Source organism: Saccopteryx bilineata, chromosome 3 (assembly GCF_036850765.1).
Source record: "Saccopteryx bilineata isolate mSacBil1 chromosome 3, mSacBil1_pri_phased_curated, whole genome shotgun sequence".
Taxonomy (NCBI): domain Eukaryota; kingdom Metazoa; phylum Chordata; class Mammalia; order Chiroptera; family Emballonuridae; genus Saccopteryx; species Saccopteryx bilineata.
The window spans coordinates 308,027,147-308,099,235 of record NC_089492.1 but is presented as its reverse complement, the minus strand read 5'-3'; the positions used below and the strand labels follow the sequence as shown (position 1 = coordinate 308,099,235).

Below are 72,089 nucleotides of genomic sequence, written 5' to 3'. Positions count from 1 at the left end.
ACTGCAGTTGTAATAAAGCCTAAATGCCTCCAGGGCCCTCAGTGCCCGGATCATGCCCATCTCCCCAACCTCAACCTCATCGCTCTGTCATGCACACTGTGCCTGAGGTTCTCTGGGCTTCTTTGATTTTCTTGAGGAAGGTTTAGTGCCTTCCACTTCGGTACCTGTGTCTTTGCTGTTCCCCTGCCTGGGGCATGCTTCCTACCACTCAGCATGCTCCATGATCATCCTTCAAATCTCAGCTGCAAGGTCACCTCTTGATCACCTCCTCAGAGTAGACCTTCCCTTCTCTTAGCCTCTTTGATAGTTTCCTCTCTATGTCTTATTTAAATCTATACTTGCTTTATGTGTTTGCTTTCTTGTTTGTTGTTGCTTTTGTTTTTCTCTATGGCACTTATCACCATTAGATGTCCTTTATGTCTTAAAAATTTTTTTTAAATAATATATTTATTGATTGGGTTAAGGACCACAATGAGGGGAAGCAAAGGCACTGTAGAAATTCAAAAGAAGGTCCTGACCCTTTCAAAGCCATCTTTTCAGCCTCCCTTTCCCTCATTCATTTAGTGGATCTTTTCTTGTTTGTTTCTTTCTTTATTTTATTTTTTTTATTTAAGCGAGAGGAAGAGAGATAGAGAGATAGACTCCTGCATTCACCCTAACTGGGACCCACCTAGCAACCCCTGTCTGGGGCGAATGCTCTGTCCATCTGGGACTCATGCTCACAACTGAGCTATTCTTAGCACCTGAGATGGAGGCTCCACATAGCTATCCTCAGTGCCTGGGGCCAATGCACTGGAAATGATTGAGCCATGGCTGCAGGATGGGAAGGGGGGGGGAGTGGAGAGGAGGAGAAGCAGATGGTCTCTTCTCCTGTGTGCCCGGACCAGGAATCAAACCAGGGACATCCACATGCCAGGTTGATACTCTACTACTGAGCCAACCAGCCAGGACCTGTTTAGTGGATCTTAATGAACAGCTACTATGTTCCCCACATTCTGATAGATACTGGGGAGACGAGGAACATGATGGAACACAATGAACAAGGCTCCTGAAGTCATGGAGCTAACATTTTAGTAATCAAATGACAGTAAGCAGGCAAAATAAACAAATATAGTAAATATAGGTTGTCACTAGATCAAGAGCTCTATGCTGAGGACTGTTTGAGAGTGGACAGCACGAATCTGCTCTAGATTGGTGCAGGGGGCTCTGAAGAGGTGGCACTGTTTTTTAAAGATTTTATTATTCATTTTAGAGAGAGGGGAAAGAGAGAGATACAGAGAGAGAGAGAGAGAAATAGAGAGAGGAGCAGGAAGCATCAATCCGATGTTTCCTATATGCACATGCCTTGACCAAGCAAGCCTGGTCAAGGTTGAACCAACATTCAAGGTTGAGATTCTATGCACTGCACCAGCACAGGTCAGGCAGGAGGTGGGACTCGAGCTAAAATGAAGGAAGAGAAGCAAGCTCTCCAGAGCTGAGGAAGTTCTAGAAGCTCCAATCCCAGGAAGATAGCCATACTTTTCTCTTCATTCAACACCCTCATTCCCCCAACTCTTTTCTCCTTTCCTGTGATGCAGAAAGCCTTCTGCGTCACCAGCGGGCATGTTTCTATGCCTCACCCGGTGAGAGTTCTCGCTCCCCACACTGCTTGCATCCAGGTGTGCTCTCAGGTCTGAGCACCGACCTCGGCACGCGCAGAGCACGGCCCCTCTAACCCCAGAAACACACATCGGACATGTCCATCCTCGTACCTGGCTCCCTGTGGATTGCTCTTACAACCACCCCTTACAAATGCATCATGCTTTCCAGATTATAAAATACTTTTATATTTTTTTCAGTTTTTTTTTTTTTTTTGAGAGAAAGAGAGCGCAAGACAGAGACAGACAGGAAGGAAGAGAGATGAGAAACATCAACTCGTAGTTGTGGCACTTTAGTTGCTCATTAATTGCTTTTTCATATGTCTTGACTAGGGGGCTCCAGCTGAGCCAGGACCCCTTGGTCAAGCCAGTGACTTTTGGGCTCAAATTAGTGACCATGGAGTCACGTCTATGATCCTATGCTAAAGCCTGCGACCCTGCACTCTCAAGCTGGTGACCCCGTGCTCAAACTGGTGGTCTTGGGCTCAAGCTGGCAACCTGGGGTTTCGAACCTGAGTCCTCAGCATCCCAGGTCAATGCTCTATCCACTGTGCCGCCACTGGGTCAGGCACTTATATTTTTATGGACTTCATTTAATTTACTCCTCCTGACCCCCTCACAGAGTAATACAGACACCCTCAGTTTAGAGACAAGAGATTGAGTCTCATTGAAGAAGCGCACATTGTAAAAAAAAACCCCACAGGCTCAGGAATTGGATCAAGCTGGGTTCAAGACCTGGCTTCACTGTGTAGGAGCTGTGTGGTTGGATGACCTAGGCTGACTCTCTGAGCCTCTCTTCTCTTCTTGACCAAATGAGAATGAGAAGCCCAGCTCTGCCAGCTTATATGCTGTAAAAAATTATTTATTGATTTTAGAGAGAGAGGAAGGAAGGAAGCAGGAGAGAAAAAGAGAAGCATCAATTTGTTGTTCCACTTATTTATGCAGTCATTGGTTGTTTCTTGTACGTGCCCTGACTGGGGATAGAACCCACAACCTTTATGTAATTGGGATGACACTCTAATCAATAGAGCTACCCGGCCAGGGCTGGCCCTCATGTTTTAGGTACTTTATGTGTAATCCATCTCCCCCAATGTGTGTGTAAACTCTGACAAGGGCAAGGAGTGCGGCTGGCTTTATGTGCTTCTGTGCCCCTGTGCACAGTAGGTGCTCAGCCCATGTTCATGAAATGAAGAAACGTCTCTGTCACTAGAACTGAAACTCCAGGATGGCAGGGGCTGCGTCTTCCACGTTCACTGCTCAGTTCCGAATCCCAGCCCGTCTGATCCCGTGTGCATGTGCGGCAGGGTCTCCAGGAACACAGGCGAATGCGTGAGGTTGCTTGGAACCTTCTCTCCAGAATCCCTGCACCCCTGCCTGGCCTTGTCAGGCCTGACAGTACCTTCCAACTACCCAGCCCTTGGAGAGCCCCGCTCGGGAAGGGCAAACCCATCTTTGTGAGCCTGGGCCCCAAATACTTGCAGGGAGAAAGGTTACACCAGGATTTGAGGATTTCTGTCACATTGGCCCTCTCTCTTCAAGGACTGCTGGAGTTTTTTTCCTTTTTTCAGAAAGTCACAGAGGTAGAAGACGTGGGCTCGGAAACAAGTAACAGAGGCAAAAGAAGGGGCCTTTGTAGTTTAGGAGAGAGAAGGGGGAAGCTGACATACCTGTGTAGGGTGCGGAGGGGGATGGGAATGGCGCAGGCATGCTCTCTAGGGGGAGCGTGAGGATCGCTTCAGTCTATGCAGGAGCCGGTTCACCAAGGCCGCAGGCCTCCGCGAACACTCCATGCAGACGGGGAAGGGGGGGGGCGCTGGGGTGGGGGGACCCTCCTGCCGCGGCACCGCCCTGCCCGCCAGCCCTCGGTGTTGACTGTGGCTTTCTCCCTCCACGAGACTCTCTCGTGTTGACTGTGGCCGTCAGCCTAGGGGGCAAACACCTGCCTCTCCACTCAAGTCTGTTTTGTAGAGACTTCTCTGACATGTGGGTTCATGTGGGAACACTCCAGCTTACATACAAAACACACCCTGGGGTTTAGTGGCATGTTCAAATGCTGGGTTTTTTTCTTCATTTGTTTTTTGTTTGTTTTGTGTGTGTGTGTGTGTGTGTGTGTGTGTGTGTGTGTGGCAGAGACAGAGAGAGGGACAGATAGGGACAGACAGACAGGAAAAGAGAGAAATGAGAAACATCAACTCATCGTTGCGGCTTCTTAGTTGATCATTGATTGATTTCTCATATGTGCCTTGACCAGGGGGCTACAGCAGACTGAGTGGCCCCTTGCTAGGGCCCATAAACCTTGGGCTCAAGCTGGTGAGCCTTGCTCAGACCAGATGAGCCCGCGCTCAAGCTGGCGACCTCAGGGTCTCAAACCTGAGTCCTCCCCGTCCCAGATCGTCGCTCTGTCCACTGCACCACCGCCTGGTCAGGAATGCAGAATGCTTCTTAAACAGCCCTCATGTCTGTCTCTAATCATTCCCACCCCCTTGCCTCGGGCCATACTTTTGGCTTTTGTCGGCCTCCTGACCTCCTGGACACAGCCTTGGAAGGGTTTTTCTGATGCCCAGGGTCAGCCGCATCTGCTGCAAACCCTTTCTGTGGCCCCATGAGCCCAGCTGAGCACCAGCTGGGGGGTAGCTTTCTGGCCCCTCTCCGGGGCCTGGCCACCCTTACCAGCTCATCCCCAGCCACCTTGCACCAGGTGCAGCCATTCTGCACCAGTTCTCCATGCTCCTGATGCCTCTGGGCTGGCCACTCTCTCTTCCTCCATCCCACCCCACTTTCCTGTGCTCATTGTTACTCATCTTCTGGGTCCTGGGTTAAGTCCTACCTCCTTTGGAAAACATTCCGTGACACTCCGTGCCGAGCTGGGTGCTCCCCCTCTGAGTCCTTGTTTTCTTACTACCCCTCACCATCACATGTATCTCTCTGAGTCTTTTTTTATTATTATTATTGATGAGAGAGAGAGAGAGATTTGTTGCTCCACTTATTTATGCATTCATTGGTTGATTCTTTTTTTTCCCTTTGTGTGTGTCTGACAGAAACAGAGAGAGACAGAGAGAGGGACAGAGAGGGACAGACAAGAAGGGAGAGAGATGAGAAGCATCAATTCTTCATTGCATCTCCTTAGTTGTTCATTGATTGCTTTCTCATATGTGCCTTGATGGGAGGGGGGGGGCTACAGCAGACCGAGTAGCCCCTTGCTCAAGCCAGAGACCATGCGCTCAAGCTGGTGAGCCTTGCTCAAACCAGATGAGCTCGCGATCAAGCTGGAGACCTCGGAGTTTCGAACCTGGGTCTTCTGCGTCCCAGTCCGACGCTCTATCCAGTGCGCCACCACCTGGTCAGGCCATTGGTATCCCCTGACCAGGCATAAACAAACTTGGAGTTTTGGGACGACACTCTAACCAACTGAGCTACAAGACCAGGGCATTCCTGTGGGTCTTGACTTGCCAGTGTTTGTTCAGCTTCCTCCACCAGACGGGGAGCCTATCGCGGGCAGGAACTGGGGCTGGCTCAGCTATTTGCCCACTGCCCTGCACAGGGCTTGGCTCCTGGGAGGCACCTGCAAATGTTTGCAGCATGAATAAGGGGATGACCACTCCTCTGTTCACAGGTCTCCATGGCTCCCATCTTAAAACCTCTGCAACCCTGTCTGTCTCTCCTCCACTCCCTCCTGCATCATTCCTTGCCTCAGAATTTGCACTTGCTGTTCCTCTGCCAGCAACACCCTTCCCGCAAATCTGCAGAGCTTGTGGCCTCCACTTGGGTAGGTGTTTTCCCAAATGTCACCTTCTCCTGGAGGCCTTCCTTATCCACCCTCCTCTCTTATGTGGTCTGAGCCAACCTGTAACCACTGGTGTGGCTGGCCTGATCCTTGAGGTTCTTATGATTGATTGCAAGATACCCTTGGCAAGAGCCACCAGAAAACTTGGGGAAAAAACGTTCATTACTTACAAAGTCCTGGAGATTAGTTTGCATACCTGGGGCCACAGAGCAAAGTCACGGGGCGAGGGGTGGGGGGAACACAAGTAATTCAAATAGTCAATTACCAAAATCAACCAAGATCTCTAAAACAAGCCCCCCCATCCACCCTCTAGTTGTGTGGCTGGCCATGAGTGTATTCCAGATAATTACCTTTGAAGTGGAGGAAGTCAGGCACTTACAGTCCAAAGAAAAAGAGAAAACCCAAGTGTCAAGACTTACACTGCACCTACATAAACGTGCGGCATGCTTCTAGCCCCCTGGTTTATCACGGTCTGACAGCCTATATATTCTACTTACTTTTCTCCTTTCTTTTTGGGCCTGTCCCACCAGGGCAGGTGTTTGCTTTGTTAACTGCCATCACAGATGAAATGCTCAATATATATTTGTGGGATGAATGAATGAATGAATGAATGAACGAACGAACGCGTGGCTTTTGAGGTCAAAGAAGGTTTCCGGTGTTCTTTTGGGGACCTTAGGTTTCTGCCAGACTGTGTCTGTCGTCTGCCCATGAAGGCAGGTTCAGGCCACGGGAGAGATTGAATCTCCCCAAACAGGCAGTGGGAGGAGACCTTGCTTTGCCAGAGATGGTCACCCCCTGCACAGGCATAGCCATAGTGTCCCCTTGTGGCCAGAGCAGAGAAATGCATCTTCCCCAGCTCCAGAGGTCCTCATGTCTTACCTCATGTGGCTGGAATGGTTGGTTGAGCCTGAAAGTGTCACGTACCATTGGATTTCAAAAATTTAGCAAAAGAAGAAGAAAAAAAGAACAGAAAGGTTTCTTTCTTATAGGATACATATTAAAATCATATTTTGGCTATAAGTGGCAAATAAAATGTTATTTAAATGTCACTTGTTTCACCCCTTCCCCTTTAAAAATGAACTTTAGAACGCCATGTCTGAGTCATTATATTTCTATTGAATAACGCTGCTCCAAACCACAACAGAAATCTAACCAACCAACCACCTCTTGGTGGGAGGAAGAAACTCAGTTCAACCGAAAGGAAAAGGTCCTTTAACTTACAAGGACCCAGGTCCCCTGGCTTCCAGCAGGCAACAGCGCAAAAGAGTCAAACGTCCCACCTCCTTCACTGATTTTTTGTTGTGCGACTTGCCAGTCACTTCCTCTTTCTGAGCCGTGAGTTTATCCTTTGGAAAACGAGACCAGAACCCAGCCCACCAGATCTCTGAGCTAACGTGAAGAATGCTCCACACTGCCTGGAACACACGATTCAGCCCGTTGTGGTACTATGTATGGTGTCAGGAGGATACTAGACTTATGGGGGAGAGGCCGCTTTGTAAGTTGTATAAATGTCTAATCACTATGCCGTTCATCTGAAACTAATATAAATTGTATGTCAACTGTAATTGAAAAATAAAAAAATATTTTAAAAAAGTCATCCTAATTGACCTTGGTCGTCTTGCGCCCCCTACAGTCCATTATCTTCACCACAGCTGGAATGATTTCTGAGACACTGGAAATCTTCACCTCCTCGGATGCTGGCGAGGTATCTCAGTTTAGAAGAGCGTTGTCCTGGTACACCAAGCTTACAGGTTCCATCCCCTATCAGGGCACAGTACAAAAATCAACCAATGAATGCGTAAGTTACGGGGAACCACGAACCGATGTTTCTCTCCTTTCCTCTCCCTCTAAATTCAATGAAAAACATCTTGACCTCTTTTGGTGGAAAGCCTACCAACGGTTTACCATCATTCTTAGAATAACTTCAAGAATTTCTTGCCTCTGCAGACGCTGAATGACCGGCCCCGGCTACCAGCTCACCTTATCTCTTGTATTCTTGCAGTCCACTCTGCCCCCCACACACTTCCTTGCTGTTCTCTGGATTAGTGAGCTTATTCTTACCTCTGGCAGTTCCCTCCCCTTGGAAAGCTCTTGTCTAAGATGACTTTATGGTCTGTCCCTTTGCTTTATTCTGGTCTCTGAGCTGAGGCTGGACAGATGAGAAGTAGGTGGGCACTTTGGGTGTCCAGACCGAGGCAGGTGAGGGGAAACACACCTATACCTGTGCCTTCGTGGGGAGGACCCGGAGCACCAAGGACACAATGACGGCTGGGGGAAGGGACGGTCAGATTATCCATGTGGTGCTCTCAATGTGCCAATTATGACATCTTTGCATATTCCAATATCTTAAAGCTCTTATCAAATATTTCCACTGATTCATTTTATTTTAAATTATATATATTACCATTTATTCATTTTTTGCTGTACTGTCCCATGAAGTTTAAAAATAGGTACACTTGTGTAATCACCAGCACTGAGATTAGAATACAGAGTAATTCCGTCATCCCAAATGTCCCCTTCTGCTGTTTCCTGTTAGTTACACTTTCCAGCCTACCTTAAGCACCACGTTTCTATCATCATTTGCTCATGAAGAACATTTGGTTCGTTTTCAGTTTTTGACAGTTTTGACTAATGCTGCCACAAACATTCACACCCAGGTCTTTGTGCAGAGATATGTTTTCATTTCCCTTGGACGGATTCTCATGAGCGGGATCACTGGGCTGAGTGGTAAGTTCCTACTTCTCTTTATACAAAACAGTCGAATTGTAGTTTGTGGTTTTCCTGGAATGGGTCCATGTGTTTAAGTTTTTAAATATATGTGCATAGAGTTGCTCATAGGAGCCCCTGTTTTCCACTTAATATGTGTGGGGTAGGCAGTGATATCCCTTCTTGTAAATCTTGTTAGAAGCTTATCAACTTCATTGATATTTTGAAAGTACCAGTATTCATATGCATTGTTTGTAAGTTAATTTTCAGTTTTAAATTTTAGTGATTTCTGCTTTCCTTTATTATTCCTTTCTTCTGCTTGCTAGAGAATAATCTATATTTTGCAGTCTCAGGTGTAGTGTATTATATCTGTAACTTAGGTCAACTTGCCTTATTGTGTTCACATCTTTTCTACTCCTAATTGATTTTATTTATTTACTTGTTGTTTTTTCGACCATTTACTGAGAGAGTGAGAGCCACCAGCTTGTGATTTGTTTGTTTTGAAACTGTTATTAGATGCGTAAAAATTCACAATTATTATATAGTGCTCACAAAAATTAGAGGATATTTCAAAATGAATATGAAGTGATGAAACATCCCCTAATTTTTGTGAGCAGTATATATTCTTGTAGAATTGAACTTTCTCCTTAAGGATACTTCTTTTACGCCTGACCAGGTGGTGGCGCAGTGGATAGAGCATCGGACTGGGATGCGTAAGACCCAGGTTCGAGATCCCAAGGTCAGAGCTTGAGCGTGGGTTCATCTGGTTTGAGCAAAGCTCACCAGCTTGGACCCAAGGTCACTGGCTCAAGCAAGGGTTTACTCGGTCTGCTGTACCTCCATGGTCAAGGGACATATGAGAAAGCAATCAATGAACAACTAAGGTGTTGCAATGAAAAACGAATGATTGATGGTTCTCATCTCTCTCCGTTCCTGTCTGTCTGTCCCTATCTATCCCTCTCTCTGACTCTCTCTCTGTCTCTGTAAAAAAAAAATAAATAAAAAATAAATAAATAAATAAAATGGTTAAGAATACTTCTTTTACATGTCCTGTCTTTTTCTATTCTTTGTTTTTCAATCATTTTGTGTTCTTACGGTTAAAGTATATCTCTCAAATAGCTTATGTTCTTTTTGAAAGTCAAGTCTGGTGATCTGTCTTCTATTTGAATTGCTTTGTCTCTTTACAGATAATGTAATTACTGATATAATTAAGTGCAAGTCAACCCTCTTTTTGTTGTCAATTTGTCCTATTCTCTCTTTCTCTTTCTCTTTTTACTTAAATATTCTTTTTATCTTGTTTTGGATAAATCCAATGTCTTTTGTTTATTCATTTTTCTTCTTTATTTTTTGTTAATGTAATCTTATATTTTGTAATTGCCTTGTTATTGAAATATACATCCTTAATAAAGTGTGGTGCAAAGATAGGTTTATAGTTGTTTGTATGGAAAATAATGAAATAATTAAAAAAAATAATACAAGAATAAGCTGAGTTTTATGTACACACTCCTATCAACCTCTTGTACCTCATCCTATATATTGCCATTTTTCTTCCATTGGTATTTATATCTATTCTTGAATACTAATAAAAATTTTTCAACACCAGAACACATCCACCAATCTTCTCGCCATCGATATTATTAAGGTCATATCTTACACTTATGAGTGTAATAAACTTCACAGAAGATTATACAGGTATTGATCGACTTATGACCTATGCAACTTACGACCATTTGACTTTACGACCACAATGGCTAGCCGTGACTGCTCTGCGTCTGGCAGCGCAAGCGTTGCCCAGCTGGGCATAGGACAGTGCTGGCCAATAAAATGTTTTGTACATGTTTATATATTTTTATATGTTTTGCAATTGGGAAAATGTTTCCTATGGTATTTTTTGCATCTGTATTTTGTAATTTTGTATGTTTTGCAAATATTAAACCAGTTGTACTGGTAATGCAGTGTTTTACTTAAACCTGATGAATGTAAAAATAAGAAACAAAATGGTGTAGAGATTATACAAATGGCATAAAATGAACAAAGAAAATTATGATATATAACAATAATGAAAGAAAATTATAAAATATGACAAAGATTTTTATAACATCATTTCACAGTACTGTACATATAGTCTACTTAACACAACCAAATCGTGTTACGACCAGTCTGTTGGAACCAATCGTGGTCGTAAGTCAAGCTCTATCTGTAATTACTTGGATATAAATAATGATTTCCCCCCCCCAGATTATTAAGGTATTATCTCCATATAACACATGTCATTTTAAGGCATGCAATGTGCATATGAGACACACATCAATAATGTGAGATGACTACCACAATTTTGTTAGTTAACACTTCCATCTCCTCACATCATTACCATTGTTATAGTTATAACATTAAAGATACACTTCCTTAACAACTTTCTTTTTTTTTTTTTTTTTTGTATTTTTCTGAAGCTGGAAACAGGGAGAGACAGTCAGACAGACTCCCGCATGCGCCCGACCGGAATCCACCCGGCACGCCCACCAGGGGGCGTTGCTCTGTCACGACCAGAGCCACTCTAGCACCTGGGGCAGAGGCCAAGGAGCCATCCCCAGCGCCTGGGCCATCTTCGCTCCAATGGAGCCTTGGCTGTGGGAGGGGAAGAGAGAGACAGAGAGGAAGGAGAGGGGGAGGGGTGGAGAAGCAGATGGGCGCTTCTCCTGTGTGCCCTGGCTGGGAATCGAACCCGGGACTTCTGTACGCCAGGCCGATGCTCTACCACTGAGCCAACCGGCCAGGGTCGGAACAACTTTCAAGTACATAATATAATACTCTTAATTATGCTGTTTGTTGGATCCCCAGAAATCGTTCAGCTCTTAGCTGAAAGTTTGTGCCCCTGACTGACACCCCCATTCCCTCACCCCCAAACCCCTCACACCCACCATCTTACTCTCTTTTCCTGTGATTTCAGCTTTGTTAGATTCCATGTACAAGTGAGAACATACAGCACTGAAACAATGACTATTTTGAAAAACTACCCTCATAATTATGTTTTTTTTCCCATGCAATTCTAAGTTTCTATCACAGATACTTTTTCCTCTTTTCAAGAATTAACTCAAAATGTATTAAAGGCCTAAATATAATATTAAAAACTATAAAACTCTTAATGGGAAACACAAGGAGAATTCCATGACGTTGGATTTTGCAATGATTTCTTGAATACTTATAGCAAAACAGACAACCAAAGCCAACAGGCAAATGGGACTGTATCAAACTTAAAACATTTGTACACAAAAGGACTCAATTGCCAGACTCCAAAGGCCTCCTATGAAATGGGAGAAAAAATGTATCTGATACTATGTTCATATCCAGAATACATTACAAACTCCTACAAGTCAACATCAAAAAGCCAAGTAACACAATTTAAGAGTGGGAAAAAACTTGAATAAATGTTTCTCCAAAGATGATATACAAATGACCAACAAACATACTCAACCTCAGTAATCTTAGGGAAATACAGATCAAAATTATAATGAAATATCACCTCACACCCTTTAGAATGGCTACTAGGAAATAAAAACCAAGAGAAAACAACAAGTGCTGGCGAGGATGTAGAAGAAAAATAGAACCATTCTGTGCATTAGGTGGGGTTATAAAATGGCGCACCTGTTATGAAAAACAATATTGCAGTTTCCGAAAAAATTAAAAATAAAACTATCATGTCATGTAACAATCCTACCTGTGATTTTATCTATCTATCTATCTATCTATCTATCTATCTATCTATCTATCTATCTATCATCTATCTATCTGATGGGGGGGAGAGACGGAGACAGGAAAGAAGAGAGATGAGAAGTATCGACTTTTAGTTGTGGCACTCTTAGTTGTTCATTGGTTGCTCTTTATACGAACCAGTGATCTCTTGCTCAAGCCAGTGACCTTTTAGGCTCAAGCAAGTGACCATGGGGTCATGTTTATGATCCCACACTCAACCTGGTGGCCCCACGCTCAAGTTGGTGAACCTGTGCTCAAGCCAGTGACTTGGGGTTTTGAACCTGGGTCCTCAGTGTCCCAGGCAAATGTTCTATCCACTGATCCACTTCCTGGTCTGGCTCACTTGTGATTGTATATCCAAAAAAACTAAAATCAAGGCCTAGAAGAGATATCTGCCCACCCGTATTTAGAGCAGCGTTATTTGCAAAAGTCAACAGGTGTCTGTCACCTAAGTACTCATTGATAGATAAATGGATAAATAAAATGTGATATGTCTTTGGGTGTTCAGGATGTTTTGACAAAAGACTATGGACTGGGTGGCTTATAAACAGCAGAAACTTATTGCTCACAGTTCTAGAGGCTGGAAGCTCGAGATCAGGGTGCCAGCAGGCTGGGGTCATGGTGAGGGCCCTCGTCCAGGGTGCAGGTGACCTACTTTTAGTTGGATTTTCACACGGTTGGAGGGAAGAGAGAGTTCTCTGAGACCTTCTGGGAGCCCCACCTGCTAATACCATCCTTTTGGGGGTTAAGATTTAAACACTTTTATTTGGGGAGGGTCATAATTTTTCAGTCTATAACAATCCACCCCCAAAACCCCAAAGTTGAAACTATTGCACGTACAATGGTATATAAAATGAAAGACAATCTTGTCACATGTTACGATGTGATGAACATTGGGGACCTCGTACTAAGTGAAATAAGCTGGTCACTATACAATAAATACTGTAAGATTCAAGGATATGCTGTATCTAAAATAGTCAATTCAGCCTGACCAGGCGGTGGCACAGTGGATAGAGCGTCGGACTGGGATGTGGAGGAACCAGGTTTGAGACCCCCGAGGTCGCCAGCTTGACTGCGGGCTCATCTGGTTTGAGCAAGGTTCACCAGATTGAGCCCAAGGTCACTGGCTTGAGAAAGGGGTCACTCGGTCTGCTGTAGCCCCTCGGCCAAGGCACATATGAGAAATCAATCAATAAACAACTAAGGAGCCGCAACAAAGAATTGATGTTTCTCATCTCTCTCCCTTCCTGTCTGTCCCTATCTGTCCCTCTCTGTCTCTGCCACACAAAATAATAATAATAATAATAATAATAATAATAATAAAATGAAGTAGTCAATTCATAAAAACAGAAGGGCTTGAGGGAAAGATACGAAGAGTCACTTTATGGGGAAAGAGTTTCAGGTTTGTAAGATGAAAAAGTCTGGAGACCTTTCACACAAAACATTGATATTCTTAATACTACTAAACTGTACAGTTAACAATGGTTTAGATAGCAAATTTTACCTTTATGTATATATGTTTATATAAATATATATGTTTTGCTGATGTTAAAAAAGAAAAAACCCCACCATTTTTCTTTAGCTTGAATAACTTACTTTAGTATTTTTATAATTAGAGTCTACTGGAGCCTGACCAGGCGGTGGCACAGTGAACAGAGTGCTGGCCTGTGATGCTGAGGACCCAGGTTCAAAACCCTGAGGTTACCAGCTTGAGCACCAAGATGCCAGCTTGAGTGTGGATCTTAAACATGACCCCATGGTCGCTGGTTTGAGCAAGGGGTCATTGGCTCTGCTGTAGCTCCCCAGTCAAGGCACATATGAGAAAGCAATCAATGAACTAAGGTGCCGCAACTGTGAGTTGATGCTTCTCATCTCTCTCCCTTCCTGTCTCTCTCTCTCGCTAAAACAAAACAAAACAAAAAATGTTTGCTGGAACTCAAGTGTGTTTGCTTATTTTATCCTGAAATATTATTTCAATTTAATTGTTAATCATATGTTTCTGGGTGTGGTACCGTGATAGGTGTTTTTTCACCCTTTATATTGAATGTTTTGGAGTGACACTCATTAAAAATTCCTCTAAAGATATCACTCCATTGTTTTCTTACTTATGGGTTGTGTGATGTCACCTTGATTAGTATTGTCACTCCATGGAATAAAACTCTTCATATTTTTAAAGTATTTACCTGCTTTAAAAGTTTTCTTATTGCTTTTGACAAAAATTCCTGGCATGGAGTGGACTGGGGAAGCAGGATGTGGGTGAGACGTTCTCAGGGTGGGGAGAGGGGTGTTGAGTTGTCTGCTGCCCCTGCCCCTACAGGAAAGGGGTCCAAAACAGCCTGCATGACCTTAAGCTGTACATCTTCTCCTGCCCCTAGGATCTCAGACTGTGGTTAAGCTAATGCTTCTGGGCCAAACCTGTACTGAATGTGAGCAGTGAGTTCATGCCTTTCCTCTAGAGGGCAGCACTGACTCTACATGCAAAACGTGTAAAACAGAATCCATGTAAATTTTAGCTCCTGAAGGAACCAGCATCTCCCCCTGCTCCCTGAGGACTCACATCTCTCAGAGGTCAGAGTAGGTAGGGACGCAGGTGCTGTTTGTTTCCCACGGAGGGTGTCTCCTGTGAGACGTATTCTGGAACATAAAAATGCTGACTGTGCTGTGCCCTGCAGAGGGCGGGCTTGGCTTTGGTCTCCCATCCAGGATTTAGGGAGCCAACGTGCTGAGAAGTAGAATTAAAGAGACACCCTTTGAAACAGTCACGAGAGTGTAAAGTGCAGCGCAGGAAATATAGACAATTATACTGTAATAACTGTGCATGGTGTCGGTGAGCACTGGAAATATAAGGGGGTCACTTTGTAAAGTATGTGACTGTCTATCCACCATGCTGTATGTCTGACACTGATACCACATAATATTGAATGTAAACTGTAATTTAAATATAAAATTTAAATTAAAATCAAGGCAGAGGCAGCCATTGGCCTGTAGGATTGCTGCTTGGTGCCTCACTGCATTCCTCTGTTCAGGATCCCCCAATCAGGTTCCCACAGGGACAGGGCAGTTGGTGTAGAGGAGTGGAGTAGGCCTGCAGTGAAGAGAATGATGGGGGAGGGGGTGTAGGGAGAAACAGTGCCAGGATTACACATCCAAAATAGCACAATAATTTTATGTCATATGAATTTCACCTCCACAAATAATTTTATTATTAGTTTATTTGAAACACACACACACACACACACACACACCCTCTCTGAGATGAATTCTGTGGCCCTTCTTGAGTGTGAAAATGGCAGCGTCTTCCCCCAGCTCAGTGTGGGTGCATGAGGACGGGCCCAGTGCTCTGAGGGGGTCAGCCTGGCCTCTCTTCTGCCCCTGAACCCCATCTTCCTGGTACAGGTTGTGGGGAATCTCCTTCCCCACCCTCTGTCTGTACCTGTGGCTGGAGCTGGAAAGTTCCTCTCCTCTTCCCATAGCTCCCGTTCCTCACTGCTGACAGACAGGACGGAGTATGGGCTCAGGGGGGTGGGGCTGTCTTGGGGCCACATCTGCCACCTCCAGCTTGGGAGATGCCTCCAGTGTCATGGGGTGTGAAGGCCCGTGGGGACAAGGACAGAGGACTGGCTGGGGTTGACTCAATCACCAATGTTCAGTGATGTGATTAATCATGACTATGTAATGAAACCTCCATAAAAACCCAGGAGGAGAGGGTTCAGAGAGCTTCTGGGTTGGGGAACACAGGTAGGTGCTGGGAGAGAGGTGACCTCAGAGAGGCCGTGGAAGCCCCAGCCCCTTACTCCACACCTGCCCTCTCACCTCTTCCATCTGGCTGTCCCTGAGCCACATTCTTTATAATAGACCAGTGATGTAGGAAGTGACCTGCTCTCTGTGTTCTGTGAGCCGCTCTGGGAAATGAACACATCCAAAGGGAGGAGGTCTCGGGAACCTCTGATTTATAGGCGGCTGGCCAGAGCGCAGGGGACACCTGGACTTGAGACGGACATCTGACATGGGGTTGGTGGGGGGCCGGTTAAGAACTGAGCCCTAACCTGTGGACTCTGGTGATCTATCTCCCCAGGTAGGTTGTGTCAGAACTGACTTGAATTGCTTGGTTGTGTGGGTGAAACTCCTCACTTCATCCACAGTGGAACTGGCCTCAGAATACCGAAGATAGTTTACATCATTTTCTTGTAATGAATCTCTAAAATCGGGTATTTTGCCATTATAATTTATCGTTTGTACCCTTACAGCCCACATCCTACAGCCACCTGTCATGTGGTCACCTGCAGGGGAGGGGGCTCCCACGTGGGACAGGACCGCTCTAGGACGGAAGTGTGGGGGTGGAGTTGCTGGGAGTGGGGTAGCCGTCCTCACTTTAGTGGACGAGGCCAGTTTTCTCTGAAGCACTGGTACCAGTTTGCATGTCAACAACCACTGCCCACACTCTCCTAACACTGGGTTTTTCAGACACGTTCATGTTTGTCCGCTTGGAGCCGGTGTAATAGGACCTTATTGTGGTTTTATTTATTTATTTTTTTTTTTTTCTCTTTTTTTGTATTTTTCTGAAGCTGGAAATGGGGAGAGACAGTCAGACAGACTCCCGCATGCGCCCGACTGGGATCCACCCTGCACGCCCACCAGGGGGCGACGCTCTGCCCCTCCGGGGCGTTGCTCTGTCGTGACTCTAGCACCTGCGGCAGAGGCCAAGGAGCCATCCCCAGCGCCCGGGCTATCTTTGCTCCAATGGAGCCTCTGCTGCAGGAGAGGAAGAGAAAGACAGAGAGGAAGGAGAGGGGGAGGGGTGGAGGAGCAGATGGGCGCCTCTCCTGTGTGCCCTGGCCGGGAATCGAACCCGGGATTTCTGCACGCCAGGCCGACGCTCTACCACTGAGCCAACCGGCCAGGGCAGACTTTATTGTGGTTTTAATGGGCACCTTCCTGGATGCTAATGACGTGGAGCTGCTTTTTACCAGCTGGTTGTTGCTATTTTAATGAGGCTCCTGCTAAAGTGAGACCATATCTCTTTATTCCTTTTTGTATGTATTTCTGGAAATTCTTCCTGTCTTCTGGAGACTGATACTCTGATGCTTGCATGTGGTGTAAAGTTCTTCTCTCACTTGATGGCTGATAACTGAGCACTACCTGTGGGGTCTTTTATGAAGAGTCCTTAATTTTCACACAGTCTAAATTTTCAGTGTTTCTCTTTAAAAGTATGTCTTGTTCAGGAATCCTTCTCTACTTTAAGTTCATGGAGAGGTCCTGCTGTAATATCTTCTAACAGCCCTATTGTCTTGTATCTCAGAAACAAAAAAATATCTGCAATCCCCTGCACTTGATTTTAGTGCATCGTAGAAGCTGGGCTGCAGTCTCAGGCAACTGCTCGGAGATCTCTAGCCGCTCACACATATTATTGAAAAGGTTTTTGTTTTTTGTCACTTACCCACTCTTTAGTGCATGACCTTTCTTGTGGCTTAAGTCCATGGTATTTCTAAGTGCCCTACTCTGTTCCAGTGGTTTAGTGGTCGCACCCTGTATCAATACAACATTATTTAGTTTTCTATAATATTTTAATATGTCTTGAAGTTTTACAGAGCCAATCTTCATACATTCTTTTCATAATTGCCGTGGGTGCATATAGAAAAATTTACTTCAATATAAATTTTACCATAGAGGTACCAAGTTCCCCAAAAGTCAACTGGAAGACAGGGTGACATATTATTCAATTCTGTAGATTAGGCCCTAGCCAGTTGGCTCAGCTGTAGAGTGTTGTCCCTGTGTGTGGAAGTCCCTGGTTCAATTCCCGGTGAAGGTACACAGGAGAAGTGACCACGTGCTTTCTCTCTTCATCCCCCCTCTCTCCTACCCTCCCACAGCCATGGCTGGATTGGTTTGAGCAAAGTTGGCCCCGGGCACTGAGGATGGCTTCGTGACCTCACCTCAGGCACTGGAATAGCCCTGTTGCCAAGCAACAGAGCAGTGGCCCAGACAGGCAGAGCATCGCCTGGTAGGGGGTTTGCCAGGTGGATCTCTGTCGGGTTGCATGTGGGAGCATATCTCTGCCTCCCTGCCTCCCACTTGAAAAAAACAATTCTACAGATTAATGTGGGTGGGAGAAACTTTTACACAATATTGTTTTTATATCCATGAATATGCATATTATACATTTATTTACATCTTTATAGTCTTTCTAAAGAGATTTATAATTTCCTCCATTGAGGAAGTTCATATTACATTTTTGTTATATACACATCGAAATAGATGTATTCCAAGTGTATTATAATTTTGATGCTAATGTCAAGGGTTTCTTTTATACCATTCATTTTTATTTTCTTGGTGTCTGTAAACAACTTTCTCCCTGAAGCCCAGCAAAGGCAGTCAGGGCCCATGTGCCACTGTGTTTCTATGGTAGCCTCCTGGGCCAGGGCCTGACGACAGTGAGGTCGGCACCGAATGTGACACAGCGACATCATATGTTCTTATTTTTGTGTATTACTGTGGTATAGGAATGCTTTTGATTTTTGTAATTTGATTTTGACCCTAGCAACCTTGCTAACTCTCTTATCAAGTCCACAAACATATTTGTGCTTACTGGTGGAATTTTCTATATATGCAATCATTTATGAAGTAAGATAGCTTTTTTTTCCTTTTAATTTTCATAGTGTTTACTTGCTGTTACTGCCTTTCTAGACAAGGATGCTACTGCATTAGGTATAATGCTACTGCATTAGGTATAATGTTTGTTGAAGACACCCCCTTATGTCGTTAGGGAAATTCTCCTGTATTCTTAGTTGGCTGAAAGTTTCATCATGAAAGCAATTAAAGTCACTCAAACACTCAATTCTTTCATCTCTTGTAGCCTTGAGATTTATTCAGTCAAGGGCCAATCAGAAACATGGAAATATTTCACTGTGTATTTCAGCAGCAGGGATTTAATGTAAGGAATTTGTTAGGCTGATGTTGGAACAGAAAGGGCACAGACAGGGAACTCTGCCTAAAAGGTTAGATAGACCACTCTGATCTAATCCTGGTGATCTAAACCACCAGCCTGAGTGGGTATTTTTATTATTTTATTTTTTAGTATATATATGTATTATTGAGATATAATTGATATATAATATTATACTAGTTTCAAGTGTCCAAATTAATGTTCAACATACACACATATTGCCAAGAGCTCACCACAATGTCTTAACCTCCATCACCACAGTTACACACTTTTTTCTTGTGATAAAAACTTTTAGCAATTTTGTCTCTTAGCTTTATACTCTCCTAGCAATTTTCAAATATACAACACAGTAATATTACCCGTATTATTGTAGCTAACAGTATGAATACCCACTATTATTAAGTACAGTCATCATGTTGTACATTACATGCTCACAATTTAATTACTTTATAACTGGAAGTCTGTACCTTTGGTCATCCTCACCCACTGTGCCTACCCTTCCACCCTCTGCCTCTGGCAACCACTAATCTGTTCTCTGTATGTATGAATTGAATTTTTAAAAGTGTTTTCACATTTAAGTGAGATGGTATGCTATTTGTCTTTCTCTGCTTAGTTTACTTCACTTAGCACAGTGCCCTCAGGGTCCATCCATGCTGTCGTAAATGGCAGGATGTCCTCTATTTAATGGCAGAATAGTTTTCCATTGTACGTGTAACACATTTTCTTCTCCCATTCATTTACCAACTGACTCTGGGGTTGCTTCCACATCTTGGCTATTGTAAATACTGTCTCTATGAACATAGGGGTGCATATGTCTTTTCAAGTATTTCATTTATTAAAAATAAATGTCTGAGAGTGGAATTGCTGGATCATATGGCAGCTGTGGTTTTTATTTATGAGAAACTGCCCTGCTGATCTATGTAGTGGCTGCTCCAGTTTACATTCCTAGTTACATTGAGAGGGTTCCCTTTCTGAACATTCTTGCCGATGCTTATTACTTCTGTCTCTTTTATAATCCAGCTTGAGATTTGCTAGACTGCTCAGTGATGTGAGTTGTGGGGCACAACCATGGAAATCCTGCTGTCTTTAGCCCTTTGCTTGCACAAGACAGTCTTCTCTGCAATATGTGAGGGGTCTGGGGTAAGTGGGGGGTAGAGCTGGGTACCTCTGTTCACTTGGATCCCACATCAGGGCAGGCTCAGGTTTTGTAGAGACTGATATTTATACAACTGTTGAGATCACTCCTTCAAAAAAAATAACTAAAATGTGTCACACATGCTTTTTTTTTCTATTGAATTTTTATAAGAGTTTATTTGAGCCCAACTGATGAAATAAGTTATGGAAGAAGATCTGAGATGCTCCTGAGAATAACAGTTTTGCAACTGTTCTTATATATTTGAAATTAGGAGGACATATTAGGACGATTGAGAAAGTATGGGGGAGTTGAGTTGTAGAATAGTTAGCAAGATTATGTGCTCTTTTAATGGTTAACACCTCACTCTTGACATTTCAAAAGCATGTTAACCTATATGGACAAGAACAGAGGGCAGGTCTACATTAATAGCTTTCATTCAAGAAGATATAGGCCTGGGTTGTGGCTACTACCCTATTTTAAGGTACCAATAAGCTACAAAATTAATATTAATATTTTAGGAAGCTTAAAGAACATTTTTATTAATTTGGGCTAGGCGTACAGAGAGATTTTGTTAATGTGAGTTTGTTGGTCAAATAAGTTTGTAAATATGATATATATCTTTGCTCGCTTATAGTTTGCATTGTGTGTGGGACAGGCTGTAAGCAGGCAGGGCCGTTAGAGCCAAAGGCTTAGTTTTAAGACTAGGCTTTCCTCCACACCCTTGACTATTGCATGATAGGTTTTTGGTCAAATAAGTTTGTAAATATGATACATATGTTCGCTTGCTAATAGTTTGCATTGTGTGTGGGGGACAGACTATAAGCAGGCAGGGTCATTATAGCCTGAGGATTAATATTACGACTAAGCTTTTCCCCACACCCTTGACTGCTGCATGATGTGGGTGGTGCACTCTTATGAGGAATCTCATTATGCCTCAATAAGTGACTTTGTATCAGAGACTTCATTATTTGTAGATTGGCTTAAAGGTTTGGATTTCTATACTATAAGTGGGGCAGACTGGGAGCTTGCTCTCTCTCGGTTCCTGAGATTAGCATTAAAGAGGCCAAGTCCATCAAAGCCATTGGCCTATAAGAAGGGCTGTTGGAGCAGGCAAGAGCACATTGCCCTGCTGTCCAAAACCTGGCTTGAGTAAAATGTACTTGGTGCGTATCTGCAACTGAATGGGGGCAGCTGCCCGATGCAGGAGGGCCTCTATTGGAGCTGGGCTCCCCGTCGAGGTCTCTCATTCAAAATCCGGAGTACTGTCCATAAGCCGTGTGTCCATCCAGTAAGGGAGCCAGTGTCACCCTCCTGTCACAGTCCCTGTGTTGAGTCCATTATATCACTCAGTGATACCAGCAGCCTGGGGGTGGTAGGGAACATGGTACTTCCAGTCCACCCCAAGCTCTTGAGCCCATTGCCTCACCATTGAACCAGTGAAGTGGGTACCATTGTTACTTTCAAGGACCAGCGGTTGCCCATATGCGGCACTCAGGTGGTCTAGAGCCTGTATGACTCTGGTCAGGGTTATGGGTGGGGTAAGCAGCCAGCAGCCCGGTGGCAGTATTCACACATATAAATACATACTGGTACCCTTCTGACTTTGAGAAGGGTCCAATGATGTCTATCTGCCATCGTGTCAGTAGAACATGACCCCTCTAGATCTGTCCAGGTGACACAAGTGGTCTCCGAGGGTGCTCCTTGGAACATACTGCACATTGCTCACAGGCTGCAAGTTCCTCTGCATAGGACACAGGCAAGTTCCAAGCCTTAACCATAGCCCACATAGTTTTCTGTCCCGCATGGAGCAAGCGCAGGTGGAGCCACTGCACCACATCACCTGCACGTGCAGTCTCCAACCATCGCACCCTTGCCAACATATCTGCCTCTTGATTCCCAGGATGGGCTAGAGGGGCATGTCCCGTGACATGATATACTGTCACCTGCTTCTGGTGTCCTATTTCCCTTAAGTCCTGCCACATGGCCTGACCCCATAGTGGACGGAGAGTTACCATCCACTTGTTAATGTGCCAAGTAGCAATCCAAAGGGTCAGTTCATGATAGACAGCCGAGCTGTCAGTACAGATCACCAGTGGTAAAGGTTCATTATGGGAAACTAGCCAAACAGCTCTTAATTCTGCCCATTGGCTGCTTTGGCCTGTACCTGTGTCCATCCAAATAGTCTCAGTGCCGGGTGGAAGATTATAGCCATCCATTTGGCAGGTTGGCCCCTGCTGGAACCATCAGTATACCAGACATCCTCGGGGATGGGCACCTGCCCCTCCTGGTAGGGACTGACTTCCGGTTGTGCCTCCTGAGCCCTAGCCGCACCTGACTCTAAGGTTGCATAGGTGACTGGACCCAAGACTTCCTGCAGTTCTGCCCTCAATGGTTTGGTGCTAAGAGCACAGTGTTGTTGCAGGCAGGCACCCCACTTGGCCAGGGTGGACATTTGGGCCATAACACTACGTGGTTTGGTCGCCCAATCTCTCACCCATCCTGCAATAGGGCATGTTGTCTTGATTGTAACTGGTGTTGTGGTTGTAATACTCTCAGTGGCTGGGAGGGCAGCATACACAGCAGCTGCCAGCTGCTTTTCCACTAATGAGTAACGAACTTCAGCACCTTTCCACAATTGGGACCAAAACCCAATAGGTTGCCGTAAGTACTCTGTCTGTGGCCACAAGCCCCATCCAAACCGCTCCGAGGTTACATGAACATCCAGCTCACAGGAACTGGCAAGATCAAACCCATTCAAGGCCTGTGCCACCTTGACAGCTCTCTTAGCTGCTGGAAATGAATCTTGCACCTGCTCAGTCCAATTCCAACAAACCGTCTTCCAAATAAGGTTGTACAAGGGGCATAGTAACTGAGCCAAATGGGGTATAAATGCTTTCCAATACCCCAACAACCCTAGAATTCCTGTAACTGGGTGTATGCTTGAATCTTTTCTATAACTGTGTCAGGGATAACTTTTGTCCTACCCGACCAGACAACTCCCAAGAATTTAACAGATAACCCAGGTCTTTGTAATTTGTTCTCGTTGACTGCCCAGCCACATGCTTTCAAGTGGAATAGCAGGGTAGGGACTGCTTGCTCCAATTCTGGAAGAGAATCACTAGTTTGCATAATATCATCAATATAATGGTATGTGGTGAACTGCCTCTGGCTGTTTCCATTTAGCCAGGTCAGCAGCCACCAGCCCATGACACAAGGTGGGGCTATGCAAATAGCCCTGGGGTAACACTGTAAAGGTCCATTGTCTCCCTTCCCAACTGAAGGCAAACTGGTCTTGACTCTCTGTAGCTATATCAATAGAGAAAAAAGCATTGGCCAAGTCTGCCACAAAGTGGTATGTCCTCAACTCATGGCTTAGCGATCTATCATGTTAGCAATCAAGGAAACAGCAGTGTGCAAAGGGGGAACAAATTTATTTATTTATTTATTTATTTATTTATTTATTTATTTATTTATTTTTAGAGTAATTTTTTTTAAATTTATTTTATTTATTCATTTTAGAAAGGGGAGAGAGAGAGAGAAGAGAAAGACAGAGGGGAGTAGCTGGAAGCATCAACTCCCATATGTGCCTTCACCAGGCAAGCCCAGGGTTTCGAACCGGCGACCTCAGCATTTCCAGGTTGACGCTTTATCCACTGTGCCACCACAGGTCAGGCCGGGGGAACTAATTTTTTAAGTTCTCTGTAATCTACTGTCATTTTCTAGGTTCCATCTGCTTTGCGCACAGGCCGTACCAGGGAATTGTAAAGACTGTGCACTGGCCGGATGATCCCCACCTTTTCTAGTTCAAGGATTGTCCCTGTGACATCTTCATAACCACCTGGCAGGCAGAACTGCTTGGTGTTAGTCACACACCGAGGGATGGGTAATTGCAAAGGGGAATGTGATGCGTGTCCCCGTAACACTGCTTTTACATCCCCGATCTGCCGCCGGAACTCCCCGGCTGTAGTTTCCAACCACAGTCCTTGCAAGACATCTACCCCCAAAATATATTCAGGAATAGGACATACATACACTTTTATGGCTTAGGAGGCAGTCTTCCTATCCCCAATGGAATAGTTATTGGCTTCACTTGAACAGTTTGGCCCCCATAACCGTCAATGGCCACTGGGGTCCCAGCAAACCGCTCTGGACTCCCATAGAGGAGGGAACATTCTGCACCTGTATCCACCATGGTCAACACCTGTTGTACATTGGAAGGGGACCAGTGGATAGCCAGTTCCATGTGTGGCCTCCGATCCCTGCCCATCTCAGTTAGATGGGTCCCTCGGCCCTTTTTCTACTCAAACTGGTACAATGGGTCTTCGGAGTTCTCCTCTCCCTCAGCCATCTCTATCATATAGTCTTATAACCAAGCTTGGCCAATCAGCAAAAGTTTTATTGGTACCTGCTGGGGCTTTCATCTCAGTGGCTAGAACTTCTGTTCTGGTTTAAGCTGCTGCCAAAGCTCCAAAGGAATTTTATTAGACTGGCCATCCAATTTTCCTTATCTGCTCCAGCCGCAATCAAATCTACCCACATCTGCATTCGGGTAACCTTTATAAGCCCGTTTCCCTTGTTAGTTGGGGGCAACCTAGGCAGCAGCCCTCACTGCTTTATGATCCTGAGTAGCCTCCAGCTCTCCCAAATCTGCTACCATCTGTGTAACTGCATTGATGGGCTGCCCCACATAGGGACCCAAGATAGCCACAAGTGACCCAAAAAGGGCTGACGGGGTGCTAGCAAGGATAAATTCCCTCATTTTTGCTGTAAACACTTCCTTGTCTGGCCCATGGGACCCAGGGTTGAAAACAGCATTCTTCATACCTAGTTACTAAAGAACCTTTTAGTGAAGGTCTCCCCTGTAGCACTGCCACAGACTCATTGCCCCTGGCAATTCTCCGGCATACTGCCAGACCATACGAATGGTGGCCATCACCCATTCTAATAGCGTATGGTCTCCTGGGTGGCCATGGCAGTTATGAAGACGCTGCCTCAGGAAGGTGTGTGTGGTAATGGTGGCCAATTTCTCCATCTCTGTTGCGGAGAGCAGGGTGCTATCCACCCCTATGTCCCATAATCGTAGTAACCAGGCTACCAGGGATTCAGTAGGTTTCTGCCTAAATTGAGCCCCAACTCTGCCTGGGTATAGGGCCGGACCACAGAGTGTTCCATTACCTGGGCAGGAGGCTGTGGCTCCTGAGGGACTCTTTGCTGCTGGGTTTTTACCTTCTTGGCGACCACTGGTTGGGCTCTCAGTGTGCATATGGCAGCTTCAGCCTGAGCCTTCTCATCCTCAGAAGAGGAGTTGCAAGTGCCTGCTTCCGCTGACTCAAAGCCAGTCCACCCGCTCAGATGCTGCTGCTCCTTTGGTGACCATTTAGGCTCCTGTGGCTGATGGCTTTGTTATAAAGTATCATACCCCAGATTCTGAAAGGCACTGTACCTCACTTCATCAAGTCCGCATGAATTTTGAAGAGTTTTATTGGAGGAAATTTATTAAATATGCTGGCTGCATATGGCAGACACAGAGCATAGCAGGCCCAAATCATGCGTGCTGAGTATATTTCAGGGGCTGGTTATTGATAGATATATGAATTTACCAGAACTCCAACTGCCCTTTTGTTGTCCCACCTGGCTGCCTGACCTCACCCTTACTTACTGGATAATCGCCCCTGAGGCAGAAGAGTTCCAGGAAGCTGATCAACCACCCCAGGACAAGAGTTCCAGGAAGCCAAAACCGTAAAATCGTAAAAGGAAACATACCACAACTTTTGACTCAATACCCCCTTAGTCTCTCTTAAACCCTATCAAATTCACCCCTATTCTGCAACCAGTGCTCTTCTCCCCAGAGAAGTGCCTGGCAGGGTTCCTTTCTTCCTTTCAATAAAGCCTGTTACTCTGATCTTTTCAGACTCCCATGGATTCCAACATTTGGTGCTAAAACCCGGGATGGGGTACTAACTGCCTGGATGCTCCCCCTTTGCTGTTCAAACAAAGCCTGGATAAGCAATTGTAGGTCAATTGGCTGGCAGTCTAACCCTGTCCTGAACCCCTGCTCAACCAGAAAGGTAAAAAGTTTCTCCCTTCCCCTTCTCCAGTTGGCCTCCAAATTTCTCTCTAAAAACATCCCTTTCTGGTCAGACGGTTTTGACTTTGGACCCCATATCTATGAGTGCTCTGCCTCTACTCCTTTATAGACTTCAACGAAAGTCTAGGCATGCCTAGCCAGGCCCCTGTCCTATGTCCCGGGATCTCAGCCTTGGGGTGACGACCTCTTGTCTGAGACTCTCTTTCTACAGAAATTTTCTCCTCTCGGAACTGTGACTGAAGGTGAGATGCCCCCTTCTCTCACCAGTCTCCTCTACTGTGGGCTCCTCTCAGTCCAAACCGTCCAGCCAGGCTCCCCTCGGAACATGGGCTCCTCCCAATCTCAGGAGGAGCTCTAAATCTTTTTGACTCCTCTGACCACGTGGTGCCACCACCAACACTTCAAATTCATCCTCCTCCTTCTCCTTTTCCTCCTGTAAATTCTGACCCTCCTTCTTTCCATCCAGCTATTCACACTGTCCATTTGTCTGCTTTCTCTCTTCCTCCCCTCTATGCTGGCAACTCCCTGTTGTCTCAAAAAACTCAAAAAAAAGCAGAATTATATATTAAGCTATGTGAGGAAGTAATCTGTCTTGTTCCTTTGTCAGAAAATATATCTACTATAATTTAAATTGAAACAAGTAAAGCATGCTCATTTAAATTTCTTAATTCATAATATATATAAAGTCTTTGTTTAATGTGTAACTGTGTCTGTTTCTAAGGCCTTAGATCAATAATTACTCAACTCTTAAATCAAGGCTTACTCATCCCCATGGACTCTCCCTGCAATATCCCCATCCTTCCTGTTTGAAAAACCTTCAGGAGCTTATCACCTCATACAAGATTTACACTTAATCAATGAGGGGATAATTCCCCTCCAGCCAGTAGTCCCTAATCTCTACAAATTACTGTCACACATTCCCTCAAACACCACTCATAGTCCTAGACCTCAAGAATGCCTTCTTTACCATTCCTCTACACCCTGACTCTTAACTTTCTGTTTGCATTCACCTGGAGTGACCCAAACACTAATGCATCCCAGCAATTTACATGAACTGCCTTACCCCAGGAAATCAAAAATAGCCCACACCTGTTCGGGAAGGCACTAGCTAAGGATTTAGCAGCATGCAATCTCAAACCTAGTACTCTCTAACAATATGTAGATACCCACTCCTCTGCAGCCCCTCCCTGCCTGTCTCAAGGCAACACAACACCACCCTTCTTAACTTCCTCACTGTGAAGGGGATATCATGTCTTCTCTGCTAAGGCTCAACTTCACTCTTTTACTCTTAATCTGTAGTCTATCTGGGCATCACCTTAACTCCCACCACCTGAGGTCTCACCCTCGATTGAACTCAGACCCTCCGCAGTCTCCAACCACCTACCACCGCAAATCAAATCCTTTCATTCCTTGGTCTAATAGGCTTCTTTAAACACCAGATTCCAAAATTTGCTCTCTTAGTCAAGCCCCTCAGGGAGATCTTCTGAGCATGGCTTTTAAGGTCTATAATGGCCAAGGAAGTAACAGAATAGGCAAATAAGGCCCAAAGGAAGTCAGGAAATACCAGCTTTTGGCATACGCTCTTAAAGGCTCCAGCACCCTAGAACTTCATAGGATTCCATCAGGGCTCTGCTCCAGAGTGGAAAGAAAGGTCATTGAACTGAAGCCTGCCAGGCTTCCCGGCCCCACCAGTTGACACACCTCTGTTGTGGAAAGAGGGACACGAGAAGGTAAGCTGCCCCTTGCTCCATAGAGGGAGGGCTCAGTCTCTTCTAGCCCTGCTCCAGCTACCTGTGACCTGACCTTGCCCAGCATGCTGGGAATTGCCACTGAAGGCCCAAGGACATCATTCACGAGCCTAAGGTATTTCTTCCAAGTAGCAGATAAACTGATATAATTTCTTGTAAACACATGGACCATCTACTATGCCTTCACTAAATATTTGTTTTTTTTATCCCTTTAAGATCTCTACTGTGGGTATTGACAGTCTGAATTTGTTGCTTTATTTAATGTATAGTATCTCCTTTATTCCTCTTGTCTCAATGCCCCATGCCTATTGTAGACTGGGACCTGCTGCTAATTCCAGCTAGAAGCATTGGTCACTAGGACTTAAACTCTAACTACAAAGTGTAGAAATATAACCACCCTTTCCCTAAGTACTTGCTGGATTTATAGGTTACTGAGCAAACTGTACAAAGACTGTCCAAGAGGCACTTCCAGCATTACATCACCCAAGGTCTGATTTTCACGTGGACAGGTCCACACACTGTGATCCTGACAACTCCCACTGCTGCTAAAGTAGAAAAATGGCATGCCTTACTCTAACCAGCTTCCTGTTTGTGGTTAAAGTTGAAGGTTTATATCCTGCAGGCTCGAATGAGCGAAATCTCCAGGATTACTTACAATCAAATGCTTTTACAACCCCTACTCCAATTACTCCAAGGCGGGGTTCATGAAGGAGGCCCCCAATAGGGATAACAGCAGAAAGTAGCTCCAGAAGATGGCTGATCCGAGACAAACCTCCTTCCTGAACCCCTGCCCTTTCCTTCCCCCCATGTCTTTTCCTTTTTATCATACCCCAGAGTTGAGAAATGATAGAGATATGAATTTTTTTTTCATTTTTCTTAAGCTGGAAACAGGGAGAGACAGTCAGACAGACTCCCGCATGCGCCCGACCGGGATCCACCCGGCACGCCCACCAGGGGGCGACACTCTGCCCACCAGGGGGCGATGCTCTGCTCATCCTGGGCGTCACCATTTTGCGACCAGAGCCACTCTAGCGCCTGAGGCAGAGGCCACAGAGCCATCCCCAGTGCCCGGGCCATCCCTGCTCCAATGGAGCCTTGGCTGCGGGAGGGAAAGAGAGAGACAGAGAGGAAAGCACAGCGGAGGGGTGGAGAAGCAAATGGGCGCTTCTCCTGTGTGCCCTGGCCAGGAATCGAACCCGGGTCCTCCGCATGCTAGGCTGACGCTCTACCACTGAGCCAACCGGCCAGGGCCTAGAGATATGAATTTACCAGAACTCCGACTGCCCTTTTGTTGTCCCACCTGGCTGCCTGACCTCATCCTTACTTACTGGAAAATCGCCCCTGAGGCAGAAGAGTTCCAGGAAGCTGAAACCGTAAAACCATAAAAGGGAACATACCAGAACTTTTGACTCAATACCCCCTCAGGCTCTCCCAAATCCTATCAAATTCACCCCTAGTCTGTAACCAGTGCTCTTCTCCCAGGAGAAGTACCTGGCAGGTTCCTTTCTTCCTTTCAATAAAGCCTGTTATCTGGTCTTTTTGAACTCCCACGGATTCCAACAGTTATATTCCCTTTCACCACATACATCAGGGGTCGGGAACCTATGGCTCGCAAGCCAGATATGGCTCCTTTGATGGCTGCATCTGGCTCACAGACAAATCTTTAATAAAAAAAAATAACATTAAAAATGTAAAACATTCTCATGTATTACAATCCATTCATTTTCTACTGCTCATGTTCATGGTTGCGGGTGGCTGGAGCCAATCACAGCTGTCCTCCGGGACAACAACAAATTTTTATTGGATAATGCACAATGTACACGGGTCATTGTATGTCTCTCATGAAATTACTTTTTAAAATATGTGGTGTTTATGGCTCTCTCAGCCAAAAAGTTTCCTAACGCCTGACGTACATGTTGGGGGGCATTACACAATCATTAACAAGATAATAACATTTAATAAGATTTACATTACATTAACAAGATTAACATTTGTCTAGGGGATTTACAAGAAATGTGAAAACTTTCAAGGTAATACAATCAAAATCATTCACAAATCCCTTTAGTATCTATCTCTCTTCCTTTGCCCAGAGGTACACGTTAATCTCAGATTCTAGGAAGGGAGGGAGAGCTAGGATCAGTGTAGGATGGTAGGTTAAATCTTGTCTCTTATTGCAAGCAAAGGGAGTTCTTCAGATAACCTTAATCCCTTCAGAGAACTTAAAACCAAATGACCCTAGTCATCCTTATAAGTCAGGAGAGGTCCACATTCCTTTTCCTCCATTTTCCAAAGAAAAGACAGGAAAGCCTGACCTTTTCTCCCAGAATATTAATATTAATATGCAGCTTTTGGTATCTTACAACAGCTTTTGACCAGAAGCTGAGACTCGAGCTCTTGAATCCACAGTTGTTTCTCCAACAATTGCTGGTGCAAACTTTCAGCTTCCAGGGCAAAGTGCAACTCGGAACCAGTAATTCCTTCTTCAGTGCTCGCTCCAATTCCAGCCTTTTCTGCTGTTCGCTTTGCAATTCATACTGAAGCTTTCTACCTCGGGCAGCATCTCGCACAGAACTCCTAGTTTCCTCTTGAGTAAAAAACACTCAACCCTGGCCACATGGCTTGGTTGGTTAAAGCGGCCTCCCAATAGGCAAAGGTTGCTGGTTCAGTCCCGGGTCAGAGAACATACTGATAGATATGTAAATTCCAAACTGCCCTCTTGATGTTCTGCTTATCTGTCAGATCTTACCCTTACTAGACTATCGCCCCTGAGACAAAGGAATTCCAAAAAGCTGAGAAGTTGCCCCAAGGTGGGGCTCTGGACATACCAGGCCTTTTTTTATTTTTTTTTAAAGATTTTATTTATTCATTATAGAGAGGGGAGAGAGAGAGAGAGAGAGAGAAGGGGAGGAGCAAGAAGCATCAACTCCCATATGTGCCTTGACCAGGCAAGCCCAGGGTTTTGAACCGGCAACCTCAGCGTTTCCAGGTTGACGCTTTATCTACTGCGCCACCACAGGTCAGGCCCATACCAGGACTTCTGATTCAACACCCACATGCTCCAAGCCCCCAAGGAGGAGCATTCCGGACATACCTGAACTTTTGCCTCAGTATCCCCTCAGGCTCTCCCAAACACTATGTAACTTGCCCCTAGTCTGTAACCGGCACTCTTCTCCCAGGAGAAGTGCCCAGCAGGGTTCCTTTCTTCCTTTCAATAAAGCCTGTGACTCTGGTCTTTCGGACTCCCATGGATTCCAACACAGAAGCATATCGATGGTTCTGTCTGTTGGTCAAATGAGTTTGTAAATATGATATATATGTATTTGCTCACTTGTGGTTTGTATTGGGTGTGGGGGACGGACTGTGGGCAGGCAGGGTCGTTGTAGCCTAGGGTTTAGTTTTGAGACTGGGCTTTTCCCCACACCCTTGACTGATTGTATGATCTGGGTGATGCACTCTCATGAGGAATCCAATTATGCCTCAGATAAGTGGCTTTGTATCAGAGACTTCCTTGTTTGTATATTGGATTAGGGGTTTTTGGTTTTCTACACTATAAAGTGGGAGAGACCAGGAGCTTGCTCACACAGTTCCTGCTATCACAATTGCAGGGGCTTCCCTGATCCCTTGCCCTTCGTGGGAAAAGCTGGTTTTCTGCTTTTCCCTTGTATTCTTTTGTGGTTTGCCTGTCTTGGTGAGACACCAATAAATAGGATGGCCCATCATCCTCCGACTCTGCCATTTCTTTATCGTCTGCCCGAATCCAATGAGAACCTGCATGTGAATGGCCACGATGGCAGCTCCTGGCCTTACACTGTCTCTTCCTCACTCTTCCCCTTCTTCTCTCTCTAAAAATCAATAAATAACAATAAATTAAAAAAACAACAACAACAGCAACAAAAAAAACAAACATGCAGCCCACGGCCCCGAAAAGGACAGCCATGGGGAGCCAGAACAGCAACCAGTCCTCTACCCCACCCCTCAAGGGTGGCGGCTCCATAGGGATCTCTGAACCCTGCTGCAAACTACACCAGTTGTAAGGCCAGGAGCCGCTATCGTGGCCAATCACATGCAGGTTCCCACTGGATTCAGGCAGACGGTAAAGAAATGGTGGAGTTGGAGTATGGTGGGTGTTGGGCAAATAAGTTTTAAAAAGTGATATATCTGTTTGCTCGCTTATAGTTTGTATTGAGTGTGGGGGACAGGCTGTAAGCAGGCCAGGTCATTATAGCCTAAGGCTTAGTTTTAGGACTAAGCTTTTCCCCACACCCTTGACTGATTGCATGATGTGGGGTGGTGCACTCTCATGACTCCGACTCCGCCATTTCTTTACCGTCTGCCCGAATCCAACGGGAACCTGCATGTGAATGGCCATGATGGCGGCTCCTGGCCTTACAGTGGGCCATCCTGTTTATTGATGTCTCACCAAGACAGGCAAGACACAAGAGAAGACAAGGGAAAAGCAGAAAAACTGCTTCTCCCATGAAGGGCAAAGGATGAGGGAAGCCCCTGCAATGCTGATAGCAGGAACCGAGAGAGCAAGCCCCCGGTCTGTCCCCATTTTATAGTGTAGAAATCAAACCTTTAACCCAGTATACAGTTGTAAGGTACCACAAAGCAGAAAATTGATATTAATATTCTGGGAGGGAAGATCAGGCTTTCTTATCAGGCTTTCCTGTCCCATCCCTCCTTTGGGGAGGGGAGGGAGAAGAATGTAGAAGTTTCTGGCTTGCAAGAACAATGAGTCATTCAGTTTTACATCTAAAATAAAGGTTAACTGAGAAACTTCTCTTTCAATAGGAGGCAGAATTTACCTACCACCTTGCATTGATTGTAGTTCCTCCCCCTTCCTGGAATCTTGAGAGCAAAATACCTCTAGGCTAGTGAGGAAAGATGAACCCTAAAAGATTTGTAAATGTCTTTAATTGTGTTACCTTGAAATTCTTAATGTTTCTGTGTATCCCCTAAACAAATGTTGTCAGCCATGCCATGATGTCATGCTCTCTCCCACCCGCCTGTGTGTGATCAAGGGTATATAAGCAGCCCCTGAACTATTTTTGGGACTGTACGATTTGAGTCTGATGCCTCATGTCAGCCATAAGCAGCCGACATATTTAATAAATGTCCTCCTCTAATAAAACTCTTCAAAATTCATCTGGACTGGGTGTCTCTACGTGAACTTGATGAAATGAGGTACAGTGGCTTTCAGAATCTGGGGTGCAGTACTTTATAACAATACAAATAAGGAAGTCTCTGATACAAAGTCACTTATGTGAGGCATAAATGGGATTCCTCATTAGAGGGCACCACCCCCTGTTATGCAATCAGTCAAGAGTGTGGGCAAAAGCTTAGTTTTAAAACTAAGCCTTAGGCTATAATAACTTTGCCAGCTTACAGCCTGTCTCCCACACCCAAATCGAGCAAACATACATGTCATATTTAAAAACTTATTTGACCAACACTGTCCCTTCCAATAAACAGCATCTCTAGGTGGCAGTCAGTGATCTTTAAAAAATTTATCTCCTGGGATATGCCAAATTCACCTGACGTGAAGCAAAGAGCTCATGGGGGCACATGAGGCTCTGGCCAGTACTGAGCACCAGGCCCAGGTGCCTGGGGTGGTCCTGTGTGGGCTGCTTTGGATTCCTGCCACGTACGAGGTAAACGCTGACCCAAACCATTTCCATCTTCCGGGATCTCCTGATGTCGTCTTGTGGTTTCCATGGCCGGTGCCATGAATTTTCCTGAAGTGAGAAAACACATCACATGATGTCATGAAAGCTCAAATGCTGAAAACCAAAAGAGAAGACAATTGAGCAAACTTACAGACTATTATATTAGCAGTGTGGCACCCCTGTCTGGCACACCTGCCTAACACATGTTCCCCATAGTGTTGATCGATGCTCATAGCCTCTTTGTAAGAGAAAAAGCCTGTCATATAGTAACAAATACTAATATTATATTAACAATTATTATTAGTTGTTATAATAACATGATATTGATATAATATAGAAAACAGAGAGAGAATTCAGTATTTCCTCCAGCATGGTTGATTAACATTTCATTTTCTCCTGTATAATTTCAGAAACATTCAATCACACAACTTGTTACCGAGAGGTCCAAACTGTTTTATATCATTGCCAAATTTGGACAAATGTTTATCAAGTTTTTTTTTTCATTCATAAAAGAGCAGCAGGATTGCAGGTGATTCCCACACATCACTCGAGCCCTTGTTGGGGTTTTGAAAAGGGTCTGAGCACGTGAGGATCCTGAATGTGGAGTTTCCTGAGCCTTAAGGTGGCAGATGTGCTCCTGTGCTGAGATCCAGCCTTTAGGTCCCTGTCAAATGGGGCAGGAGCTCCCATCACACATCGGTCTTGAGGGGCCTGTGTGTGTCTCTGACCCAGAAATCCTCAGACCCTTGAGGGCAAACCCTTGTGCAATCCATGTCCCCAAAAAGCCCTTAGAACAAAGGGCTTTAGTGCTCAGCTTTCTCCCTGGGCTCCACTCTCCACTGGAGTTGGATCTAAATGACTTTCTCTTTTGCCAGCATTTGAGTGGTCTAAAGAAAATTTAAAAATTATCATTTCCCAGAAAGTTCAGTAATTTCAGCTGGAGAGTAGGTCGCCCCAGTCACCAGGACCAGTTCTGACCACGATGGCTCCTGGGTGACCTCCCTCTCGACTTAAACGTCATCTGTAAGGTGAACACTTTCAGAGTCACATCTGCACAAGCCTCTAAACCTCTGGTGGCCTCGGCAAATCCAACTTCGGAGCTCTGGTAGAGGTGAGAAATAATGGTTTCTCAGCCCCCTTCACACCCCTTACAACCTGTGGGGCCAGGGTCCACTTCCTGCCTTGGCCAGAACTCACTGGCCCACGGCTTCCTGTGCAGGGTCCTCAGCCCCACCTACCACACAGCTAGGCATTTTCCTCCCTGACCCGGGGACCTGGACCTGCTCTACCCTGCCAGATGCAGACATGGTGCCCCTGCTGCTGCTGCCCCTGCTGTGGGGGGATGAGTGGGCTGAGGGAGGGGGGGAGGGGCAGTTGAGAGAGGGGCCAAAACTGCAGTTGAGACCCTGTGTCCCCACAGGGTCCCTGCAGGAGAAACGGGGCTATGAGATCCGAATGCAGGAATCGGTGAAGGTGCAGGAGGGTCTGTGCGTCCATGTGTCCTGCTCCTTCTCCTACCCGTGGAGTTTGGTCCATTCCCCCAGCACACTCTACACCTACTGGTACCTGCGTGGAGTCAGGTCATATTACAATGATCCTGTGGCCACAAACAACCCACGCAAACCAGTGAAGAGAGACACCCAGGGCCGATTCCTCCTCGCGGACCCCAGAAACAACAACTGTTCCCTGAGCATCAGAGATGCCAGGATCAGCGACACAGGAACCTACTTACTCCGAGTGGAGAGAGGAACTTCTGTGAAATACAGTTACCAAGATAAGAAGCTGAGTTTGCAGGTGACAGGTACTGGAGGGGCCCAGGGGAGGACCCTGAGACATGGGACCCAGAATTAGAATGGGAATAGGACACTGGAACACTTCCTGTCCAGACCTTGCACCCAGGATTGTCTCATGAGATAAGACTAGGGGTGAGCTTGGGCCCTGAAGCATGGGTTCCTTTCAGGGCCACACTCTGGGTCCCCTTCCCGTGTGCCAAATTGACTCTTTCTCTCCCCCTCAGCCCTGACAGAGAAACCCAACATCCATATTCCGGAGCCTCTGGAGGCCGGCCGGCCCACACAGCTGACCTGCAGCCTGCCGGGGGCCTGCGAAGGGGGAAGTCATCTCACCTTCTCCTGGCGGGGGGGGGGGGGGGGGGGGGGGTGCTCTTGACTCGGTGAATCCAAAGACTCCTGGTTCCTCGGTGCTCACTTTCACCCTGAGGCCCCAGGACCATGGCACCAACCTCACCTGTCTGGCGACACTTGTAGGAGCTTCTGTGACCACACAGAGAAGCATCCAGCTTAATGTGTCCTGTGAGTGCTAAAGGGATGTCTAGATTTCTGAGGGAAGTGAACTGGGGTTTGTGTGTGTGTGTGCGCGCATGTGTGTGTATGTGTGTGTGTGTGCGTGCGCGCGTGCGCATGTGTGTGTATGTGTGTGTGTGTGTTTGTGTAGGGTAGAACAAGCTAAGAAAACACTCGTGCATGGATCTGAGTTCAGGTGGGGGAGGGGTCAGAGGACAGCAAGCCTACTTCCCTGTTCCCACCGCCCTCCTTGGGTTCAGGGTGACTTCCATCCGCTCCTTCCCTCTGAAGCGGGGCCATGTCTTTCTGTCCCAGATGCCCCCCGGAACCTCAACATAGGCATCTCCTTCAGAAATGTTACAGGTAGGAGGAACCTAGCTTTTCTGAGGCTGAGATTCTGGGCCCCTGAGATCACCATGGGACCAAGGGGGCATCACAGTTCCAGTGGGATCAGACCTGAGAAAGTGAGGATGAAAATCATCACCTTCCCTCCTTCATCTTGTGATGTTTGCATCTGTGTTCCACACCTCCGCCCCTGCATTTCTTTCCCCAAAGCCCTGAAGATTCTGCAGAACACCTCCTCCCTGCCCATCCCGGAGGGCGAGGCTGTGCAGCTATTCTGTGAGGCCAACAGTAACCCCCCTGAAGAGCTGAGTTGGTTCCGGGGTCCCCAGCCCTGAACACCACCCCCATCTCCAGCACCGAGACCCTGGAGCTGCCCCGCGTGGGGACTGCGGAAGAAGGGGAGTTCTCCTGCCGTGCTCGGCACCCGCTGGGCTCCCAGACTCTCTCTCTCAGTCTCTCTGTGGTCTGTGAGTGTGGGGACACCTGGGGGCAAGTCACCTGGGACCTGTGAGGGCAGAGGCACCACTGACCTTTCTCCTCCCTCCCCACAGACCCCCTGCAGCTGCTGGACCCCTCCTGCTCCTGGGAGGACCAGGGTCTGCACTGCAGCTGCTCCTCCCAAGCCCAGCTGGCCCCTCCCTGAGTTGACGGCTGGGGGCGGGGCTGCTGGAGGGGAACCACAGTAATGCCTCCTGCAGGGTCACCTCCCACTCAGTGGGGCCCTGGGCCAACAGCTCCCTGAGCCTCAGCGGGGAGCTCAGTGCCAGCCTCAGACTCAGCTGCAAGGCCAGCAATGTCCATAGGGCTCAGCGTGCCACTGTCCTGCTGCTGCCAGTTCAGGGGCTCTAATGGGGGACAGGCTTAGGGAGAGGAGTGGGTCACAGAGAAGATGGAGCTGGGGGGTGATTGCTAGAACAGGGCCTTCTATCTCCTGTCTGAGCAGAACCTACAGCGGGTTCTGCAAGGAGGTGGGGAGACAAGAGACTGAGTCCTGTGGTGGGTGGTCTCACGACCTCTCCTCTGCAGGGAAGTCCGTGTCCAGGGCGGGAGTGGTTCCTGTGGCTCTTAGAGGTGCTGGTGTCATGGCCCTGCTGACCCTGTGCTTGTGTCTCCTGTTCCTTTAAATGTAAGTCTGTGTCCCGGGGATACAGGGAACTGGGTTATAAGGGAGAATAGAGAGAGGTCAATGAATCCCACAAAAACAGAGCAGAGTACATCCAGAGGAGACTTCTGATGAGGAGGGGGAACGCAAAGAGGTAACAGCTTGTGTGAGGTAAAATTCTCACATATTTAAGTGTACAGATCAATGACTTTTAATTTAGTCAGAGTTGGGAACCTGTTATCACAATCAATATTAAAACTGTTTTATTTAACCAAAATGATTTAAAAAAAAAAAAGCATAAAGAAACTTTACATCCCTCAAATATCACCTTCTTCCCATCCTTGCCCCAGCCCAGTCACCACTGACCGATGTCCTGTCTCAGGACCTGCCTATTCTGCCCAGTTCATGTGAATGGACTCATTCAGTACATGGTCCTTTGTGACTGACTTCTTTCACAGAGCACGGTGTTGTCAAGGTTCTTGTGTCAGTACTTTCTTATTTCCAAATAATATTCCATGGCATGGATGGGGCATATTTACTTGTGCATTTATTTATTGATGGACATTTGGGTTGTTTCTCCTCCCTGTTTATCATGAATACTGTAGTGATCTCTCTTGTACAAGTTTCAGCATGTAAGAGGGCCTTTCATGATGAAAATTCAGTCCTGGTCACCCGGGAAATGTAGTACTCACTTGCATGTCTGGAGGGTCTTCGAGTCTGGTCCCAGGGTCTGGGTGCCTCGGTCATCCTGTCAGGGAGTGGGGGCCGCTGCCCACCTGTGCCTGAGCCACTCTGGCTGCTGACTTCTTCCCTTAGAGTGAGAGCCCGCAGGAAGCCAGCAGCCGGGAGACCCCAGGTCAGGGATGGTGAGGACCCTGTGGTGGGCACAGCCACCTGGGTGAGTGGTGGGGGTGTCATCTCATGCAGTGTGGGGGGCTGGGCATGTCCGTTCAATGAGTCCAGACTGAGCTCCTCAGCATCTCCCCGAACTCGCCCCTCAGTGGTCAGCCGGACAGACAGCTGGAAGCTGACTTCCCCTCCTTCACCTCCATCTCCCGGAGCCCATGGTCAGCCTCCTGCCCACCCTGCTGACCACTGAGCCCACCTCCCTCTGCTGAGTACAGGCTGCCAGAACCATCTCCCCAAAACTATTACTTTCTACCTACTCTGGGAATATTACATCCTCTCTCCTCACCTCAGTTTCCCTATCTGTAAATGGGGGTATTAAGAGTATCATTCATACTGTTTATGAAGAAGAAATGTGTGTGATCAGTAAACCCTAATATGGTCTCATCAATTGTAATGTTACAAAATTTTAAATAAGTAAGTGAATTGGTGAGTTCATAAGAATTGGTGCGGAATAAAGGGATGAATAAAAGAGATTCATCAGCCTGATTGTTGGTGGCTCAGTGGTTAGAGCATCAACCTAGGATGCTGAAGTCACACGTTTGTAATCCCAAGGTTGCCGGCTTGAGCTCAAGCTCACCTGCTTGAGTGAGGGGTCATTAGTTTGAGGCTGGGATTATTGATATAATCCCAAGGTTATTGGCTTGAGCACAGTGATCTCTGGCGTGAAGGTTAAGGTCACTGGGTTGAAGGTCAAGGTCACTTGCTTGAGCCCAAGGTTGCTGGCTGGAGCAAGGGGTCAATGGCTCAGCTGGAGCCCTCCAGTCAAGGCATGTATGAGAAACAATGAACAACTAAGGTACCTCAACTACGAGTTGATGCTTCTTATCTTTCTCCCTTTCTGTCTCTGTATCTCTCTCTAGCTTAAATTTTTTAAAAAATGTTATATCAGCCCTACTTCCTCACAGGACCATGGTTGCCTTATTCTCTGACTCCCTTCTCTCCCGTTCACTCAGGGTTTCAAGGAAAAGCTTGGGCCACACAGGCCCCCAGACCAAGTGGCACTTGCTGGGGATGCGCCTCCATCAGGGGAGAAGCAGGAGCTCCAGGGCACCAGCCTCAGCTTTCATGAGATAAGGCCACGGGAGCCTCAGGACCAGGAGGCCACCAGCTCCCCTGAGTACTCAGAGATCAAGAAGACAAGCAAGTGAGGACTCGTTCAGAGCTCGGTCCTGGCCGCAGGCATCACGGCCTCTCGGGGGAAGAAGTGAGGAGTAACTGATGCAGCAGGAGGAGACCTTGTGACAATATCAACATTAACTCCTGTGTGAGCGTCCCCAGGCAGGGCAGAGAAGACAGCTGAGGGGATGACAGTGACTTGGGCTCACGTGCAGGCTTCAGTGCTCCCTAAGGCATTGTCATGAGGTGACTCACTTCATTTCCGCCCCTCAGTTTCCCTTTCTGTACAGCAGAGCCCATGCATGCCATTCAAAGGTGGTTGTGAGCATGAAATAATAAATCAACACAGAAGTCAACCAACAGAGTGCCCGATCCAGGCGTGTGCTCAGGGCTTGCTGGTCTCTCTTCTCTTGAACAGAAAGGTCCTGCTGGCAAGTTCTTCTGAACCTCAGGGTGACCAGCCATAGAGGACAGGGTGCAACATGTTGGTGTCATTTGTCGTCTCAGAGTTTTTCAAAGCCTCCCCAGGGGAAGACCAGCCTCTCTCCCTGGTGGTCTATTTATGATAAGTATCTTCTCTTCTCTCTGGGGTCATGTCGACTCACTTTACCTGTCCGTTCTTCCAACACCTACTGACTGCCAGTTCCTTCCCTGTCCCATTTACGGGGCCCCCACAGGGGTCTTTCCAACTGCCTGCCTACTGCAAGCAAAGCTGACTGGGTATTTTATCCCCAGTGTTTTATCCCCAATTAGGAAGAAGCAAGAAGGAAGCCCTTTTTGCAGGAGATAGTGTGGGAGGTAAAGGAATGGCTATTAGGACCATAGAGCTCTGTTGTAATCATGGAGTATTTCCCGTAGGGCTTTCACACTACACAGGGTATGAGAGCGCCTCCTACAGGCCCTCTCGATTCCTGTCTGGGTTAAGGTCTCCCTGGTAAATTTGATCAAGCCAGATAGCTTACCCCGACTGTCTCCTACACAAGCCCCTTCCTGACTCCCTGACCTTGGACCATATATTATAGACATTTCCCCCTGGCGTTTTTCTACTCACTCAGATTCGTGGGTTTTCTCTTGTGCTGCAGTGAATGTTCTTGTACAATTATCGTTACGCCCCACCCCACCTCATCAACGGCCCCTCATCACCCTGCCGGGTACTCCTGAGTGGAAACACACGCCATTCCCTTTCACCTTGCTGGAGTCTTGACATTCCTCTCTGACACGCTTGGGTAGACACCCTGCTCACTCTCTTTGAGACCCCTCATTCTAGAGCCACTCTGCACAGATACACACCTGTCTCTGCCACACCTGGTGACTTTTAAGGTCTGTGGATCAGAGGAGGAAGAGAAAGAAAAAAAATGAAAGAAAGGAATGAGCAGAGAAGGGAAGAAAAGGAGAAGAGTGGATTCTGGATACGACTGAATGGCTACATCTGACTGAGTGTGGGGTGTGAGAGAAGGTGGGAGACAGAATGACTGAGCAGTTGGAAAATGGGTTAAGGTCTCCTGAGATGGAGAAAGCTGTGGGAAGAGCAGGGAGCAGAAATCTAGGGGAAAGTTGGGACACAGGAGTTAGAGACCCACTTTAGATACCAATGCAGGCAATTAAATTCAGGAATGGGGAGCCCTGGGCAGAGATTGAGGATGAAGTTATACATGTGGGAGTTATCAATATGGGCTATCACGTAAGACCTTTGGGCTGGAAGAGGTTGCTTTGGGGATGAGGTAAAGACGGCACAGATAAGTGGTCCAAGGACTGAGTCCCCGGGTTGATGTAGTGTTTGACAATGAAACACTTAACTTGTTTTTGTTTATATGTGATCTGATAGATAGGAAGGTCAAAAGAATTCTAGGTTAAAAAAATAAATCTTATATAAAATTATTTTTGTTGCAAAAGATACCTGAATTTTACAAGTGGCTTTTTTTTTTTTGTGGGGAGCTGTAGGGAAGTGATATACATAGTCTCCTTTGATTTACCTAAATAAAGATTTATTTTAAAAAAAGATTTATGAGGAATGTGAAGAAAAAGGAACCCTCCTGCACTACTGGTGGGAATGCAGACTGGTGCAGCCTCTGTGGAAAACAGTATGGAGATTTTTCAAAAAATTAAAAATCGAAATGTCTTTTGACCCAGCTATTCCACTTTTAGGAATATACCCCAAGAACACCATAGCACTGTTCCAAAAGGAGAAATGCACCCCCATGTTTATGACAGCATTGTTCACAATAGCAAAGATCTGGAAACAGCCCAAGTGTCTGTCAGTGGACAAGTGGATTAAAACGATTTGGTACAGCCTGACCAAGCAGTGGCGCAGTGGATAGAGCGTCGGACTGGGATGCAGAGGACCCGGGTTCGAGACCCCGAGGTCACCAGCTTGAGTGCGGGCTCATCTGGTTTGAGGAAAAGCCCACTAGCTTGGACCAAAGGTCGCTGGCTCCAGCAAGGGGTTGCTCAGTCTGCTGAAGGCCCGCGGTCAAGGCACATATGAGAAAGCAATCAATGAACAACTAAGGTGTTGCAATGCGCAATGAAAAACTAATGATTGATGCTTCTTATCTCTCTCCGTTCCTGTCTGTCTGTCCCTGTCTATCCCTCTCTCTGACTCACTCTATGTCTCTGTAAAAAAAAAAATCAATCAATAAAAATTTTTTTAAAAAAGCTTTGGTACATATATACTATGGAATACTATTCAGCCATAAGAAATGGTGACACCAGATCATTTACAACATGGATAGACCTTGATAACATTAAACTGAGTGAAAGAAGTAAATCAGAAAAAACTAATAACTATATGATTCCATACATAGGTGGGACATAAAAATGAGACTTGGAGACATGGACAAGAGTGTGGTGGTTACCAGGGGAGGGGGGAGAAGAAAGGAGAGGGAAGGGAGTGGGGTGAGGGGAGGGGCACAAAGAAAACCAGATAGAAGGTGATGGAGGACAGTTTGACTTTGGGTGATGGATATGCAACATAATCAAATGTCAAAATAACCTGGAGATGTTTTCTCTGAACATATGTACCCTGGTTTATCAATGTCACCTCATTAAAATTAATAAAAAAAAAGATTTATGAGGACTTCTGGTCAAAACAGAGGATTATATAGATGCTATGCTTACCTTCTCCCATGACCACATCAAAATTACAACTAAATTATAGAACAACCATCATTATAAAAGTAATTGTAACATTTCTATATGTTTCCACTCCTAGGTAATATCCTTTTGGCCCTGGAGTGTGTGTGTAATATATATACTATATATATAATAATGTATATATGTATATATAGTATGCATGTATGTATATATATAATTAATTTATTTAACTTACTGGATGTTTCTATTGCTAGTCATTTACTTGGAATTTTTGCATCAACATTCATTTGGAAGCTTTATCTATAGTTTCCATTTTTGCATTATCACATTAGGTTTTATATTATGTGCTGCTGGCTCTATGCAGATAATGTGAAGATTTTTAATTCAATCTTTAGTTTACATTGAATCAGAATTTACCATTTGTTAGTAGTTTAAAATAATGTCATATAATTCTGTCAGTTTAGTTTATAGTTATTCAGCTAATTAACATGGTCATTCCATCTTCAGAATGGTTTTATAATTTATGTGTTCCTGAAAAGTCATCCATTCATCTGAAGCTTTCCAGTTATGAGCCAGGAACAGAACCAAGGATCCATAAACAATTCGGTTCCTCCAGAGCTGCCCCCTTCCCTCACCACTGTCACCTCTGGTTCTTTCCCCTACAGCCCGGGGATTGTCCCAGTCATGGACTCTATGCCACTGGGTTTTACTTTCTGTGTGCCAAGTATTGTGTTGTATGCTTCTAAGTACTTTTTATTTTTACTTGTCATTATTTTCTCTTTAATTATTTCTCCTAGACTTTCTTTTATAATTTTTATTTTTTAAATCTTTTTCTTTTTTTTTTAGAGAAGAGAGAGAGACAAAGAGAGAGAGAAGGGGGGAGGAGCAGGAAACATCAACTCCCATATGTGCCTTGACCCAGTAAGCCCAGGTTTCTGAACTGCTGACCTCATCGTTCCAGGTCAACGCTTTATTCACTGCACTACCACAGGTCAGGCCTCTCCTAGACTTTCAAGTTTTGTTTTCATTCTGTTGTCTAATCATTGCTTCTATCTAAAAAGAAAGTTTTTTTAATTTCCTTATAAATGGGAAGTTGCTACAGTTTAGAGTCTTTTTTGTTTCATAAGGTTAATCGGTTAAAATACTCCTTATAGTTTTTCCCATGCTATTTTCTTTTCCTACTTTATTGTCTGTCCAAATTGTGTTGGAGGAGAGCTGGATCCTTGGGCATCTGAATAGTGGATCCATGATTTACCTGTCGAGTGTGCTGAGGATACTTTGTCCAGTAGAGGGCGCACGTGGACTTTGCCTTCCTGCCTCGGGCCAAGAAAGATGAACTGCTGAGAAATGTTGAGTAAACCTCCTGCTGGAGGGATCTTTGGCCTCAGCGAAGGGGAGGCCATTGCACTCAGTGGGAGAAGGCGGCAATTAACCGGGCAGCTCTGCTCAGCCCCAGCTGCTTCTGTTAGGCAGAAATGCCAGATACTAACATTTTTCAAAAAAAGTTAGGTATTCAGAATATTATTGTGGAATATCTCCATATGCGAAACTGTGACCAAGAATTTACAAATGTTTTCAAAACCTCTATGTAAACTAAATACAAATTAGGATAAAAAAACATTTATGCAAGAGACACTGGATTCACTGGAATTCTGTATCCTGGGCTTCCTGTCATGCTGAAGAGTACAATACTGAACACTTTTCCCCTAAGGTCAGAGGAAGGATGAGGTGGTTACTCCCACTACTTATTTTCAAACATTTTAATAAAAGTTCTAGAAGGAACAATGAGGTACAAAAATGAGTACGGGGCAAAGTGATTGGAAAAAGAGAAGGAAAACATTATTGTTTCCAATGACAAGGTAGAGTCCATAGAACATTCCCTGTACCCTAAAAGCAAACTATTGGAACTGATATGTGAATTTAGCAGAATTGCTGCATCCAAAAACAACAGTTTTTATATCTATGTTAGCAACATTAGGAAATTATATGAAAAATCAAGAAAATGTTGCTTAGAGAAATTAAAGAAGCCTTAAATAAGAGATAGATCATGTTTATGAATTAAAATATTTGACATTTTAAAGAAGTCAATACTTCTCCAAGCTAAGACCCCACAGTGCTGAGGGTTTTTCCCTCCCAGACCTACCTTAGTGTTGGGTGTGGGGATTCACTGTCAGCCACACAGACCATGTGTTCCTCATTGCTGTTGCAGTGTATTTGATTTCTAGCATTTCCTTTTGAGTCCATCTTAGAACTCTCATCTCTCTGCTATATTACCATCTGTTTTTGCATGATGTCTACTTTTTCCTTTAGAACCTTCAACATAATAATCATGATGATTTTAAATACCCTGTGTGATAACTCCAAGCTCTCTGTTGTGTCTGAGTTTGGTTCTGATGCTTGGTTTCTGGCTTAAGACTGTAGTGTTGTTGCTGTTTTTAAAAAAATAAACTTCACTTTTTTTAAGTGGTTTAAAGTTTATAATAAAATCAAGCATTGAGAGACCTGAAGGTGGCAGTGGAGTAGTGCCAGGGTCCAGCCCCGAGGGGAATCCAGGGATCCCACAGGAAGAGATGGTGTTAGCGTGAATCGAGTGGGAGAGCCAGATTCCTTTTTCTCTTTAGCATTTACTGCCAGGCATCTCTGCCAAATGCTGTTCTAGCTTTATTTTTATACACACACACTAAGTTTCAATCACATGGTATTTTGAATACATTGATTAATAATTGTTTTTGTTTCACTATGGTTACATATTTCTAGGTAACAGTTAATTCATTTCTATAAGCTATAAATCAGGTGGTAAGTCATTCAAAGTACAGTTATACAATAACTTGAATAGCAATAACAATATTAGTACAAACTTCTAAAAGGTCAGTACTAATTAATAACTCTACCTTACCTAAGATTCTATTGTTTAGTCAAATTTTATTTATCTACTATATTCATACACTAGTTAAGTTCTAACTTTATTTTTCTCAGAGTGTTCCACCACCTACAGGTCAGGTATGCAAGAAGAAAAGAAAGTTTCTTTACTCTAGAAAAGGCTAGGGAGGTAAAGTAATGAATTAAGTGAAGGCTGAAAGGTGCTTCTGTGTATAGTTACTGTTTCCTACCTATTCATAAGTCACAATCAATTTATTCTAACATGATTAATAAGAAGGAATTCTTCTACAAACTTAACCCTTTTCGAGGGATATCATAGCCAGCCTCTGGTATCTATGAGCCCAGGCAAAAGGGCTTACAGGCTTTTCTGTGGAACTCACACCCTCTGTCTCATTACCAAAGAAATTATTACGAATCTACAGGGAAAGCACGGTACTATTATCCCTGTGCCATCAGTGATAGCACACACACCCAGAAAAGGGGGGATAAAAATCCAAATTAATTCAAAGGTCAAAGGGGGAAGTATCATTGTGCCTTTTCTTTGCTGTGACTTTGTCAACCAGCAGCCATTGGTCTTCTCTGCTGTGACTTTCTCAGCTAGCAGTTGTGGATCTTCTTCTGCTATGACCTTGTCAGCCAGAAGTTGTGGATCTTCTCCTGCTGTGACCTTGTCAGCCAGCAGTCGTTGATTGGCTTCCGACAGAGTAGGCAGACACACAGACTCTCAGCTCACATCACCGAACTGGATTACAAACTAATTTATGAACAATCAGTGTGAAAAACCAACTCTGGACTACAAGAACAGCTCTCAAAAACCAAGGAGCAAAGAAGAAGCCACAACAAACCTGGTAGGGAGTGCCTGAATCTCCGCTGCTTACAGGAATAGGGATGGAGGGTGAGGCTGAGAGCACAGAAGGGCTCTCACTCCAAGGTAAAGAGCAGAAAATACTGCTCAAGGCCACTTGCCTGGCAACCAGGGAATGAGGTGTGTTGAAAGGACTGGCTTGTCTTCCAAAAAGAAAGGGGAGAGAGAGAGACAGATGGTGAGGGGCAGAGGAATGCAGGGGATGACCTGAGAAGCTGACTCATCCAGTGCTTGAGGTGGCTTAGCTGGGGGAGGGGCTGATCCTTCCACAAAACAAAACACTGAAGTGCTTCTGGGTCACAGATCTCCAGACATCTCTCCAGCTCCAAACAGCGCAACAAGACACAGCTGAAAACAAGAAGTGGGGAGGAGGGGCAGTAACTCAGGTCTCCATGAAGATCTGAAATACACCTTCCCCTACTGAAGCTGAGAAAACACTCTGCCCCCAGAGAGAGTAACTAGCAGAAGAGACCTTTAGACTCTCAGGTTACAGCGACTGCATTCCTGGATACAGTTTCAAATAAGCCCTCTGCTGAGATCAGTAAACAAGACTATCACCTGTTAAGAAAACAAGCAAATCAAGACTTCAAAGTGGCCCAAATCCGAAAGTGGATTACAAATAATAGCTCATGCCAACCCAAAAGGACTAAGAAATAACACAATTGAAAACTGGAGGCAGACAACACCAAGCCTAGACTCAACCAACTCTACAAACAAAACCCCCAAACACACAGACATAATGAGAAGACAGAGAAGTGCAATCCCAATGAAACCACAAGAGAAAAATCCAGGAAGTGAACTGAGTGATATGGAAATAACCAAACTTCTGGATGCGGAGTTCAAAATAATGATTGTAGGATGCTTAAGGATCTTAGAACAACAATGGATGGTCATTACGAACACCTAAATAAAGAAATAGCAAGTATAAAAAAGGATATTGAAATATATATATTAAAAAAGAATCAGTCGGAGATGACAAAATATCAGAAATGAAGACCACAATGAAAGGAATTAAAAAATAGGATGGATGGAGCTGGGGATTGAATCAGCAAGTTGGAAGTCAAGTGGAATGAAGGCATGAAAGCACAGAAGAAAAAAGAAAAGAGACTCAAAAAGTCTGAGGAAACTCTTAAAGAGTTCTGTGACAACATGAAGAGAAATAACATCCGCATCATAGGGGTTCCCGAAGAAGAAGAGAAAGAACAAGGAATAGAGACTTTGTTCAATCATATCATAGCTGAAAACTTCCTTAAATTAATACAAAAGAAACTCTCACAAGTCTAAGAAGTACAGAGAACTCCATTAAAGAGAAACCCAAAGAAACCTACACCAAGACACATAATTAAAATACCAAAGCTAAGTGATAAAGAGAAAATATTAAAAGCTGCTAGAGAAAAAAAAGGCTATCACCTACAAAGGAGCCCCCATAAGGATGACTTCAGACTTCTCAACAGAAACACTCGAGGCCAGAAAAAAATGGCAAGAAATATTTAAAGTAATGCAGAACAAGAACCTACAACCAAGACTACTTTATCCAGCAAGGCTATCATTTAAAATTGAAGGAGAAATAAAAAGCTTCCCAGACAAAAAGAAAACTCAAGGAATTCATTCAACCAAACCAATGCTGCAGGCAATGTTAAGGGGCCTGTCGTAAACAGATCAAAGAGGGAAAAGTATATAGCAAAAGAGGAATACAGCTTTAAAGAATAAAATGGCAATAAACAACTACATATCAATAATAACCTTAAATGGAAATGGATTAAATGACCCAATCAAAAGACATAGGGTAGTTACATGGATAAGAAAACAGGACCTTTGCCTGACCAGGTGGTAGCGCAGTGGATAGAGCGTCGAACTGGGATGCAGAGGACCCAGGTTCGAGACCCCAAGGTCGCCAGCTTGAGCGTGGGCTCATCTGGTTTGAGAAAAAGCCCACCAGCTTGAACCCAAGGTCGCTGGCTCCAGCAAGGGATTACTCGGTCTGCTGAAGGCCTGCGGTCAAGGCACATATGAGAAAGCAATCAATGAACAACTAAGGTGTTGCAACGCGTGCAACGAAAAACTAATGATTGATGCTTCTCATCTCTCTTCGTTCCTGTCTGTCTGTCCCTGTGTATCCCTCTCTCTGATTCACTCTCTGTCTCTGTAAAAAAAATAAAAGAAAACAGGACCCGTACATATGCTGTTTATAAGAGACACAACTTAAAACAAAAGATGCACATAGACTGAAGGTAAAAGGATGGAAAAAAAGCATTTTATGCAAATGGCAATGAAAAAAAAGCTGGGGTAGCAATACTTATATCAGACAAAATAGACTTTAAAACAAAGGATATAGTAAGAGATAAAGAAGGCCACTACGTAATGATAAAGGGAGCAACCCAACAGGAAGATATAACTATTATAAATATCTACACAACTAATATAGGAGCACCTAAATATATAAAGCAGACTTTGATGGATATAAAGGGCAAGATATAAACAGCAATACTATAATGGTAGGGATTTCAATATCCCACTAACATCACTAGATAGATCCTCAAGAAAGAAAATTAACAAAGAAACAGCAGACTTATTGGACACACTAGATCAACTCGATTTAATAGATATCTTCAGAACCTTTCACCCTAAAGCAGCAAAATATACATTCTTTTCAAGTGCTCATGGTACATTCTCTAGGATAGACCACATGTTAGGGCACAAAAGCAGTCTCAACAAATTTAAGAAGATTGATATCATATCAAACACTTTCTCTGACCACAATGGCATGAAACTAGAAATCAACCACAACAGAAAAACTCAAAAATTCTCAAACACATGGAAACTAAGTAGCAGGTTGTTAAATAATGAATGAATTAAGAATGAGATCAAAGAAGAAATAAAAAAATTCCTAGAAATGAATGATAATGAGCATACAACAACTCAAAATTTATGAGACACAGCAAAAGCTGTACTGAGAGAAAAGTTCATAGCACTACAGGCACACTTTAAGAAGCTAGAAAAAGCTCATATAAACAACTTAACCCTGCATCTAAAAGAACTAGAAAAAGAACAGCAAGTAAAGCCTAAATGTAGTAGAAGGAAGGAAATATTAAAGATCAGAGCAGAAATAAATGACATAGAGGTTAAAAAAACAATACAGAGGATCAATGAAACCAGGAGCTGGTTCTTTGAAAAGGTAACCAAGATTGATGAACCTTTAACCAGACTCACCAAGATAAAAAGAGAGAGGACTCAAATAAATAAAATTAGAAATGAGAGTGGAGAAATAACGACTGACACAACAGAAATACAAAGTATTTTAAGAAAATACTACGAAGAACTGTATGCCAAAAAACTAGACAACCTAGATGAAATGGACAAATTTCTTAAAACATACAATCTTCCAAAAATCATTCTGGAAGAATCAGAAAACCTAAACAGACTGATTACACCAAATGAGATTGAAACAGTTATCATAAAACTCCCAATAAAAATAGTCCTGGGCCTGATGGCTTCACAAGTGAATTTTACCAAATAGTCAAAGAAGAACTAACTCCTATCCTTCTCAAGCTATTTCAAAAAATTCAAGAGAAAGAAAGACTTCCACGCTCCTTTTATGAGGCAGCATAATTCTGATTCTAAAACTAGGCAAAGACAACACAAAGAAAGAAAATTATAGGCCAATATCCCTGATGAATATAGATGCTAAAATCCTCAACAAAATATTAGCAAACCGGATCCAACAATATATGGAAAAAATCATACACCATGATCAAGTGGGATTTATTCTGGGGAGGCAAGGCTGGTGCAATATTTGCAAATCAATCAATGTGATTCATCACATAAACAAAAGGAAGGAGAAAAACCACATGATAATTTCAATAGATGCAGAAAAAGCATTTGATAAAATCCAGCACCCATTCATGATCAAAACTCTCAACAGAGTGGGAATACAGGGAACATACCTCAGCATAATAAAAGCCATCTATGACAAACTCACAACCAACATCATACTCAATGGGTAAAAATTAAAAGCAATCCCCTTAAGATCAAGAACAAGGCAGGGGTGCCCCCTTTCACCACTCTTATTCAACATAGTCCTGGAAGTCTTAGCCACAGCAATCAGACAAGAAGAAGAAGTAAAAGGCATTCAAGTTGGAAAAGAAAAAGTAAAACTATCATTATTTGCAGATGATATGATATTGTATATAGAAAACCCTAAAGTCTCAGTCAAAAAACTACTGGACCTGATAAATGAATTCAGCAAAGTGGCAGGATATAAAATTAATACTTAGAAATCAGAGGCATTTTTATATGCCAACAATGAACAGTCAGAAAGAGAAATTAAGGAAACAATCCCCTTCTCTATTACAACCAAAAAAATAAAGTACCTAGGAGTAAATTTAACCAAGGAGACTAAAGGCTTGTACTCAGAAAATTATAAAACATTGATAAAAGAAATCAAGGAAGATTCAAACAAGTGGAAGCATACTGTGCTCATTGTTAGGAAGAATAAACATCATTAAAATGTCTATATTACCCAAAGCAATTTATAAATTCAATGCAATACCAATTAAAATACCAATGACATACTTTAAAGATATAGATCATATATTCCAAAAATTTATATGGAACCAAAAAAGAACATGAATAGCCTCAGCAATATTAAAAAAGAAGAAGAACGTGGGAGGTTTCACACTTCCTGATATCAAGTTATACTACAGGGCCATTGTACTCAAAACAACCTGGTACTGCCATAAGAACAGGCATATAGATCAATGGAACAGAACAGAGAACCCAGAAATAAACCCACAAGAGAACCCAGAAATAAACCCACAGCTCTATGGACAACTGAAATTTGACAAAAGAGGTAAGAGCATACACTGGAGTAAAGACAGCCTCTTTAATAAATGGTGCTGGGAAAATTGGACAGCTACCTGCAAAAAAATGAAACTAGACCACCAACTAAAACCATTTACAAAAATAAACTCAAAATGGATAAGAGACTTAAATGTAAGCCGTGAAACCATAAGCATCTTAGAAGAAAACATAGGCAGTAAGCTCTCGGACATCTCTCGCAGCAATATATTTGCTGATTTATCTCTACGGGCAAGTGAAATAAAAGACAGGATAAACAAATAGGACTATATCAAACTAAAAAGCTTTTGCACAGGCAAAGACAACAAAAACAGAATAAAAAGACTACACAATGGGAGAACATATTTGACAATATGTCTGATAAGGGGCTAATAACCAAAATTTATAAAGCACTTGTAAATCTCAACACTAGAAAGACAAAAAATCCAATCAAAAATAGGCAAAAGAAATGAATAGACACTTCTTCAAAGAGGACATACAGATGGCCAATAGGCATAGGAAAAAATGCTCAACATCACTAATTATTAGAAATGCAAATTAAAACCACAAGGAGATATCACCTCACACCAGTCAGAATGGCTCTTGTCAACAAAACAACACAGAATAAGTGCTGGTGAGGATGTGGAGAAAAGGGAACCCTCCTGCACTGCTGGTGGGAATGCAGACTGGTACAGCCTCTATGGAAAACAGTATGGAGATTCCTCCAAAAATTAAAAATCGAACTGCTTTTTGACCCAGCTATCCCACTTTTAGGAATATATCCTAAGAACATCATAGAACTGTTCCAAAAGGATAAATGCACCCCCATGTTCATGGCAGCATTGTTCACAATAGCGAAGATCTGGAAACAGCCCAAGTGTCCGTCAGAGGATGAGTGGATTAAAAAGCTTTGGTACATATATACTATGGAATACTACTCAGCCATAAGAAATGATGACATCGGATCATTTACAATAACATGGATGGACCTTGACAACATTATACGGAGTGAAATAAGTAAATCAGAAAAAAAAAAACAACCTAAGATGAATCCATACATAGAAGGGACATAAAAATGAGACTCAGAGACATGAACAAGAATGTGATGGCAACAGGGGAGAGAGGTTGGGGGAGGGGGAGGGGGTGAAGAAGGAGAGAGGGGTTAGGGGAGGGGAGGGGCACAAAGAAAACCAGATAGAAGATGACAGAAGACAATTTAACTTTGGGGGAGGGGTATACAGCACAATCAAATGTCAAAATAATCTAGAGATATTTTCTCTCAACATATGTACCCTGATTTATCAATGTCACTGCATTAAATTTAATAAAAAAAAATTTTAGGTTCCCACAAAAAAAAAAAAAAAAAAAGCTTTGGTACATATTATATTTACTATGAAATACTACGCAGCCATAAGAAATGATTATATCGGATCATTTACAATAACATGGATGGACCTTGATAACATTATACGGAGTGAAATAAGTAAATCAGAAAAAACTAAGAACTATATGAATCCATGCATAGATGGGACATAAAAATGAGACTCAGAGACATGGACAAGAATGTGATGATAACGGGTGTGGGGGGATGGGGGGGATCGGAGGGGCACAAAGAAAACCAGATAGAAGGTGATGGAAGACAATTTGACTTTGGGTGATGGGTATGCAACATAATCAAATGTCAAAATAATCTGGAGATGTTTTTTCTGAACATATGTACCCTGATTTATCAATATCACTGCATTAAAATTAATAAAAATAAGATTAAAAAATAAAATAAAATAAAGCAGAGCACAGAGAGTTCTCATAAATCATTCCTGTAGTTGTTCTGTCTAGCTTTGTTTAGTTGCGTCTCTAGGCATGCCTTGAATTTTTTTTTTTTTTATTGAAAGCCAGACACAATGCATGGAGGGGTAGGAACTGAGGTCCATAGTACCTTTAGTGTAGGGTTTTATGTTGATGTGCCTAGGAGCTGGGCTGTTTCATATTTTCTGTAGCTGTGGGTGCTGTACTTCAAATTCCTCTCCTGTCTTCTCTCAGCTGTAATCCACTGTAATTTTACCGGAGCCTTGCAGGTGTGGCTAGGGGACATATTTTATACTCTTATGTATTAGATTTCTAGGGTTGCTATAACAAATGAGTACAGACTCACTGGCTTAAAGAAGAGAAGTGTATTTATATCTAGAATTCAGAAATACAAAATCAGTTCCACGAGGCTAAAGTGAAGATGTCAGAGGGGCCGGTTCCTCTGGAGCCTCTGCGAGGAGAATCTGTTCCTGTATCTTTTCCAGCTTCTCGTGGTCTCCTGTATTCCTTGGCTTGTGGCCCCTTCCTGCATCTTTAAAGTGTATCACTCCCATCTCTGCTTCCATCATCACTTTGTGTTCTAGTCTGTAGTCAAATCGACGTCTGCCTGTGATGATATTTAGAGACCACCCAGATTATTCAGGATAATCTTTCCATCTCAAAGTTTTAAACTTAATAACACCTGCAAAATTTCCTTTGCCATATAACGTCACATTTACAGTTTGGACAGTAAGACCTGGGGTCACTAATCAGCCCACCACATTTTATGATTAAATCCAGGTGGGTAGTAGACTTATTGGGAGGGATCACTTAGTAAATTAGAAAAATGTCTAACCTTTATGTCGTATACCTAAACTACTACAGTATTAAATTAAAAGAAAATATGATTATATTCAAATAGAATTACAATATATAATTTAAATATATTTAGAATATAATTATATTCTATTGTCTATTATAAAATATAATTATAATACAATGCAAATTAAAAAAAATATTTTTGGTTGTAGGGTGAATGCCTGACATTAACCTTTTGATAGCCAAGGCACCCATTTCCGGAGACATCCGTCCTGAATAAACATCACAGGCTTGGAGGCACGGAGCCTAGTATAGCAGCCAGATGGGGAAACAGGCCGCTCCCACCCATGAAGGTCCCTTTGTTAGGAAGCACGGGTAACCTAGAGAACCAACCAGGATGGGTGTGCTGTTTCTCCATCCCCACACCCTGGTTTCCTCTCTGTGCTTTAAATTGGCCCATAGAGAGTGAGCCTGTGTGCCTCCACCCCCCACCCTTGGACTCCAATAAGGGCAGAGCCCCAGGGTCATGCTCCCTCCTCCTCTCTCTACCTGAGACCTGCACCTCACCTGTGAGCCCTTTCCAGGACCTGTGACTAATAAATCCTGTTCCTCACATTTCCCTGATGGTTTTTGCTGAAGTGCATCCTGCAATCGTTATAAGAACAACATTGGCTCTGTTGGGGGAATGTCTTTGGATCCGGCTACAGGTGACACGGGCTGGGTGGGTTCCCAGGTATCCCTAGCCCATAGCATCACTGCTGAGGCCGGGACCCCGGCGCAGCCGGCTGTGTCTCTGGGCTGTGGCTTTGACACTTGTGAGTTCCCTATTGCCATTTTATATCTTGCTTTCTGTTAGTTTTGTGTCTTGTTTGATCCTTCTCTTTCGTTTTTCTATCTTTTGTTTTTATTTGGTTGTATTCCATACATCTTTCCTCTGTTGCTATCTTTTTTATCTCATGTGCTTCTCTGGTGTTTTTTTCAATGGTGGTTACCTTTGAGTAATGAAAAGGGTCCCTACCCTGTTCATTGTAGCAAACTATTTTGTGAGTACTTTTGCACTCCATCGTCCTTTGCTACTGTTAATCTCCATCTTCTCCCCCTCTTTCTTTTTGTTGTTGTCACAGTTTAAATTTGGTTTTATTGTGTTCTTCTTGGAGCTTTTACTTGTGGCTCTGTTTTTTTTTGTTCTTTGTATCTGATTGGAGAACCCCCTTTAGTAATTCCTGGAGTGGGGGTTTTCTGATGATAAATTCCCTCATCTTTTCTGTATCTGTGAATGTTTTTATTTCTCCTTTGTATTTGAAGGATAGCTTTGATGGGTATAGTATTCGTGGCTGAAAGTTCCTCTCTTTCAGGACTTTGAATATTGGGGTCCACTCTCTTCTAGCTTGTAGAGTTTCTGCTGAGAAATCTGATGATAATCTAATGGGCCTTCCTTTATATGTTGTATTCTTCTTTTCCCTGGCTGCCTTGAGAATTTTTTCTTTGCTGTTGGTTTGTGTCAATTTCATTATGATATGCCTTGGAGTAGGTTTGTTGGGGTTAAGAAAACTTGGAGTTCTGTTTGCTTCTTGAACTTGAGGCTTTAGTTCTTTCCACAGGCTTGGGAAGTTCTCATCTATTATTTGTTTGAGTATGTTCTCCATTCCATTTTCTCTCTCTTCTCCCTCTGATATACCTATTATTCTTATGTTATTCTTTTTGATGGAGTCAGATAATTCTTGTAGGGCTATCTCATTTTTTTAAATTTTTGAGTCTCTTTCTTCTTCTCTCTGTTGTGCCTCAAGTTGCTTGTCTTCTATTTCACCAATCCTCTCTTCTATCTGACCTGTTCTATTAGCTAAGCTTGTTACTTCGTTTTTCAGCTCATGAATTGAGTTTTTCATCTCTGTTTGATTTGTTTTTATAGTTTCAATTTCCTTGGACATATATTCTTTGTGTTCATTGAGTTGTTTTCTGAGCTCCCTAAATTGCCTTTCTGTGTTTTCTTGTATATCTCGGAGGATTTTTAGGATTTCTATCTTGAATTCTCTGTCATTTAGCTCCAAGGTTTCCAATATATTAAATTTTTTCTCCATAGATTTTTCCTCATCTAGCTGTGTTACCTCTCTTTCTTTTGTATCCATGATATTCGATTTTCTCTTCCTTAATGGCATCTGAGGGTGGTTTTGTTGATAGTATTAATGAGATTTAATAAAGAATAAAAAGTTAAAAATAAATAAATAAAAAAATAAAAAATCGAAGAGTTGTTTTTTAAAAAAAAATTAATAATGAAATAAAGAAAAATAAAATAAAAATTAAAAAAAAAAAGATTATTCCCCCCCTCCTTTTTTTCCTCTCCTCTCCTCTCCCCTCTTTCTTGAGAAAATCTTGTGGTGGACTGTGAATTATAACAAACAATGCCTGTGATGGAGGGCCTGAAGTGGGGAAAAGTAATAAAGGGGAAAAAAAAAAAAAAAAAAAAAGGAAAAAAAAAAAGAAAAAAGAAAAAAAAAAGAGCGTATGGATCCACAAGAAGCAAATAAGGAAAAAATTTGGGTCAAGAATAAAATGATTTGCTTTTAGGTGTTGGTTGTCTAAGAGTTATGATGAGAGGAATAAGAGGAAAACGGAAAAATGGGGGGACAAATTAAAAAATTACTATTGTATTTAGTGGAACAAGAACTAGATAATATGGAGAGCCAGGGATGGGAGCACTGCTAGTGAGTTAAAAAGGTGAAGTAAAAACCCCCCAAAATGCCACAAACATAGGTTTGAGTCCCAGATAAGATAATTTGTTTGTTATTGAGGTTTGAATGAGAGGAGATGTAAAGGAGAAAGGAAGAAACTAATATAGAGGGAGAAAAGAAAGAGAGAGAGAGAAGAAAAGAGGGAACCACTAAAAGAAGAGAAAAGAAAGGAGAGAGAGAGAGAGAGAGAGTTAAGGGTTTTGGAGTGCACCCCTCATAGAGAGAAAGGAAGAGAAGAGAAAAGATAATGGGAGATGTAACACTTATGGGTAGTGTAGTTCAAGGAGAGGAGAGAGTAAGACCGGTAGAGAGTTAATCGGCCAAATTGGAGGAGGAAAAAAAAGTATCAAGAATGAAGATAAGAGAAACAAACGAACAAATATAATAAAATGGGATAGGTTATAAAGTCTGCAGATTATTCTTGATTTTGAGAGGTTATCTTCTTGCTTTTTCTTTTCTCTCCCTCTTCCTGGTCGGTGACTCTGTACCCTGGGTTCTGCCCCTTTGGCACGCTCAGGTAGAGGTTTGCAGTTGATAAGTCTCTATGGCAATGTCATGTATTGTGCTTTAGTCTCGTTGGCAGTCGAAGCTCATTAGCATTTATAGGCTCCGACAGTGAGAGAGTCCGTGTTCCTGGAGCCTTTCTCCTAGTCTTTCCTTCCTCAATTAGTAGCCTGATAATCCAGCTATGGGGTTGCTGCTGCCTCTGCCTGGATAGTAAGAGGCTCAAAGAGCTGGCAACTCCCCACTCTATTTCCACTCAGCACAGGGCTCTGGGTAAGGCTCAGTCAGTCAGAGTTGCTAGCATAATCAGGCGGGCTTTCCGCCCACTCAAAGACCTCTGGCTCTGCCACTCTGTCCGGTAACACAAGCGGGCGCCCACTTCCGGGGCGCTTGGAGGAAACTCTCACTCACTGTCTGCGACCAGGATATCCGGCCAGCAGTCTCACGCTCTGAGTGAAACCTCCAACCGCAGGGAAAAGTTGCAGCGTTGGAATTGAGTCTCGCTCCGTCCCCGTGCGCGGCTTTTGCAAGGCGCTGGGGCGGCTCGAGATTCCACTTTGGCCCACCCAAAGGCCCCTGACTCTGCCCCTCTGTGCGATAACACGGGCGCGCACTGCCGAGGCACTCGGAGGAATCGCTCACTCCTTATCTTCGCGCGCAAACCAGGATATGAGGCCGGCCGCGGTTCCCTCTGAGTGAAACACCCTCCAGCACGGAAAATCTCCACCGTTGGAATTAGTTCTCACTCCCTCCCGTACGTGGCTTTCCCAGGGCACTGGGGCTGCCCAGAGACTCTGCCCTCGGCCCACAGAAAGGCCTCTGACCCTGCCTCTCCGTGGGGCAACACGGGCACCCACTCTCGGGGTCTAGGAAGAAATTCTCGCCCACTAACTGCGCACCGACCAGGAGACCGGGTAAAATGGCCGCTCCGCTTGTCTTTCTTTGTTTGGGTTTGGCGCGAGTGTTAGCTTGTATTGCCCGGGTTGCCACAGGATCAGATTTTCCTCAGCTTGGATCTCCGTGCCACAGCCTGGTTCGGCCGTTTGTGCCGCGGCAGCCTGGATGTATTCACCCCCTTTGCCCGCCTCAGTTTCTATATTCACAGTTACCAGAGAAAGCCGCCCTGTTTAGGTTAGTGAGGAAGGCGGAGCATTTCTTACTCCCTATTTCCTTCGGGGTTTGGTTATATATTTAGCCAATTTTTCACTCAATCATACCTTTGGGTGTATTGTGATGCATCTGGAAGCTCCAAGTATAGGTTTTTTCTGTTTCTGGTTGAAGATCTTGTTGAGTTTTGGGGGAGATTTATCGGTATCGCTTCCTACCCCGCCATTACTCTGACGTCATCCAGAGCTGGGCTGCGGTCTTCACACGTGACCCTCAGCTTCCCTCTGCCCTTCTGAGGTGAGGCGGAAAAAGCTAGTCTGTGCGGGACGTAGAGACACGCCTCCCTCCGACGGGAGGGGCCTCTGGTTTACTCTCTTCCTGGAGAGTCAGCTTAGGTTATGCAAAGTGTTCTGATGTATTTCACTTATTTTACTCTTCACTCTCTTTGTTAGGGCCACCAGGGGCACTTCCCTGTGCAAACCTAGCGGGGTTCCGGGAGGTAAAACCCCCATTGAAGGGCAGGGACTCCAAATACTGAGACCCACAAAAGTGTCTCACTCTGGTGTTAATCCAACACAACCTCCCCCTAATTGTCACCAAGTGTCCCTACCCATCTATGACTCTAGCAGCTCTGCCCTAGGTGGAAAGATCTCAGCGGCAAGTTTCTGCACATGACAGATGCTCTAGGCTTTGGGATGGTGGCTGGTTCTGTGATCTTAATTCTTTGGTGGATGTAAGAAAAGTCATTAACCCCCAGCTGATCAGCTTTTCCTTGTTCTAGGAATGAGAGTGATACTCCAAGCTACTTGCATGTCAGAGCTGAAATCAGAGTCACCTTCTACTTTTTTTTTCTTTCTTTCTTTCTGTTGTACATTTTTGTTTGTTTGCTCCTTTTCACTTTGGGAACACGTGAAGCTTAATGTCAGAAATATGTTTAAAATGCTAAGTTTACAATGTCCAGCAGGGGGCGGTGCTGCTCTTTGTTTTCTTTCCCTTTCTCAGGTGAGCCTTGTTTATTAACACCTGTTAGCGAGGGGCACCGTGAAGTTGCAGGATTTTTGTTTGGTACGTCCCGGGCTCCCCCAAATGAAATCTCTGCATGCGCAAGGCAGTTGCAGTAAAGGAGTGAGTTTACTTTGCCCAGCCCAGTTGCATAGCCCAGTGTCAGGAAAACAGCTGGCACGTGTTCTGAGAAATGGTGCTGGGATGGGGTGTTCCTGGGAGGAGAGGATCTCGCGTGGTGGGGAGCCACCTGAGAGCAGAGCCCGCAGGAGTCCGCGGAGAAGCTGTGAGAGGTTCTGAAATACACCGGCTTCAGGCACTGAGGGGTCCAGGGCTCGGTCAGAGCCACCGGAACCCTTTCTCTGTACTTGTTAATCCCGTAGCTGTGCTGTGCTCTGCGGGCTCTGTGCTCAGGCGCCGCTCCCCGAGGGCTGGGCTCTGGGGCTGTCCTGTCATGGGTTCTCCCTTCCTTAGGGGTGTGATGGGGAAACTCCCTCCTCTGCTCAGTCAGGTTCTTCCTGTCTACACAGGATGCTGATGCAACCTCCTTCTGTGATAAGGAACCAAGAAACTGCAAAACTGTTAATGTTAGTATTTTAAAAAAGAACCCAAGAAGAAAGGGTTACAGGGGCAAAAGTCAGTTAGTCATAGTTATAGTTCAACTATTTTCTAAAATTCTCTGGAAGGGCGGACGCCACTTGCTAGAAAGGGCAAAGAAGATAAAACCTATCTTAAAAGCCTTTAGGAGGCAATGCTTACGTACCTTAATTCCTAGGCTAATCCTAACTCTCCCTCCCCTCCTGAAGTCATGAGAGTGACATATATCTCTAGACAAAGGGATCACGAGCCCACTCCCTTTGCTTGAAAAATCTGTATTCTGTAACATATTATATGCTTTCTAATAATCATCCTTCTGAAATTCTTTATATGTGCAAAACTTGTAAAGTAAGCAAGCGGGGACTAGCTCATTAGGTTGCCTAATAAGCTAGTCCCAACACTCTTAGCAAAGGTAATTTCATTTAGCTTCTCTCCTTATCCTAAGCTAAACATTTCATTTCCCACTATTGTGGCAACAGGGATGGGTGGGAGACCCTAGAAGATTTGGGAACGTCTTTGTCGGGTATGTGGAACATTTATCACTGCTGTGTTATCTTTTGGTCTTGATGTGGGAACATTTTCTCCTTTTAATAGATTCTATAGATAAATGTTGTAAGCTTATTAGTAAGTGACTTTTGTACCATGCTCCCTGTCCTTTTATCCTCAACCAGCATGTGATTTTTGTCTCTACAAAAGCAGCATCAGGTCTATGATTTGGGCTTCACAATTTGGGTTAGCTATACTCCGTGTGTGTCTCCAGCCTATTGATAAAGCTCCTCCTGATATTTTTCCTATAACTTATCTTGGTGTCTCTATGTAACCCGCGGATTTTTCTACTTAATAACACTTCCTGCTCTCTGATCTCATGTTCCAGCTTCTAGCAGCTGAAGCAGAGCATGCAGTAAGAGAAGGAAGTAATCCCAGGGCAGGGTCCTGACCCTCCAGCCTGGAGATGCCACTGTCCTCCCTGCGGTGACCAGCTAGGAGCCTGGGGGTGTGCAGGCTGATACGCGCGACCACAATCCTCGAGCCTTCTCCTACCCACACATCTAGTCTGACTTCCTCCTTATATCCATGAAGCCCCCAATTCAAGTTTTCTCACTTCAAAATTCCCCGGAGCATGAGTGGTTTTGGTTAACTCCTTCCTTATCTTGATTTGCATCATGTACAGATTCTGAACTAAAAATCCTTTTTCTCACTAGCCCTTCAGTGGTCTTAGGATTTACAATGATATTGGCCATTTCTGTTTTTCATTGGGAAGGTCAGTTTCACAAGGAGCTAACAAAATCCTTGGAGATGCTTCTCATTACTTTTATGTGTATTTATTTTAAAAACTTTATTTAATTTATTGGGGTGACATTGGTTATTAAAATTATATAGGTTTCAAACATGTTTTTTTATTTTAATTCATATCTTTTGTGAAGTATCCCAGGCTCTTGACTTTAAATACTATCTGGATGTTGACCCTACCAATTCGTCTGTTAAGCAAGAATGTTTTCCTGAACTCATATATCGACACCCTCTTCTAGTTCTCCACTGCTGTGTCTACTATGCATCTGAGCCCAACATGTACTAACTGAATTCACAGTTCTCTTCTTTACAAAATCTCTTAAAATATTTCCCTGTCCAGCTTCATGTTCAAAACGTTAGCATTGTTCTTGGCCTTGCTCTCTCAATGTGCCTCTGATCTTTGATAATACAACTAGCCCATCTGACTCTCACCAGATCCACTGGGCCCACCCAGACCCCAGCACCCTCATTTACATCCGGGGCACGCAACAGCTCCCCCCCCCCAGGAGTGGGTGTTTGGGCTCAGCACAGCCAGCAGAGAGATCAGGAGAAAACAGATCAGATGCTGTCCCTTCTCTGCTTGAGCCCTGAACTGCCATCTCACCTGTGATAATGTGATTTATAACAAAATATGTATGTTTGTTTTTTGCCCATTTCTGGCACAGAGCTCCTAAAAGCCTTCTAATTTCACCTAAATGGTGAAAACACTAAAGATGTCAAGTTAATGAGGTGACTTTGGAAAACACCTAAGAATGGGTGCTGGTTGCCATGGGAACCAACCATGTGAATAGAGATTGGAATTTTCAGATCCCGCACCCTGGCCGAAAGTTGAATCAATCACCAATGGCCCAGAATTTAATCCATCATGCCTATGTAATAAAGCCTCCATAAAACCTAAAAGGATGGGGTTCAGAGAGCTTCTGGGTTGGTGAACACGTGGAAATGCAGGAGGACGTGGAAGCCCCACCTCTCCCCCACACCTTGCCTGTACATCTCGTCCATCTGTCTGTTGGTTTGTATTCTTTAATATCTGCTTATAATAAACCAGTGATCCAGCAAGTAAATGTGTTTCCTGAGTTCTGTGAGTCATTAGGAAATTAATTGAACCCAAGGAGGTGTCATGGGAACCTCTGATCTATATAGCTGGTGGTCAGAAGCACATTGGACAACCAGAACTTGCGACTGGCATCTGATCTGAAGTGTGTGTGTGTGTGGGGGGGGCAGTCCTGCGGGTCTGAGCTCAGGTCCTGTGGGATCTGAGGCTTTCCCCAGGGAGAGAGTGTCCGAGTTGAGTTCACTGCTTGGTGATGTGGAAACAAGAGCACACATGAGAATTGCTTCTGGAATCGTAATGGTGATGGCGACTTCTAGGTTTCAGCTTGACTGACTGGACCACGGGGTGCACAGACACTTAGTCAAACATTATTCTGGGAGATTCTGTCAGGGTGTTTTAGGATGAGATTAATATTATTTATTAATTGAATTTTATTGGGGTGACACGGGTTAAAATAATTATATGGTTTCAGGTACCCAGTTGTACAATATATCCTTATATATCATGTTGTGTTTAACCCCCACCTCCTTAAGTCTAGTCTTCATCCATCACCATTTTTCCCACCGATACCCTCACCCCACCCCTCCCCCTCCCAGATAATCACACCCCGTTGCGCATCATCTTGAGTTTTTATTTCTTTTTTGCTCTATCCTTCCACCTCCCTCACCCCTAACAGTTGTCAGACTGCCTTCTATGTATGGGCGTGTCTCTATTTTGCCTGTTAGTTCATTTTTTTTCACTAGATTTCACATATGGGTAAAATCATGTGGTACTTATCTTTTTCTGATTGGCTTATTTCACTTAGCAAAAAGATCTCCAAGTGCATTGATGGTGTTGCAAAAGATTAGGTTTTCTTCTTTTTTATGACTGCATAATATTCCATTGTGTAAATGAACCACAGTTTTTTTATCCACTCATCTATTGATGGGCACTTGGGCTGTATCCAAATCTTTTTTTTTTTTGAGAGGAGGGAGATAGACCGACTCTCACATGTGATCCCACCAAGATCCACCCAGCAACCCCCATCTGGGGCCAATGCTCAAGTCAACTGAGCTATCCCTCAGCACCATCTGCTTGAACCAATCAAACCACTGGCTACAAAAGGGGAAGAGCTCTCTTTTGGGGGTGAAAGGAGGGAGAGAGAGTGGGAGAGAAACAGATGGTCATTTCTCATGTGTGTCCTGACCGGGGATTGAACCCGGGACTTCCGCACACAAGGCTGACACTCTATTCACTGACTCAACTGGCCTGAGCTGTATTTTTTTTTTTTTTTTTTTTCATTTTTCTGAAGCTGGAAACAGGGAGAGACAGTCAGACAGACTCCCGCATGCGCCCGACCGGGATCCGGCACGCCCACCAGGGGCGGTGCTCTGCCCCCCAGGGGGCGATGCTCTGCCCATCCTGGGCGTCGCCATATTGCGACCAGAGCCACTCTAGCGCCTGAGGCAGAGGCCACAGAGCCATGCCCAGCGCCCGGGCCATCTTTGCTCCAATGGAGCCTTGGCTGTGGGAGGGGAAGAGAGAGACAGAGAGGAAAGCGCGGCGGAGGGGTGGAGAAGCAAATGGGCGCTTCTCCTATGTGCCCTGGCCGGGAATCGAACCCGGGTCCTCCGCACGCTAGGCCGACGCTCTACCGCTGAGCCAACCGGCCAGGGCCTGAGCTGTATTTTCTTTTCTATTCATTTGTAGAAATTCATCCTATATTCGGATACTGATACTCTGATGCTTGAGTGTATTGTAAAAACCTTCCCTCACTTGATAGCTGATCATTTGGCACTATCTATGCAGAGTCCTTAATTTTAACATAGTCCACCTTGCCAATGTTTCTCTTTATAAATAGTGCTTTTATGTCTTGTTCAGGAATCCTTCCCTACCTTAAGTTCATGGCGAGGTCCTGCTATGTGATCACAAACTGTAGGTCTTCAATCCACTGCACTTGATTTGAGCATTGTCGGAGTTAGGGGGGCAGTTTCATTCAACTGTCTGTGGACCCCTCACTGCCCACACATACAATTGAGAAGTTTATCTTCTTGTCACTTCTCTGTGTCACCTCCGCTATTGTGCATGACATTTCCTGTGGTTTCGGTCCACAGTTTCTAGGTGCCCTACTCTGTTCCTGTGGTCTCGTGGTCTAACCCTGTGTGAGTCTTGCTTTCTGTAATGTTTTACTATGTCTAGACACCTTACAGAGCCCGTCCTTGTATATTGTTCTTCACAATTGCTGTGTTTGGAAATATTTACTTCAATATATTTTCACAATAGCAGTACCAAATTTTCCTAAAATCAACTGGGAGATTGGGTGACGTATTGCTTTGGTTCAGAAGATTAATTTGGGTGATAGAAACTTTTACACAATAGTGCTTTCATATCCATGAACATGCACATTTTTTCTATTTATTTAAATCTTTAATGCCCTTCCAGACAGATTTTCCTCCATTGAGAAAGTGCATATTATATTTTGTCATGTACATCTGTATTTTTTATTTAAAATTTTTTCCCATTGATTAGAGAGAGAGAGACAGGAAGGGAGAGAAAGAGAGAGGTCATTTGTTGTACTACTTAGTTGTTCCATTTAGTTGTGCACTCACTGGTTGCTTCTCATTTGCATCCTGATGGGGGGTTGTACCTGCGACCTCAGAGCAGCTTGGTGGCCAGGACAGTGCCCTACCTACTGACCCATCCAGTGAGAGATGTCCCGGACATCTCTAAAGAGATATAATTCAGTTATATCATAATTTTTGAGGCTATTGCCAATGGCATCCTATGTTTTGTTTATTACTGTGATATAACAATGCGTTTGATTTTTGTAGTTTGATTTTATCTCTAGCAACCTTGCTGACTCTCTTAATAAGCTCCTAAATGTATCTATATATACTGGTACTTGTGAATTTTTTCTATATATGCAGTCCTTATAAAGGAAAAGAGCTTTGTTTTCTTTTCAATTTTTATAGCGTTTACCTATTGCTATTGCTTTTCTAGACTAAGACCCGACGTTATTGTATTAGGTATGATGTTTACTGAAGACTCTCCCTACCTCATTAAAGAAATTCTTCTGTATTTCTAGTTGGCTGAGAGGTTTATCATGAAGGCATTGGAAATCGCCCTAAATGGTCATTGTTTTATCTTTTGAAATTTCTTCAGTCAAGGTCCAGTCAGAACACAGAAGTCCCACTGTGTATTTCAGCAGCGGGCATTTAACTTAAGGAGTTTGTTATGCTGATGTTGGAACACAAATGGAGTAAAGAGGGAACTCTCCCTGGAAGTCTGACAGCATGATAAGCTTATCCAAATACCAGCCTAGTTTTGTTTTGTTTTGTTTTAGTGTATATATGAATTATTGAGGTATAATTGACATATAATACTATGCTGGTTTCAGGTGTCCAACATAATGTTTCAACATAGGTACATATTGTGAAGGACTCACCACAATATGTCTTCTTAACATTAATCGCTATGTACAGTTGAATATGTTTTTGTTGTGATGAGAACTTTTAACAATTTTCTTCTAGCGATATACCCACTTAGGAATTTTCAAATATACAACACGGTATTATTAAGTATCTCTTTATAGTTAATAGTATTAATACTCATTATTATTAACTACAGTCACCATGCTGTACATTACGCCCGCATGATTTAATTACTTGTAATTTGAGGTTTGTGCATTTGGCCACCCTCGCCCACTTCACCCACCCCTCATCCGCTGCCTCTGGTCACCACCAGTCCCTTCTCTGAATCTATGAATTCGATTGTTTTTTAAGTTTCCAAATGTATGTGAGCTCCTATGGTATTTGTTTTAGTCAAGTTTACTTTTATGACCATAATACCTTTATGGTCTATCCAAGTTCTCCTTAATGGTAGTAGTATTTTTTTCTTTTAATGGCACAATGATATTCTATTGCATACACACAACATTTTTTTCTTCCATTCATTTATCGATGGACACCTAGGTTGCTTCCACATGTTGGCTATTGTAAATAATGCTGCTGTGAACACAGGGGTGCACGTCTTCTCAATTTAATTTTTTCAAGTTAATGTTTTCATTTCTTCCAAATAAGTACCCAGAAGTGGAATTGCTGGATCATATGGAAGCTCTATTTTTGATATAATGTTTTAAATTTTCATTTATTGATTTCAGCGAGAGAGGATGGGAGAGAGAGACACAGGAACATCTAGCTGTTCCTGGATGTGCTCTGACCCAGCATTGCAGCAACAACCTTTGTGCTTTGGGACGATGCTCTAACCAACCGAGCTCTCCAGCTGGAGTTCTCTTTTTAGTTTGTGAGGAACTGCCTTACTGACTTACATAGTGGTTGCACCAGTTTCTGTTCCCACCTCCAGTGCAAGAAGGTTCCCCTCTCTAAAAATTCTTGCCAACACTTATTATTTTTGTCATCTTTATTACCCCAACTGGAGATATGCTAGACTGCTCAGTGATATGAGTTGTGGGGACACAACCATAGAAATCTGCTTTCTTTAGTCCTTTGCTTGCACAACATGATCTTCTGTGCAGTATGTGAGGAGTCCGGGTGGGTGGGGGTGGAGCTGGGTTCCCATGCTCACCTGCTCCCTGTGGCAGGAACAGACCCAGGTTTTTGTGGAGCCTGATATTTATACAAATGTTGAGATCAATGTTTAAAAAATTGTAGCACACATGAATTTTTCTGAAATGAGGAAACACATTGTGTCAAGTCACTAAAGCTAAAATATTGAAACCCAAAATATAAGACAATTCAGAGAAAGTACAGAGTATGTTGTTGGCCGTGTGGCACCCCTGTCTGGCACCTGCACAGCACACGGTCCCACAGTGATGACTGATGTTCTTTCATTGCCTCCTTATAAGAGAATAGTTATGTCATATAAGAGAATAATTATGTTCATTAGGAATAAATATTAATATTATATCAATACATGCCATTGGTTGTTTTAATAATATTATATTTATATAATATAAAGAATAGATCAAGAATTTAATATTTCCTTTGGCATAGTTTATTGACATGTCTTTGTTTTAATAATATTATATTTATATAATATAAAGAATAGATCAAGAATTTAATATTTCCTTTGGCACAGTTTATTGACATGCCTTTTTCTCCTGCATAGTTTATGAAACTTTCTTTTTTAAAATTTTATTTAGAAAATTAAATTTAACGGGGTGACATTAATCAATAAGAGTACATAGGTTTTAGGTAAACGTTTCTGTAGCATTTGAACAGTTGATTATGTTGTACACCCATCACCCAAAGTCAAATCATGTTCTGTCACCATATATTTGTCCCCTTCTACTCCCCCTCCTATATCTCCCCCACATCCCCTCCCCCGGTAACCTCTTGTCGCACAACTTGTCACTGGAGGTCTGAAGTGTTTCAAGTCATTGACAAGTTTGGAGAAGAGCTTATGAAGTTTCTTTCTTTCATAAAAGAGCAGCAGGATTGCAGGTGATTCCCACACATCTCTGGAGCCCTTGCTGGGGCTTTGAAAAGGGACCAAGCAAGTGAGGGCCCTGAAGGTGAAGTTTCTTGGGCTTTAAGACAGTAAACGTGCAGCTGTGCTGAGGTCCAGCCTTCGGTGTCCCCGCTGAATAAGGCGTAATCTGTCTTCACAAGTCCCATTTCAAGGGGCCTGAGCACAAGCACTGTCCCACAGACCTTCAGACCCTTGACAAGCAACAGCGGTGCATCCACGTCCCCCAAATCCCTCAAAGGAAGTGGCTTTAATGCTCAATATTCCCCCTGGGCTCCACCCTCCACTGGAGTGGGGTCTAAATTCCTTACTCTCTTATAGCTCTTGAGCAGTCTAAATAAAATTCAAAACTATACTTTCCCAGAATATCCAATGGTTTCAGCTGGAGGATGGGTCCCCCCAAGTCACCAGGATCAGCTCTGACCACAATGAGTGACCACTCTTTCGACTTAAACATCATCTGTAAGGGAACCACTTTCAGATTCACATCTGGACAAGCCTCTCCACCCCTGGGGGCCTTGATATGTCGCCGGCAGGCTGGAGTTCCTCAGGGAGGTGAGACAGATGGTTCCTCAACCTCCCTGTTACCCTGCATAACCTGTAGAGCCCTAGTTCCCCTTCCAGGACTGGCCACAGCTCTGTCACCACATTCCTGTTAGAGTTCCTCAGCCTCACCCCACACCTCAGAATTTCCCTCCCACACAGAGACTGGACCCGCTCTGCCCTGTCAGATGCAGACATGGTGCCCCTGTTGCTGCTGCCCCTGCTGTGGGGGGTGGGGTGGGGTGAGTGGGCCCAGGGAGAGGAGGTGGGTGGGTGGGTAGGGGAGGAGTGGATGTTGTGGCTGAGCCTCTGTGTTTCCATAGGGTCCCTGCAGGAGGCTATTGAATCCAAGTGCAGAGATCGGTGAGGGTGCAGGAGGGTCTGTGTGTCCACATGCCCTGCTCCTTTTCCTACCCTGGAAGTTTGTCTCATTCCCAACTTACACTCTATACCTACTGGTACAAGAAAAGGGCCAAGCCAGATACTGATGATCCTGTGGCCACAAACATCCCAAATAAACCAGTGAAGAAAGATTTCCAGAACTGATTCCTCCTCACGGACCCCGGGACCAACAACTGTTCCCTGAGCATCAGAGACGCCAGGACCAGTGACTCAGGAACCTACTTCTTCCGAGTGGAGACACATGTGACATATAGTTACCAGAAAAGCACGTTGAATGTGCAGGTTACAGGTATGGCAGGGTCCAGGAAAAGACCCAGGGGTGTGGGACTGTGTTCTAGAACAGGAACAGGACACCAGGACACTTCCTGATCCAGGTCTTTGGCTCAGGGTGGGCGGAAAACACAGAGGACCCAGAGCAGCTGTGGCCCTGAGGCAGAGGAACCACTCAGGGTCACACTCTCGGTCCCCAATCCCTGGACCCCAGGCAACTCCCTCTCTCCTCCTCAGCCCTGACAGAGAAACCCGACATCCATATTCCAGAGCCTCTGGAGGCTGGCCGCCCCGCACAGCTGACCTGCAGCCTGGCAGGGGCCTGCGAAGGGGGAAGCCCTCTCACCTTCTCCTGGGTGGGGGATGCTCTTGACTCACTGAACACTCAGACCCTCCACTCCTCAGTGCTCACCTTCACCCCGAGGCCCCAGGACCACAGCACCAAAGTCACTTGTCTGATGGTGACAGTGGTAGAAACTTTGGTGACCACTCAGAGAACTGTCCAGGTCAATGTGTCTTGTGAGTGTTGAGGGGATGGTTGGTGGTCCTGGGGTATTGGGACTGGTGTGTGTGTGTAGAGGAGGCTGAGCTAACCTGAGAACTCTTGTGCATGGATATAAGCATGGGGGGGATGGGCCCGCAGGACCGAAATCCCAACTTCCCTGTTCCCACCGCCCTCCTTGGGTTCAGGGTGACTTCCATCCACTCCTCCACTCTGAAGTGGGGCAATGTTTTTTTGTCCCAGGTGCCCCCTGGAACCTCACCATAGGCATCTCCTTCAGAAATGTCACAGGTAGGAATAACCTTACCCCATCTGGAGTGACCATTCCCCTGGGTACCATGCAGCAGAGGGCATTCAGAGTTTGAATGGGATCAGATGTGGGAAGGGCAAGGATGCAAATCATCAGCCTCCCTCCCTTACCTCTGTGGCTGGGAGCCTAGAGCCCCTTTCCACACACACCCCTCTCCATCTCTCCCTCTCTCTTGGAACTTCTCTCCCCAAAGCCCTGAAGATTCTGCAAAACACCTCCTCCCTGACCATTCTGGAGGGAGAGGCCCTGTGGCTGCTGTGTGAAGCCAACAGCAACCACCCTGCAGAGCTGAGCTGGTTCCGGAGGTCCCCAGCACTGAACACCACCTCCACCCCCATCGCCAGCACTGCAACCCTGGAGCTGCCCCGAGTGGGGACTGCGGAAGAAGGGGAGTTCTCCTGCCGGCCTCGGCACCCGCTGGGCTCCCAGACTCTCTCTCTCTCTCTCTCTCAGCCTTTCCGTGGTCTGTGAGTGTGTGACCTCTGAAGTTAGATTTCCTGGGTCTTAGGGAGATTAGATTAGAGGCACTGCTGACCCTGCTCCTCCTTCCCCACAGACCTCCCGCAGCTGCTGGGCCCCTCCTCCTCCTGGGAGGATCAGGGTCTGCACTGCAGCTGCTCCTCCGGAGCCCAGCCGGCCCCCTCCCTGCGCTGGCGGCTGGGGGCGGGGCTGCTGAAGGGGAACCACAGCAATGCCTCCTGCAGGGTCACCTCCTGGTCAGCGGGGCCCTGGGCCAAGAGCTCCCTGAGCCTCAGGCGGGAGCTCAGAGCTGGCTTCAGACTCAGCTGCGAGGCCAGCAATGTCCACGGGGCTCAGAGCGCCGCTGTCCTGCTGCTGCCAGGTCAGGGGTCTAATGGGGGACAGGCTTAGAGAGAAAAGAGTGGGTCACAGAGAAGATGGAGCTGGGGGAGGGGCCGGGCCTGGATGGGGTGATTGCTAGGACAGGGCCCTCCATCTCCTACAGGAACAGAACCTACAGCCGGTTCTGCAAGGAGTTGGGGAGACAAGAGACTGAGTCCTGTAGTGGGTGGTCTCATGCAGAGCTGGTCCCAGGAGGGAAAGACCCTGGGCCCCTCCCAGCCCTCAGCACTGGGGTCATGGAGCTCCCCCACTAGGGGTTGCAAATGGAGAGGAGTTCACATTTCACACTCAGCACCTGCTGGGCTCTCAGCATGTTTCCTTCAAACTCTCTGTGCAGAGTGAGTTGCAGGATGGGTGCTGGGGGCAGGCTGCCTGATCAGGTGTTGGAGCTGCGGGTGGGACTGAGACCTGAGGATACAATGGTCACCCCTCTCTGCTCTTCCCCAGGAAGCCCCCCTCCCTGCAGCTATGCAACTGAGGAGCAGCAGGTCTCCTGGCCCCTGGTCCTCACCCTGAGCAGAGGGAACCTTAAGGGGGCTGGCTTTCTCCTCACCTATGGGCTCACCTGGCTCTACTATTCCAGGTGAGCAGGTCTGTCCCTCTCTACAGGGAAGTTCAGTGATTGGCCCTTAGTTCCAGGTGGAGCTGGGCTGCCCAGCCCTGCTGGGAGATAGAGCTAAATTGGGCAAGTCACTGAACTTAGACCCCCGTTGTCTCTGCAGGTGTGGAGGCCCCCATACAACCAGGCCAACATCCTGACTGATCGGCCCTTCTTTTAAAATGGGGAGAAGGTGCAGACACACAGTTTAGAGGGACAGTCGTGGGACATCAATGTCACCTTCTCCCTAGAAACCCCTGACTCACCTGTCTCAATTGTACCCCTGGTAATTTAAGTTGTGGAAGAGACAGAGTGATGACAAAGAGAGTAATTGAAAGACGACATTTATTACTTTTATTTTCTGAGAGTGAGGAGGGAGAAAGCCTGTAGGAATGACTGGGTCAGGCAGTTTAATTGTAATTCCCCTACTGGCTTCCTGGAGCAACTTGCAGCACAAAGCAAGAAAAACAGGATTGGTAAATAGTTAAGACAAATGGTCCTAAACTCCCCTCTGACCTCCTCCCTCCTGGAAAACGAGGGTTACCTATGCTACAGACAAAGGAATCATGCACCCTGTGCCTGAACACTGAAAGGGTATAGAAGATGTAAGACATATGACCTTGGGAAGTTTGTGTGTTGAAGCCTATTAGGTCACGTTGTTCTGCCGCTAAATAAATCCCCTTTCCTTCAGTAAGTTGTCCAGTGTCTTTTGTCCTCCGGGAGTCACATCCTGCATTCCTGCAGCAGGAGGAGTACTCACACACCAGACAGGGCCTCGGGGAAGCACCAGGTTCCTCGGGAAGCAGACACAGGTGTGGGAGCCCAGCCAGAGCCTTTATTGGGGTTTCCATGGGAAAGACAAGAGAAGGCAGGGTGAGTGTTCAGGATAGCTGGGATGAATAAATCTGGGGTTCGGGCCTGTGGGGAGGTCTCTGTGTGTCTGGTCCCAGGTCCTGGGAGATTTAGGGCAGGCGGGATGGCTGGGGATCATGGGCTCAGGGTGGGTTGGTTTGCCTCTGAAAGGCTGTTCCTGGCAGAGGTCTTGGCTGTCTCTGGGAACTGAGTCCCCCTGGGTGGAGCTGTCTCTCCTTGGCCTGAAAGCTGATTAAGGTGTGAAAGCCTCATAAGACACAACAGAAAACAAGTAAAACCCACCCACTGACGGTCCCTTGTTTCTGCCTGTGCCTCTCCCACTGAACTTGTCCTCTCTCTGTGCTGGTCCTGCCCACCCACCCTCTGATCCTCCCTCTCTATTCCCAGGCTCAGGATGGAACTTTACCTGGGCTTTATCCTCCCATTGCCCAGAAGGTACCTGGCTGACACCTGAGTTTCTGGTCCCTC

At 44.8% G+C, this 72,089-nt stretch overlaps 2 protein-coding genes, 1 non-coding gene and 1 pseudogene across 3 annotated transcripts in view; 3 read left to right on the top strand and 1 right to left on the bottom strand.

The window, feature by feature from the left end:
* Positions 1-18,205: 18,205 nt before the first annotated feature.
* Positions 18,206-18,340, bottom strand: LOC136332850 (small nucleolar RNA SNORA5). The gene has a single exon (XR_010730978.1). It is a non-coding gene; the product is annotated as a small nucleolar RNA SNORA5 (small nucleolar RNA).
* A 16,425-nt stretch (positions 18,341-34,765) lies between these two features.
* On the top strand, positions 34,766-39,524 carry LOC136332098 (sialic acid-binding Ig-like lectin 5; annotated as a pseudogene).
* A 28,462-nt stretch (positions 39,525-67,986) lies between these two features.
* On the top strand, positions 67,987-70,909 carry LOC136330175 (sialic acid-binding Ig-like lectin 14). Its single transcript, XM_066266671.1, is given in 8 exon segments — positions 67,987-68,051; positions 68,129-68,496; positions 68,715-68,996; positions 69,223-69,270; positions 69,483-69,749; positions 69,846-70,130; positions 70,598-70,733; positions 70,873-70,909. Coding segments are annotated over 8 exon segments (1,473 nt in total). The 5' UTR covers positions 67,987-68,001.
* Positions 70,910-71,570: 661 nt separating this feature from the next.
* The window catches only part of LOC136332103 (sialic acid-binding Ig-like lectin 14), a 74,850-nt gene continuing 74,331 nt past the window's right edge, over positions 71,571-72,089 (top strand). Inside the window, exon 1 of the mRNA XM_066271380.1 lies at positions 71,571-71,621. The gene's annotated coding sequence lies outside the window, so the exon portion shown is untranslated. The remainder of the gene's footprint in view (positions 71,622-72,089) is intronic.